Source organism: Miniopterus natalensis, chromosome 1, assembly GCF_054644295.1.
Source record: "Miniopterus natalensis isolate mMinNat1 chromosome 1, mMinNat1.hap1, whole genome shotgun sequence".
NCBI lineage: Eukaryota > Metazoa > Chordata > Mammalia > Chiroptera > Miniopteridae > Miniopterus > Miniopterus natalensis.
This window is the reverse complement of record NC_142081.1, coordinates 198,799,107-198,856,120: the sequence shown is the minus strand read 5'-3', so window position 1 is coordinate 198,856,120 and position 57,014 is coordinate 198,799,107. Positions and strand designations below refer to the sequence as shown.

The window sequence follows — 57,014 nt, the reverse complement described above, 5'->3', positions numbered from 1 at the left end:
CAGCATCAGTGTGGGGTCGGGGTCAAGTTTGTTTGCTTTTTAGAGAGAGGGGAAGAGAAAGAGAGGGAGAGAGAGAGATTTATTGGTTGCCAACACACCCCAACCAGGGATCAAACCGGCAACCTAGGTGTGTGCCCTGACTGGGAATTGAACCTGCGACCTTTACATGTATGGAAAGATGCTCCAACCAACTGAGCCACCTGGCCAGGGCTGGGTCAAGTCTGTACCCCTGCTTCTGGCTGCCTCTCTCTTCTTCCTGATGGGCAGCGAGGTGGAGGTGTTTGTCTCAGGGGAAGGCTGCAGGCCCCCCACTGCCCACCGTGGAGCCTGGGCAGAACTGGGGGGCAGGGCGCTGGGGAGATAAACCAGGCTACAAACATGCGTCTGAGCACCAGCTTGGCACTTAGCAGGGGTCGCTGGGCTAGCAGCAGCAACTCTCCTTCCAGGTGTCCTGCAAAGGAGGCCCGGCGTGGCCCACTGGGGATCATCTGGGCAGAGGGAAGGGCCAGCTCCATTCCTGTGCCTGGCACTTTCCTCTTAGGGTGAGATTCCAGGGCCCAAGTCCCCTGAGCTGGAGCCTCGCAACCAGGAGGGTGGTGTCTCCTAAAGGAATCTGCAGCCCTCTCTTATCAGCACAGCCAAAGAGGAGAGCTGGCCTTAGGGGTTCACTTAAGCCCAACCTTTCAGGCTGCGGCAAGCTGAGGCGTCCGGAGGAGCCACCTGGCCGTCCCGCAGGAGTCTGTCTGGGGTCGGTCAGTCGCCAGCGAGCCCTGGAGGATGGCGCCACCCTCCTCAGGACAGGCCACATTTCCAAGAAGGGGCTGGACTTGGGCCCTGTGTCAGAGGCCCCTCAGGAAAAGTGAATCTGACACTTGCTGAAACCACAGGAAGACTGTCCAAGCCTATTGCAGAGGAGTCGTGACAATAGAAATAGGGGAGACAGACTGGGCTCAACTCCCAACAGGACAGGGACCACTGGCTATTTCCAGCCAAGGGGCAGAGCGAGGGGGTCTGTGGATGGAAAGTGACTAACAGGAGATGTCAAGGGTTGGGGATTCTTGCTAAAGGAAGGCCAAGGACTTACACGTCATGTCTAGGGGTTTGAGATGCTGGGTCTGATACCAAGGGTGGGGGTGACTTAGGTTCCTGCTGCAGCAGGGCTGGGAGGGCTGAAGACCAGATGGGCTGCAAGGATGAGGCTCAGAGGTGCCTGGCTAACGTGTGGTCACAGAGAGAGTCCATCAGACCCACAGGACGGCCCCGAGACCCCGGGGTGAAGAAAGGGCCAGGCTTGGGCTGCCTCCACCGTGGCAGCTGCCTTCCCTGGGCTGGGCTGGCAGGAGGGGCGGGGTGTGCCCAGGCCAGGGGCTGCTGAGAGGGCTCCTCGGAGCCTGGGACAGGTGGGGGGCAGGGCAGTGCCTGCCAGGGTCTGATCCCCGTGATCCACCTGGCAGTCTCCCACTGACCCTCCCACTTCTTTCTAAGAAAGAAGATGCTTTTTTCTGAAAATTAGTTATGAATGTTTCTCCCCAAAGTCTTGTTTTCTAACTTGTTGCAAAAGTGAAAGCAGGCCCACTCAAAGGCCTGTCTCAGTGGAGATCTCTGGAGGGATTAAAAGGAAAACGTGAAAAAAGTGGTTAGAATGTCACCGTAGAAACGAACGCTAGTTAATGTCCCCCGTCAGCAGATGGGCTCCACCGCCAGGGAGCGTCAGCAGATGGGCTCCACCGCCAGGGAGCTCAGGAGGCTCCTGAGGAGGTGCTAAGGGAGGCGACCGGACGGAGGGGCTGGCTCGCTCAGCCCAGGGGTCTTCAGCAGCAGGCTCCGAATTAGAAACCCTGGGGCGGCTGGGAGCTGGAGCTGGACAGCCTGCCCGGTGATGCCAAAGCCTGCTCCGGACAGAGAGCCACTTGTCTAGACAAAGTCAGGCATTCTCAACACAGAGAACTTAAATGTGAAAAAAAGTACAGCGACAATTCCATGACTTTTGTTCTCTCCCGTCTTAACGCTGCAGTATTCAAAAGTAGGACGTGTGTCCCTTTGACTGGAGAACAGGAGCCAAGCCTGTGGCACTTGTGCAGGCCGGATTCCTGACATTTTTCTTGCTGTTTTGAGACCGGGTCAACAGGCTAGAAAACTAACTTATCTGTCCTTGAATTTTTGCATGGAGTGATTTTTTTTTCAACATTTGAATTAAGCTTAATTTGCATTTTAAACAGAAGACATTCTGGAATAACTTAGATAAAAGAATAAAGACAAATTTGGTAAGTCAGGTTTGAAGAATTATCCGGAGCGCCCGGGGCTCAGAATACACTGTGAAAGTTTGTGCGGTGGGACTTGAGCAGGGGGAAAACCCATTCACCTCACTGTCTCATTTCTCCACTAAAAGTTTACAGCCATATATGCTCATCTTAATAATACTATTCAGGTACACATTGTCACTTACTCTAAAATGAATCCATTCATTTAGACTGTAGCTTTAAATAGTTAACTTGTGCATAAAAATGAAAAAAAAAAATCAATCGGTGTATGATTTTATGTGGCTTTAGTAACTGGCTTCAAAATATTCCTTTGATCTCAGTTTCCAGAACGCTTCATTAGCTTCTTTTCAGCTCTTGCTAAACAGAGCTGTAGCCAGTGTAGCCAGTGAAGGGCTCTGATTTACCTTTTTCTAAGTTGAATTTATTGGGGTGACATTGGATAATGAAATTATATAGGTTTCAGGTGCACAACTTTATAATACATCAACGGAATGTTGTATTGTGTGTTTATCACCCCCAGTCAAGTCTTCTACCCTCTACTTCCCCCCACCCCCTTTCCCTCTGGTAATCACCACGCTGCTGTCTGAGTCTAGGAGTTTTCTGTTGCTGCTGTTTAATCCCTTCACCTTTTCCCCCAGCTCCTCAACCCCCCTGCCCTCTGATAGCTGTCAGTCTCTTCTCTGAGTCTGTTTCCTTTTTTTAAAAAATCCTCACTTGAGGACATGTTAATTGATTTGGGGGGGGGGGAGAGAAAGAAAGGGAGGAACATTGAAGTAAGAGATAAACAACAATCGCCCCAACCAGGGATCAATCCCGCAACCTTTTGGTGTATGGGACCATACTCCAACCAACTGACCCTCCTGGCCAGGGCAGTCTGTTTCTATTTTGTTAGTTCATTAGATTCCACATATGAGTCAAATCATATGGTATTTGTCTTTCTCTAACTGGCTTATTTCGCTTAGCATAATGCTCTCCAGGTCCATCCCTGCTGTGGCAAAGGGCACGATCTCCTTTTTCACCGCTGAGTAGTACTCCACAGCGTGAAGTGAAGGTCCCGCAGCTTTTTTTATCCACGCATCTGCTCTGGGCACTTGGGCCGCTTCCAGATCTTAGCTATTGTAAGGTGTGCTGCAGTGAACATAGGGGCGCCTATATTCTTTCTGATTAGTATTTTGGGGCTACTTCGGATATATTCCCAGAAGTGGAATCGCTGGGTCACATGGCAGGCCGGTGTTTAATCGTTTCCGGAGCTTCTATACTGCTTCCCACAGGGGTGCACCCGTCCGCATTCCCACCAGCAGTGCGGGAGGGCCCCCTTGCTCCACACCCTGGCCAGCACTTGCTGTGTATTTATGGATGGAGGTGTGCGGGATTCCTCATTGCGGTTTAACCTGCATCTCTCTGATTCCTGGCGACGTTGGGCATCTTTCCACATGCCAATTGGCCGCCTGCTCCTCCTCTTGGGAGAATGGTGATGCTGAAGCTAATTTATGTAACCTGGGCCAAGCTCTGCTAGGGGCCGAGGGAAGCTGGACAGGACCCGCCCCGCACGCGGGCACCACGCACAGGCGCGCGCATCCCCAGCCCCGCCCGGGGGAAGGGGCTATTAGGGCCAGCCCTGGGACGTCACAGCCTCTGACTACGACATCGCGTAGGTGGGTCGCGTTTACAGCTTAAACATTTGTAAATTCCGCGCTGGAGAAGCTCCGCGGGAGGAGAGGATGCGCTTGATGCGCTCACCCCAAAGCCAGGGCAGCAGGGAGGCGGGGCACCCCGTGAGCTGCGAGAGGAACGCGTGCTCGTGCCCGTGTGCGTGCTCGTGCCCGTGTGCGTGCACGCGTGCGCGCCCCCCTCCGCGGAGCCAGTAGCGTCTTCCTCCGCCCGCCTGCGCGCGCGCGCCCGCGCCCCGTTCCGCCCGCCGGCGCGACCGTAAAGAGGCCCGGCCGTGTCGTGAACGGGGCCGCAACCACACGCAGGGCGCTGGTTGACGGCCGCGACTCCATTTTGTTCGCCGCCTTCTCTGCGCGTAAGTCGCTTCCCTCCGTGGCTTCTCCGAGGCGAAAAGTTTAAAAAAGGGTAAAAGTTTTCAGGAATAATTCTGGAGCTCTGTTGCTAAGCGTCGCGAGTGTCCGTTTTCTCTCTGCAGCCGACGTCGACGCTGCGGCTCCGGAGCGGCGAGGAGGATGCGGCCCTTGGACGTGGTGGAGCTGGCGGAGCCGGAGGAAGTGGAGGTGCTGGAGCCCGAAGAGGATTTCGAGCAGTTCCTGCTGCCCGTCATCAACGAGATGCGGGAGGACATCGCGGCGCTGACGCGGGAGCACGGGCGCGCGTACCTGCGCAACCGCAGCAAGCTGTGGGAGATGGACAATATGCTCATCCAGATCAAGACGCAGGTGGAGGCCTCGGAGGAGAGCGCGCTCAACCACCTGCAGGGCCCGGCCGACGGCGCCGAGCCCCGGGCCGCGCGGCGCTGCGAGAAGGCCGAGGAGAAGGCCAAGGAGATCGCGAAGATGGCAGAGATGCTGGTGGCGCTGGTGCGGCGGATAGAGAAGAGCGAGTCGTCCTGAGCCGGGGGCGGAGGTAAGGTCGCGGCCGCGGAGCCCGCGGGACCGCCCCGCGCTCGGCTGATTTAATAACCGTCCCCGCGGGGTGGGAGTCGGGGGAGGGGAGGGGAGGAGCGTGCTCCGTGGGTGACTGTGGGACGTTTTACGAGTTGCCGTTTCAGTCTCTCTACATTGGTGATGAGGGGGAATCTGCTTGCTTGTGGCTTGGGGGGTGGGGGGGGTGGTGTGTGGTTGAAACCTCAGGCCGCGCGCGGTCGGTGGAGTGATTTAGGACAATCGGCCTAACGGTTGCTAAGGGAACAAAGTCACGACGCGGGCCAGCGAGGAGGGGCGCGTGGCAGCGGGGTTTTCAGAGGCAGGGCCGCCGCCTGGGGACGGAGGGGGGCGCCCCGCGTGCTCGGTGCCTGTGCGAGGGGCCCGGGTTTGCTTCCGCCCCCCCCGCCCCCCCAGGAGTAACTTCTTAATGATGGGATTCTCGCCATTGCACCTCAGGTTTCCAGCCAATGGATTCGGTCAACTGGTGGCGATTGGCTGACACCCCGGAGAAGCTGAAACCAGAGAGCCTTTTGTTTCCCCCCCCTTCCCCCCCCCCCCCCCCGTCTGTTCTCTGTCCTCATTTACACTACGTTTCTGCTGTGGTCTGTGGTTGATGACCTCAATATGAGTTTTGACTGTTCAGTGTTTTGGTTTGGGGAGGTGACTTTTATTTGGGAAATGCTGTGACACAGGAGAAGTAGGGCCTAGATTGTAAGCTCTTGCGGCAGTCGCGTTGTTTCTGGGCTTTGGTTATTTGTGAGTTTTGAGGTGCTTTGCTCTTTCCCGTGTGACCTGCCCGCTCCCTGGAACTCGGGGTCTGTGCGGGACTCGGGGCCGGAGCGCCCAGCCCTGGGGGTGCCGAAGGAGCGGCCCTACTCCGGAGGACGACTCCCTGCGGCGGCGCCGAGGAAGCTGACGACGGGACCAGACTTCACCCGGGACTGCGGAAGGGCTGACCTGGCGGGACTGGTGAACCCGGAGGCGGGAGATGGCGCTGTCTGTGTTTCGGGACTTGACTTCCTTTCTGTGTGAGACCAAAGGAGGAGAGATGTATTTTGTTCAAAGTTTAAATTTTATGTGGCACACTATCTGATGTAACCTGTCTGGTCAGTTTGTTTGGACAACCTAACTCAGCTTTATTTGACGTGGAACCTAGAGTAGGGCGTGAGATCTTGGTATTCTGTACAAGTTGATGTCAGACCCTGATGCATTTCAGGGGACAGAAGGAAAGGCATTTGCAAAGGCCCTTGTGGGGCTAGGGGGGGAGAGCAAGGACTGTCTGCATTGGACCCTAAGACGCACAGGGACTAGGTATCTTTAAGGTTTGTACATTGTCCAGCTATAAGTTCATTTGAGTAGCAGACCTGACAAATATTTGAGGTCAAAACCCTACCATGTGTTTAAAAAAAAGTTACCATGTTAATAAAAGTATTCATTTGCTTGAAAAGAGGGACGACCTAAAAAGTTATTGCCTAGGAAACCTCATTTCTTTTAGAATGAACGTCGTTGCCAAGTGGAGGACAAGTTCTTTGCTTGGTTCACTCTCAGCAGGCCTCCAACCCCGGGGAAGGCTGACTTGCGCACCGCGCTGGGCCCTGAGGGAGGAAGGAACCTCCTGTTCTGTGGGCAGAAGCCACAGTACTTCCAGTCTTTCCACTTAGAAAACGGAGACCGTTCTACTCCAGTCCTGCATAGAGTAAAGTGGTAGGACGTAATTATAGCGAGCTGGTAGACCACCCCTTCAGAAGTGAAGACCTATCCCCCTGCTGCTGCAGGTGTTGCTGACAGGTGGCCCTCAGCTGGTCCGCTCTCTAAGAAGTATCTCTGCCTGAGAGCTGCCTTAGCCAAGGTCAAGCCCCCTTTCCAGGTGGCCCATATCCAGTGGTAAATGGGGTAGGGGTCTAAGGGCTCTGTCCCTCTCACTGCAACTTGGAACCACTTTGAAGGGCATCTCAGCTTCAGAGCTCCCTATGGGGTCTGCTGAGGCTTTGTTAGGACTGCATCACAGCCCCCCTTCTCCCTCTGTCCAGTCTTGGTGTCCTTCCCTTCCACAGGTGTTAATCCCTAGTACACTTTCCCACACTTTTACTTTCATTATAGAGTCTGCTTCCTGGGGAACCCACGTAATAAAACAGTAGAAAACTGTCACAATGTAGATACCATGTCTTTGGGGGGTGGGGGGTCAAGTAGAGCCTTCAGGGCAAGTAAATGGTGTACTTGGCCTTAATGGGTACAACTTCCAAGGACAAGGAGCGAATGTGGGCCATCCAGGCACGGAACAGCGAGGAAATGCCAGAGACTGGGAATTTTCTGAGCACATTCTAATGGGGAGAAGTGGGTAGGACGGAATTATGAAGCAGGAAACAGCCACAACCAAAACTACATTTGGTACGTTTGTTAAAACTAGGGAATTAGCCTTGGTGCAATACTACTAACTATACTGCAGGCTATTCTGATTTCACCAGTTTTCCACTGATAACCTTTTTCTGTTTTAGGATACCACGTTGCATTTGGTAATTGATTTTTAACATAAGTACTACAAATGGCACACAGTTCAAAAGATGCAAAAGTGATCACGTCCCAGCTTCCCAGTTCCCCTCTGGGAAGACAACCACTGACCAGTGTCTTATATATCCTTCTAAATATGGTGTTACAGCATATACATATATAACTCTCCAATTTTTTTTTTACATAAATGGTAACATATATAACCTGTGAATGTCCTTAGCGTGTTGTTTTTTTCCACCTAAAACCATAGTTTGAAAGTCGTACTCCATCTAAACATCTAGGTCTATGTTTTTAAATGACTGCCTGTGTTCACTGTACTATAAATGTTAAGTATCAGGTGATTCTTACACCAGTCGGAGAACTATTATCCTAAATTCTTTTCAGTGACTCCTTAGTTCCTCTTGTGATGTCAGTCACAGTCGCAAAGCAGCACCTATCCCTGATTTCCCCAGCTCCTTCAATCTGCCCTGACTTGCCAACAATTGGAGGAACGATGGAATCTCTTGCATTTTCTAAGCAAAAATCTGATCCATTCTGCGAGGCTAAATTGAGCATGTCTAGGGTTGCCAGAATTTTTTTATGGCAGATTCGTATACCCCTTATGAGCTCTAAGTTCTCTGTCCCTTTCCTGGCAGTCCTTCAGAGTTCAGGTCACGGACAGCTGTGCAGAAAGGGCTCACGGGGGCTCTTGGACAGGTTCCTGAAGCTGGGACCTACCTGCTCAGGTAGCTGAGGTGTGACAAGTGTCCTTTCATATCAGAGTGCTGTTACAGAAAGCTGTGGGCGCACGGAGGGTTATGTAACAGAAGCTCCAATGAGAAGTGGAGGCAAAGATGCACAATGTTGAAACTCCACTGGTCCCACCCGTGGCCACATCAGGCTGGGGAGACAGACCACGAAGTAGTACTACAGAGGCTTCTGCATCTGGGTGTTTCCTCAGCTGAGGAGAACCCTGGGAAGAAAAATTTAATTCTCGTGGACATAATGGGAAGACTGGCAACAGCCAACGACACAGTCAACACTTGGTGGGGAGGGGGACATTAACAAAAGTCTGACTCCAGGACAGTCTGAAGAGTTTTTAACCTTCCCAAAGATAAAACCTCAGAACCCAGGCTGCGTGGAACAGCAGGGGCTGGGAAGTAAGACCTGGCTCCCATCACCTGCCGCCTTGTCTCAGGTTCTCTCCAGCACTGACAATGTATGATTTATAGAACCAAAGCTAATCTGGGGTAAACTACTGCAGGGGCATTTAGTGCTGTTCAGATTCTCCACCTTCCAGGCACATGGGAGGATTGCACTTAACATGCTAGCCCCCTGGCGGTGGTGGTGGTGGTGGTGGTGGTGTGTGGATGACTAATTTTGGTCAATGAATTATGAAAGAGGCACAACCAAGCCAGAACCTCCAACAAGAGACCCTCCAAAGCTCTTTTCCCTCAGGCACCGCAACCAGCAACAGTCAAGATTGGTGACCACCAGCCTGTGTTCCTTTGATGAACACTGCTCCTGCCGACCTCTGGTGAACACGTAGCATAAACGGGGAAAAACCTTAGTTTTATCCAGGCAGTGGGTAAACATGGTGTGTCTTGAGTTTCCACCATTTTCCTAATTTCCTAAGATACGTGGGGATTTGTTACCTGGTTAACACTGTGGGCAGATAAATGGAAACCTATCCAGGGCCTGCTTGGTTCGCTGCCCAAAATAAGACCACCCCCTCATCAATTCTGTTTTCCCCTCTTCTGATCCCATAATCTGTAGTTTCTTTTTCCTAATTCATGTCCCCATTCCTGTTCCCTTCAAACTTTCCATTCCATGATTCACAAAATCTTCCATCTGTTATTCCCAAATTCATTCATAATCTTTTTAAAAATCTTTCTTTTTAAATTGAATTTATTGGGGTGACACTGGTTAACAATTATACCGGTTTCAGGTGCACAGTTCCACAGCACATCACCTGTACACTATTGTTTGTTCACCACTCCAAGTCAAGTCTCCTTCCATGGCCATTTGTCCCCTCTATACCTTCCTCCACCTCTAGCTCCTCCCACCCCCTTCCCCCAGCAATCACCACACTTGTCCATGTCCATGGGTTTTCTCATTTTTTTGCTCAATCCCACCACCCCAGCCCTCCAACCCCCGCCCCTGACAGCTGTCGGCGTGCTCTCTAGGAGTCTGTCTCTACTTTGCTTATTAGTTCAGCATGTTCGTTAGATTCCACGTGAGTGAGATGACGTGGTGCTCGTCTTTCTCTGACTGGCTTATTTCACTAAGCATAATGCTGTCCAGGTCCATCCCTGCTGTTGCAAAGGGTAAGAGATATTCTTTTGTTTTACAGCTTAGTAATCCACGGTGTAAATGTCCCGTAGCTTTTTTACCTGCTCATCTACTGAATCATACTTGGGCTGCTTCCAAACCTTGGCTGTTGTAAACAATGCTGCGATGAACATAAGGGCGGATATATTCTTTTGAAGTAGTGTTTCGCGTTTCAAGTAGTGTTTCACGTTTCTTCAGATATAGAATTCCCAGAAGTGGAATCGCTGGGTCAAAGGCACTTCCACTTTTAATTTTTTAAGGAAACTCCATACTGCTTTCCACAGGGGCTGCATTCCCCCAGCAGTGCAGGAGGGTCCCCCCCCCCCATCCTGGCCAGCACTTGTTGATTTATTGATGGTAGTCATTCTGACCAGCGCAAGGGGGTATCTCATTGTGGTTTTAATTTGCATCTCTGATGATTAGTGACGGTGAGCATCTTTTCATACGTCTATTGGCCATCTGTATGTCCTCTTTGGAGAAGTGTTTGTTCAGGTTCTTTGCCCATTTTTAAAAAATGGATTGTTTGTTCTTTTGGTGGTGAGTTTTTTAAGGTCTTTATAAATTTTGGATATTAACTGTTTATCAGCTGTATCAGCGAATATGTTCTCCCATTCAATGGGTTGTCTTTTTGTTTTGATGATGGTTTCCTTTGCTGTGCAAAACCTTTTTAGTTTGATGTCCCATTTGTTTATTTTTTTCTTTAGTTTCCCTTGCTCAAGAAGGTTTATCAGAAAAATTATCACCAGGAGAATTTACTGCCTGTTTTCCTCTAGAATTTTATGGTTTCAAGTTTAACATTTAAGCCTTTAATCCTTTTTTAAGCCTCACCTGAGGATATTTTTCTGTTGATTTTTAGAGAGTGAAAGAGAGGGAGGAGGAAGGAGAGAGAAACATCGATCTGATAGACACATCAATTGGTTGCCTCCCGAATGTGCCCTGACCGGTACCATGGATCAAACCTGCAACCCAGGTGTGTGCCCTTGACCAGAAATTGAACCCAAGACCCTTTGGTTGACACTCTAACCACTGAGCCACACCAGCCAGCGTGTCTTTAATCCATTTTTAGTTTATTCTCGTGTATGGTGTTAGAAGGTGGTCTAGTTTTCCTTTTTTGCACATCTGTCCAATTTTCCCAACACCATTTACTGAAGAGACTATCTTCACCCCATTGTGTGTTTTTGCCTCCTTTGTCAAATACTGACTCTAAAGGCGTGGGTTTATTTCTGGGTACTCTGTTCTGTTCCATTGACCTACATTACATGTCTGTTTTTATGCCAGCACCAGGCTGTTTTGATTACTGTTCATATTATTCTTTGCCTCTTCAAAGAATGTTTTTTTACCACCTATAACAGCTGAGACTAGACTCCCCCAAGCCCTGGACTTTCCTGCAGCCTCACTGAAGGTCCCTAGCAAGCCCTCAACTGACCAGGGGCTGTGTTTCTGACAGAGCAGAATGAAAGAGGAAACAGGAGTACGAGGCTAGGGTTTTGATTTTGATAATGTGTTACTGCAGCAATGGCCCACATACACTAACTGGATAGCAGGAGAGAAGCAGGGGAGCAACAGGAGAAAGTAGCTGTTAAAGTGAATTGAGGGGTTTAAAAAAATCACTGGTAGCAATAATCAAAGTGTCACCTGGAAGGATGGGCTTTGTCCAGAAAGGAGGAGTGCTGAGCAGGTATTGAGCAAGTTTTTGGTGAAAAGTCCCAAGCCACCCTTGGGAATGAGTGGCCAAGGGGCATGGAGGAGCTCATTGGATATGAGGAAGTTGAGGGCCTCAGAGCCCAGGTGTGGGTCGGTGGCCATGTGAGCTTGGAACACTTCCAGATGGTGGCAGGACATGGGGTGGAAAGAAAGACCGGGAGCCAGGTGCCAAAGTGTAGACTAAATGAGGGGGATCCAAAGAGGGGGTGGTGGAGGATGATTAGGCTTTGGTTCTGAACCTAGAAGTGGTTCACTAGGGCAGGGGTTGGCAAACTTTTTCTATAGAGTCAGAAAAATTTTTTTAGGTTCTGTGGGCGAAATACAGTCTCTGTCACATATTGTCTTTTCGAAAACCATTCTTAGTTCAGGGGCTACAGCTTGCCAAGCCATCCTTGTCCATTGTTCTGCACAATACTCTGGCTCTCCAATATGTTCTTCCTTTGCCATCTCACTCCTTGACCCCTTCTGAAGAAAGCATTGAAAAATACGTGTTTCTGGTGAGAACCTGCTTTCTGCTGGTAGAAAATTGGGAGTCTAGAAGTCTTTTTACATTTTGAACAGTCTTAGTCTCTCTTCACCCAGGCTGGCAGTATTTCTGCTAATATGGCTGCCTCAAAAATTTTGTGCGTTTCCTATGTATTTTATTCCATTCCACTCACCAAAAGCAGGACATGCTTTAGTTAAACATATATGAGGTATGTTTAACTCTCTAGACTTAATACCACTACTGTTGTCATATCTGGCTTCTGTGAGATCATGTCCTTAGCATTCATTCCTGGGAGCCTATGCCAGGCAAAATTTTAAGTCGGCCTCTTGATTTTTGCTCCTTGGTATGAGTCCTATGATTATGTTTCATTATATTGCAAAAGAGGTTATTCAGGTAACCTAGTCCTGGAAGCAGACTTTCTTTGGCTAGGAGCACAAGAGATGTCACAGAGATTCAAAGGATGAGAAAGATTCCACGTTGTTGCTTTAAATATGGAGGGGACCATGTGCAAGGACGAGAGAGTGGCCTACAGAAGCTGACAGCGACCCCTGGCCAACCAAGTGGGTCTCCCAAGTATATTTGCTAGACGTACAAGCAGTGAACTACGTAGAAGCTTACCTTAGCCATCCCACAATGGCAGTATACAGTAGCAGTGGCATACAGAAGTACCTAGTGGGCCCTAGCCTGTCTGGCTCAGGGGTTAGTGTGTCGGTCCTGGGCCTGAAGGGTCCTGCGTTTGACTTCGGCCACGGACAGGCACCTCGGTTGCCGGCTCAATCCCCGCCGGGCAGGGTGCATGCTGGAGGCTTCTCTCTCACACCGATGTCCCTCTCTCTCATATCCTCGGGTGAGCGGTAACAAAAAAATCTATTGGGAAGTAACGTTAAAGCTGCATTTATGAGCTCCTGCTGTCACGCCGAGGGCTGTAGGGAAACACGACTGGTGCGTGCCCCGGCCCGCGCCGTGTGCAGCGCACTGAAGGAGCAGCTCCGTGCTGCGCTCGCCCGCGGGCTGGGCGGGGGCCAGGCCTTCAGCATGGGCACCGGGGCGTCGCTGCGCCCAGCCGGCCTGGGGAAAGGAGCCGCGGGCGCCGCGGCCTCGGCTCACACCCAGGCCCGGGCCAGCCCCTGCGGTATCGCTCAGGCGGCTCCGCTGAGCCGGCTCACTCACGACTGAGGGCGCGGCGCAGGAACTCCCACTAGGCTGCGCTAAGGCGGGGCAGGGACGCCCGCGCCAGGGCGCAGGCAGCGCCGCAGCGGGACCGCGGGCGCCGCACCTCCCGGAGCCGGGCGTGGGGCGGGCGCGTGCCCGGGCGGGTGTCCCGCGTTCCCCCCAGCGGCGCGGCCGGAAAGCATCTCCGGCTGTCGTAAGAGGGCCGCGCGCCCGCCGAGCCCGGCCGACGGCCGGGAAGCCATTTTGGACGCCGTCTCCGCTGCGAAAGTTGGGGGACCTGTTGCTCGGTGCAGGGGCGGTTCGGCCGCGCTCCGTCCCGCGCCGGGCGCCCGCTGTGTGCCGGCCGGCCTCTTGGGCGCGGTGACCGGGCGCGGGGCCGGCGGGGCGGCAGCGGCGCGATGCGGCCGGTGGACGCGGACGAGGCGCGGGAGCCCGGGCAGGACTGGGAGCGGGGACCGAGCCCCGCGCCCGACGCCGCGCGCCCGGACGTCAGCGCCCTCGAGCGCGAGCACGTGCGCGCGCGCCTGCGGGCCCGCCGGCGGCTGCTGGAGATCGAGAGCCTGCTGGACGCCATCAAGAGCGAGGTGGAGGCCTCGGAGCGCGGCGCCCTGGACCCCGCGCGCGGCCCGGGCGCCGAGGCGGAGCGGCGGGTGGTGAAGCTGTGCGAGAAGGTGGAGAAGAAGGCGGCGGAGGCCGCGCTGATGGGCAGGCGCATCGTGGAGCTCCACCGGCAGATCGGCAGCCGCGAGTGCTGCTGAAGGGCGCGGGCGCGTACGTGTCGGGGGCTCGGGGCGGCTGCGGGAGGGGACCCGCGACGCCCGCGCCAAGGAGCGTCGGCCCCGGGGGCGGGAGGCTGAGGCTGCGGAGATCTCCGCTCCGATCCTGTTTTACTTTTCAACGTTGCTAATTAGAAGAAAGTAATTGGTACATGTAGTTGTGAAACACACAGACGCTTAGTAGGAAATATTTGCAGAATGTGGAGCAGCCCAGTCACTAACTAGGGTGAAAACCTAGGTCACAGGCAAAAAAAAAAAAAAATCAGAGGAGCGTGCACCTGAAGCCAGCATGGAAACCTGTAAGTGCTCCGGTGAAGCTGGAGTGTTCAGGTGCCCGTGAGGCAGGCGCCGCGGTCTGCGGGCGGCCGGGTGTCGAGGTTGTGGTGATACACTCCCCCCTGTACCCTAGGTTCCCCGCCGATGGACTCCATTCCGCCGGACCGGCTGCCTGGAGAGGCTGGAGCCAGGAGTCTGTCTTCTCTCGCCTGTTTTTCTGTCTGCGTTTTCATCATGGTAAACACGGCATCTCCAGACCCTTCTGGTAGATGAGTCCAGTATTATGCTGTCATATGTGGGTTATGATTGTCTAGTGCACTCTGTTTGGAAAAGATAGCTTCGGTATCTTTTTTTTTAGTAAACGCCCTTACGTAAAAATACAGGACCTAGATTGTAAGCTGCTGTGTGGTCATGTGAGTGTTGTATTTTTAAAGTTTGCAAGTATACTCTTGTGCTTTGCTATTTTTTATGCATCCTGGACTTTGGGGACCTGTGAGAGAGACTTGAGGTCAGAGCTCTGCAAGAGAGAAGACGCACCTTGGCCGCAGCTGCCGAAGCAAGAACCCAAATCCCGGTGGAGGGTGTGGATGCCTCTTCTTTGGATGAGATTGAGCCAGCCCAGAGGACAGTTGAGTGTGGAGAGTGGTGGTGTGTGAATTTTGGGACTATGCAGTCCATCAGATCAAAGGAGGGCTCTGTTCTGTTTTTTGGTGGTTTTTTTTTCTCTTTTTTTCAGAAATGTAATTTTTTTCTGTGGCACGTTAATTGGTGCACATCATGTAACCTGTCTGGTGAGTAACCTAGGGTAGGGGATGAGTTCTAGCTACTACATGTATTTGCTGAGTTTTTGAAAAAATACAGTCACGCATTTTACAGGCTTCCCAGCGGCAATGCCTATGACCTCTGGGGGTGGGGGTTGGGAGGGAGAGCATGGAGCCTGTGACCGCAGTGGGCCCCAGACTGATAGCAGGAGGCGTCTTCCAGGCTGAGGTGACATCCAGCCTAGATCATCAGAGCAGACTTCACAGGGTTTGAGGTCAGAGCTCAAGCTTGTTATGATGAACTTTATTTGCCTGGAAAAACCAATGCTAAAAGCAAGATTTTACAATACTTGTACAAATGACCAAAGCCATTGACTTGGCCAGGAAAAGGTGAGATAAATAAATTTCTTTCAAAATGAAAATTTCTCATTGATCGTCTGTCATTGTCAAATGGTGATCATTTGCTGCTGATTTAGAAATGTGTTCAAAAGACTGTGTAGCCCAGAGGGAGATTTGAGCCGCAGGGACTGGAGCAGGAGCAGGGAGAAGGCAGAGCAGGAAGGGACCTCATGAAGGAATCTGGTCTGGCCCCCACCTCCAGGAAGTTCATTCAGTCATGTACTCACTGTGAACATGAGCCATTCCACACACTGCTGAGCACTAGGGATTTCCGGGAGGGACAAACTAGTAAGACAATCTGTAAACGCAGTTACAGTATGGGGCTCCCAGGGCAGGTACTTGAGTCAACACACAAACTGAATGCCCACAGGTGTGTGGCTCCATCAGTGAGGGACCCCTTGCTTGTACACTTGGATCTGATATTTGTTAGCTTAGCACAATGCTGGTCATAGTGAGGCAGGAAAAAAAATTACATGTATGTCAGCAGTAAGTCCTGTGGAAAAAACAAGGGAGCATTGGAAGATGGACTATTCAGGGGGAGTGTTGCTGCTTTATGTAGGAATCTACCGTTTCAGCAGAAAGCTGTGTGGACTACATGAGGATGTCCAGGGAAAGTGCTCCAGGCAGATGGGACAAGCAGGGCCCTGGGGTCAGGAGCAGCGTGACACCTGGGTGATAGGGACCAGTGGGGGATGGCGAGTCAGAAGGAACAGTTGTCTAAATGACATGGGAAGCAGTTTGAAGGTTTAAGCAGAAGAAGGATAGGATCTGCACATTTGAAGAGGCTCATGGGCTGCTATGTCAAAACTTGACAGTGGGGATGGAGCAAGGATGACGGCTGGGGCACAGTGGTCACCGAAGGCGCAGGGGAGTGTGGACTGCGCTCTGATGGTGTTGCCCCCGGGATGTGCTGAGGGGCAGGCAGGACGGGACGTGCGGGGATCCAGCCGTGGTTTAGGCTCCTGGCCTGCGCATCTGTTTCGGGGAGCCATGGTGTTTGCTGAACAGACCAGGGCAGTTTAGAAAGTGAAAGGTGGCCTTGGGAACAATGAGTCCGGGTTCACTAGTGTAAACCAGGACTTGTGCAGGCCAGCAGGCTCGGCAGCCAGTGTTTGTGCCGTGGTGGGAGCAGTGACAAAGGTGTCCACTGCGCAAGTGCTTTAGACCAAGTGACTCTTGGTCTGGGCCCGGAAGCATAAGCACCCCATCACCCAGGCACAGGGAACATAGGTCCAGAACTGGCCCTGCAGTCCATGCTAGAGAGGGCTTGTGGGTGTTTGGAGCGAACTGGGAGGCGTTGAAGGTAAGGTAGGCAGTTTTAGCTGGTAAATGAGGCGGGAACTTGTTGGCAACGGGAGCACAGTTTGTCCTGGGTCAAGTGCAGTGAAGCAGGGCCCTGTGGGGCAACAACTGGAACTCCAAGTGCTATGACTTGGGTCTGAGCCCTGTGGAGGAGAGAAAAGGGGTTTTTTGTCTCTCTCAGTGCCCTTGGGAGAGTGGATGATGCTGGGGGCCCATTGGGAGAGGCCTGGAGCACAGCCTCCGGACACCTGTGAGTCTGCTGCAGGCAGGACCCAAGCTCCTGGCACACTTTGTGGTCCTAGGAGAGTCTGTGCCTGCTGCTCGCCGTGACAGCAGGTGCCCGAGGCTGAGCTGCTCCCAGTGGCCAGGGTTGGGAGAAGGCTACTGTCCTCCCCTGAGGGTGTCAGGAGTACACAGGCCTCCTCGCTGCTCCCCGTTTTCACCCTGTTGGCCCAGGGGCTCACACTACTGTGTTCCCTCTGTGTCTCTCTGGCTGGCTTCTCCGAGGTTAGAATGCACCACAAAGCCAAAGCTAGAGGATGTGGGGCGGGGGTGGGTGTGCTGACCTGGTCAGCGGGTTTTATCTTGCTCTGGTGGGAGGAGGAGGAAGGAGGGGGGTGAGGTAGAGTGATTATCTTGATAACCCAATAGAGAAATATAGGCTTATCCATAATCATTAGGGCAAAAAACCCCAGGAAGTAATTAACTACTAACAAAATTGAAAAGACTGGTAGAAATTTCCAAGCAGTAAGGGAAGAAGAGAGACTAAAATAGAAACCTGCCCAGTTGGAAAGGAGAAAGGAAACAACGAAGCAAATACATTTCACAGGAGAGGTGTCATCGATCCGCAAACCTGCCTCCTTGTCCTAAAGACAGCAGCTGGCAGCTGGAGTTAAAAACAACCCAGGTGTGTTATTTACAGGACACACCCATGATGAAGTGACCATGGAAATACAAGAATAGAGGAATAAAGTGGAATTTAAGGTCAAAAGCTTGAAACAGAAAACAGATAGGACTTACCAAGAAGTTCTGTATTTCAGTTATCTGTTTCTGGTTCAAAACACTGCAAAATTTAGTGGATTAGAGCCCCCATAACCCCTGTCATGGTTCTGTGGCTCAGGAATTCGGGTGAGGCTTGCTGGGTACTTCTGTTCCCTGTAGTGTTGCCTGAAGTCACTCTGCTGCCTCCTGCTGGGGCGGAGTCACTTAGTCATCTCCTGCTGGGATGGGCTGGGAGGCCCCCAAAGGTCTCACTCACATGCCTGGGTCTCAGCTGGGTGTTTGCAATGGCCAGGGCTCTCATTAACGCTGGTGAGGAGGCAGGGAGAAACCCCAGACTGAAAATCTACCGACGGGCCCTGGCCAGTGTGGTTCAGTGGTTAGAGCGTTGGCCCAAGCACCGAAGGGTCTGGAGTTCAATTCCCAGGGCATGTACCTGGGTTGCAGGTTCAATCCCTGGCCCTGGTGACAGGGCACATGTGGGAGGCAGTCAATCAATGTGTCTCACATCGACCTTTCTCTTTCCCCCCTCTCCCTCCCTCCCTTCCTCCCTCTCTCTCTAAAAAGCAATGGAAAAAATATCCTCAGGTAGTGAGGATTAACAAAGACACACACACACACACACACAATAAATCTACCTCTGGAAGCAAAGGGCAAAGAAAGGCCAAGGAAAAAGGCTGGCAATTAACTGGATTTGTTGAGGGAAACTTATGTAGAAGGTGGGTCTTGGGCTGTGGCAAGATACCGTGGGTACCCTCCTAGCAGCGGAGACAAGGGCAGGATGGACGGGATGGGGGGCCCATCCAGATAGAGGAGAAGGCCTCGCACGCTTGCCAGGGCAGGACAGTGCCCCTCCCGGAGCCAGCGCTGCGTGGGGCACGGGAGAGGCCTGCCGGGCAGTGTTGGAAACTGTGTTCCGGGCCACCCTGGAGCTGAACCCAGTTGATTTCACGGAGGGCGGGACGGATTTGGGTAGAGCGCTGACACCTCTGCCATTGGAAACACCTGTGTTGTTTACAGGTTAGGTGTGAGTTTGGAATTGTTTTTTCTTTTTCCATTTTCATGTTTATATTTTTCACATCTTTTTCTTTTTAACTTTTTTTACATTTCCTGTTAAGTAACAATGTAAGTATATATGTATTATATATGTAATATATATAGGAAGAATGCAGTCATAAATAACATGGCATAGGCCCCCTTTCCCCCGCCCCCGGTTTGGACTTTCTATAGGTGGAACCATAATTATTGCTGTGCACACACATCTCCCCCAAGTGACGCAGGTCAGTGGTTCACTCGTTCAGCAGGCGTCAGGTCATCTGGAAAGCTTGTTAACGCATTGCTGGCCCCACCCCTCTAGTGGCTGGTTCATTTGGTCTGGGGTAGGGCCTGATCATTGGTATTTCTAACAGCTTCCTAGGTGATGCTTGTACTGCTGGTCTTGGGGCCACACTTTGAGACCCACCTTACTCTATCTTTCCATGCCCCTGTGGGCGGGTCTTTGCGGTCGTGCTGGAGTGGGGTGATTGGCCTTATGAGAGGAGACACAATAAATGTGAGTGAGGCAGCTGTAAGTCAAGGAGCTTTGGGAATTGCTGGGAGCCACCAAAGCTGGAGAGAGTCCTCCCCACAGTGCCTTGGGAGGGAGCATGGCCCTGTGGGTACCTTGACTTTGGACTCTGGCCTCCAGAACTGGAGACAGTAGGTTCCCGCTGTTTCAAGTCCCCAGTTTGGGGACCTTTGCTCTGGCAGCCCTAGAACTAATACAGGGGCCTCCTGAAACTTGCTTTTTCCCTTGAAGACGTGTCAAGTGGATTTTCTAAGCCAAATAGTGGGTCCCTTCCTGCAGGGCCCATCACGGCCTGAGACCCAGAGCACCCTCCCAGCTCTTCCCTGCCTGACTGTCACTGGCCTGATTAATCACAAGGGTCCCTTCGTCCCTCTGGTGTCAGCCCTTCCTCAGTGATCCGTGTAGAGATTTGTTAAAGATTCGTTAGACTCTAAAAAGCGACACAATAGAAGGTGAGTGGTGACCTTGAACCACTGAGCACGTGTTCCGTTGAGCAGTCCCTGTAAGCTAGTTATGGGTCTGTTTACAGAGATAGGTCCCCAGCTGCTGGCTGCGCCTCTGACACCCCAGGCCTCGGACACACTGCTGGCGCACTCCTTTTCTTGTTTTTTTGTTAACCCTCACCCCAGCATATTTTTTCCATTGATTTTTTAGAGAGAGTAGGAGGGAGGGGGAGAGAAAGAGAGAAACATTGATGTGAGCGAGTGCCAGGTGTGCCGGGTAAGGCTGATAGGTCTCGGTGTCCGGTCCATGGCCCGACCGTCCTGGCGCATGGTGGTGACCTTATGTAACGATGCCCCACATGATGCCACTGCGCCTGCGGCCTTGGTGCACTGTTCGCTGCGGTCCATGTAACCAGCGCTGTGCACAGCAGGAGGAGTTGTTCTCTTGATGTCTGCTCCTATGGCCTTCTTTACGCTGGGATCTCACCTCCCAAATACCCCCTGCAGCCTCCCTCCCTCCCTCAACAGTGAGACACATCGATTGGTTGCCTCCTGCATGAGCCTGACCAGGGCCCGAGACCGAACCCACAACCCAGATATGTGCCCTTGACAGGGAATCAAACCCAAGACCCTTCAGTCCACAGGCTGACGCTCTAACCACTGGGCAACACCAGCCAGGGCTGCTTCATTCCTCTGATGGCAAACCCGTCTGGCCTGAGCCATGCACGACAACCGTGCTCACTCACTCCGCTACTGGGAGTGCCACGCTTTCACTGTGTGTCAGTGTGTGAGTTTCCAAGGCCACCCTAAGAAAGCACCACAGACCAGGTGGCTTAAACATCAGAAACTCATTTTCCGGAAGACCCATATTGAGGGCTCAACCCTGAAGACCTGAAGCGCAGGTGGGGACCAGGCTCCTGGAGGCGGGTGCTGAGAGCCACAGCGGTCAGAGGCAGGGGGATGCCAGGTCCATGCTGCTGGGCCTTGAGGGCGCGGGCACTGGTAGAGCCCGTGCAGTTTCCCATCACGGCAGCAGGAGCCCCCAGGCCTGTCCCTCTCGCTCTAGCGAACAGAGGATGCTGCTGTCACAAGAGTTCAGGGAGAAGTGCTGCGGCTGTGCCCATCTTGCAGGCCCCTGCACACAGGCTTCGGGACATCCGGGCTGTTCCTTCCGCGAGATCACCCAGGACATCGCATGCTGCACGCCCTTCCCCTGCAGCCACGGCCTGTTCTGGAGCCGTCACAGGGGAGCAGCCATGCCCGACATGCAGGCGGCTGCCCTGTGGGAGCTGCCAGCACCTCATCTTTTTTTTTTCTTGTTCTCACCTGAGGATGTTATTTCCATTTAATTTTAGAGAGAGTGGGAGGAGGGGGGGGAGAGAGAAAAACATTGATGTGAGAGAGACACACGGATTGGTTGCCTCCTGCACCAGCTACAACCCAGCTACATGCCCTTAAGCAGGAATTGAACCTGAGACCCTTCGGTGTGGGGGCCGATGCTCTTACCACTGAGCCACACTGGCCAGGGCCAGCACTGCGTCATCTTACAGCGCTGGGGAGGGTCTGTGGAGCCTCCCTGGGGTGAGGAGAACACAGTGGCCATTGGCCTTCCTTCTGGACAATTGGCTACTTGGACCTGAGTCATAGAATGCAGAGCCTGTCCCCAGGGAGCAATCTTCCTATGAGCTAGTCTGTCTCCACAGTCAAAGGCCGCTGAGCCTCTGTCATTGTAACAAACTGCCCAAGCCCTTCCGGCCTCCACCCTGTGAGGAAACCGTCTCCTGTTGAAGCCCTAGTCTGTGGCCTCCTGCGGCAGCCACAGTAGACCATGGCCCTGACACGAAGGACTCGACACCAGGGACAGTGTCAACGCACTGGGAGGTGGCCCCTGAAGGCGGGGAGAGTGTTGGCCACACCAGGTGGAGAGATGCCAGAAGGACTGTGGCAGAGGGAGGAAGAGGCATTAAAAGATGCAGAGGAGGGAGGGTGGACGTGCGTTCAAAGAGCCCCCAGGTGACGTGTTCCTCGCGGGGGCCCGGAGGACGCCCCCTTTACCGAGCAGGGCCACTTTGCCACATTCTGTTGGTTACAAATGCATCCCAGCCCACCAGCCTCAACGGGAGGACACAGACCCGTCTTTCAGTGGGAGGGATGTCAGGGTCCTGTCCTGTGACACTCCCGGGATGAGGGACGTTGTGTGGTCATCTTGGGAAATAGAACGGGGACACGCTTGTCAGATAAACTCAGTGGCTTAACACCATGCAAATCACTGGTTTCTCATGTCCCAGTCTGTTGACTTCCTGTGGTCCCACAGGTCCTCAGGAGTCCCCATCAGTGGCCCTGAGTTCCCGGAGGTCCTCAGAGTGCCCTCCGTTGGGGCAGTGGGTGAGGGAGAGGAAGGTTGTTTCCAGCCAGGCTGGAAGGGGGGCACTGCCCGCATCCTGGGGCTGAAATCGGCCACGTGGCCACTGGGAGTGAGGGTGGCCGTGTGTCCGGAAGGCCACGAGGACGCAGGTGGCGGGGAACCCTTCCTTATCCGCCTCAGAAGAGGGTCTGAGCTCAAGGAGGCTGGTGGGGCAGAGAGGACCTGGACTCGCTTGAAGATGGGGTTCTCTGGGTGTTTGCGGTTTGAACAAGACAGCCAGCACGTGGGGAGGGAGCCACGGCCCTGGCCGTGGTACAGTCCCAGCCAGAGGCCCTGCCACTTGAGTCTGAGGCAGTCAGTCCACTCCGAGCACAGAGCCTCTGCTCTCTAGGGGCGCAGAGATGGCCTCAGTCTACACTCTTGCCCCTCCAGGCTGCACTAATGTGACCGTGCCAGTCCTCCCAGGTCAGCCAGGGACACTGAAGTCATCACCTCAGTTCTCGTCTCACTGAATCCACAGCTCCTCTACTGCCACACCATTTCTTGGATGCACCAGCTGGGAGTCAGAGAGGTAAAGTGTCCTGCCAGGGTCACCATCCCAGGACCCAGACCCGGTGCTGAGTGTTTTGGACAGTCTTGCTTTCCTTGGGCAAGTCCTTCTAGAGATCAGCTTTCCCCTTTAAAATGCAGATACTAATCCCTGGGCCTGTTACATGGCCCAGATTGGGGATTCCCTGCGAGGGAGAGGTTATCAGGGCAGGCTTCCTGGTGGTGGCACTTCCCAAGCTGAGTACTGAGTTGAGTTTTGCAGGGCAAACTCCGAGTCCAGAGGCCCAGTCCAGAGGGTGGGGATACCAAGAGAGACCCCTCAGTGAGGCACAAGCGAGGGGTGTGGGCACTGGGGTGAGGAAGGGGTATTCCCTGACTGGAGGGATATCTGGCAGGCTGCTGGGGGAGGTGGCATTTGGGATTCGGCTTGAAGGTGGACAGTAATGGCTCTGGCTGGGTGGGTCAGTTGGTTGGAGCATAGTCCCATACACTGCAAGGTTTGATCCCCGGTTGGGGGGAGTGCAGGAGGCAACTGAACAATGTTTCTCGCTCTCTGTCCCTCTGTCCCTCTGTTCCTCTCCTCCTCTCCCTTCCTCTTTCTCTAAAAAGAGAGAGAGAGAGGGAGAGAGAAAGAGAGGTGCGCAGCAATGGCCTGAAAACTGGAGTGGGGGGAGGCAGGCTCACTGGAGGTGCTGAGCAAGCACCACCCTCTTGCAGGGCTCAGGTGACACCCAGCCTGGGGCACCACACGTCCTGATCCCCTACCTGCTCCCTCCTCCACAGGGCAGTTGCCCAGTCTGCTGCCTAGTGGCTTGCCCGCTGGCCTAGCCACAGAGTAGAAGTCCCCGCAGGAGCCACAGCCCGCCAGGCACTGGGATGGGGCTGCTCCGCTGGCTGCCTCTGTTCACGCAACTGGTGGTGGTGTGGCTGCCGGAGTCCTGGGCCAAGGACAGCATTAGGGTCTTTGTGGTGCCCCACAGCCACATGGACGTGGGCTGGCTCTACACGGTCCAGGTAGGTGCCCCGCGTCGTCCTCCGTGTACCCCTGGGGCTGCCGCCCCCTTCTCCCTGCTGGACCCCAGTTTGGTCTCTGTCCTTGGGTCTGCACCAGCAAGGAAGGACCAGCCTGGGTCCCAGTGTTGCCTCTGGCATGGAAAACTGGGCATCTGACCCTGAGCAGATCACTTCCTGCCCCTGAACCCCAGTTTCCCCACCAGTGATGAGAAGATTGCAGGCAGCCAAGGTCGGATGGAGAGCGCATTGGTCTGAGCCAGGCCATGGTCAGTCCTTGTCTGGGGGATGCTCTCTGGGCCCCAGTTTCCCCTTCCGCAGGGTGGCGCAGGCCTCAGTCTTTGCGCAGGGTTTCCCCTCTGCCTAAAAGGCTTTCCCCACAGATGTTGGCAGGACTCAGTCCCTAACTTCCTTCAGGTGGTTCCTCCAAAGTCACTTTCTTGGTGAGGCCTGGCAGGCAACCCAGCCTAAGGGCTCTCCCCTGCCCCTCCCTTCCTCACCCCACCTACTGCCCGTTACTGAGGCCCCAAGAGAGGAGGCTCCAGAGCCGGGGTGGGACTTCGCCCACTTTATCACTGACACTCTCACTGCGCCTGAGGGACAGCGTGGATACATCCTGGTGTTTGTTGCATCAGTGAATGAATTGGAACAGAAAGAAAAGAGTGAAAGTCTCAGAGTTCCTTAGGTCTCTGGGGCAGGTGGCCGATTGGATATCACCCAGGCAGCCTCACACTCGTCTTGGGAATGAGAGAGGAAATGCCTAAATAAATGAGCAAAGACCCTCTGTGCTTGTAGATCGATGACTTTGCAAAGGACATTACTAAGGGAGTGGCTAGTCTCAGTGGGAGACAGGCAGGAAAAGGACTTGATGCTGGGTCAAGTCTGATCCTGGGCGGAGCCACTTGGGGGTAACTATTCACCTGCAAATGGAGCCTGCTTAAGGGGCGGGGAGCGCACTTGTCAGCCCCCCCTCCCCACCCCCTTGTTTACAGAAGAGGAAACAGAGGGCCAGAGAGAGCCTTGCCCAAGGTCACTCAGGAATAACCCTCGAGCCTGCTGACTCCCTGCCCAGTGCTCTTTGCCTGCCCTTTACGGAGCAGGGGCCCTGGGCACACCGTGTGCACCTGGAGACCCAGGTGGGAAGCAGCCCAGCCCCATCCCTCAGGGACAGTGTGGAGGAGAGCCAGGAGGAGGAAATAAGTTCCAGGGACCCCTCCTGGCTCTCCACCATGCTGTCCCTGATAGATCGATCGTGCCCTCAGGGACAGCTAGTGTGCCCCCGGGGTGTGTGGGGACACTGCCTGTGCAGTGTCAAGGTCGGATCCCTGGTCTCTCCCCAGGACGGTTCGTTCCCAGCGAAGGTGGGGAGCCTCTGGGGCAGGTGGGGCTGGGCCCTGGGACAGAGCGTGGGGAAGGCGGGCAGAGGGGAGAGGCAGGGCGCAGGGACGGCTTGTCACGGGGCTGGTGTGATGGTGCCCTCCCCAGGAGAACATGCATGCCTACGTGGCCAACGTGTACGCCTCGGTGGTGGCGGAGCTGACCCGCCGCAGGCAGCACTGCTTCATCGTTGTAGAGCAGGAGTACTTCCGGCTGTGGTGGGACGGCATCGCCTCGGACACGCAGAAGCTCCAGGTGACACTGCCGGGTATCCCAGGGAGACGGGTGGACTCGGGCATGAACGCCAGGGCCACCCCCTCGGCTGTCACTGCCTGCTCAGATCAGGCTGTGGCCGGCTCTCCTGGGGGACGGGTGGTTTATGGTCCTGGCCTTCCGGCCATCGGGGGAACCCTGCAGCTCCCGCTCCCCTGCCCTGCCCTGAGCTGTGCTGAGCCGGGTCCCTCTACACGGGGCACTGCTGGGGTGGCCCTGAGCCCACGCCTGCTGCCGTCATTTCTGTGTTTGCGTGGTCATGGGCCGGGACCTGGGGACACTGACCAGGTGCCACAGTCCCTGAGGTTTACAGGAGGCAGCAGGTTTGAGTGACACGGAGCAGGGAGTCAGGGAGGCCCTGCTCTGCAGAGGGACAGCCCGGGGCAGGACCTGCCACCGCCACGGCCACCTCCAGGTGTGCTTACAGGCAGGTACTGGTCTGTCACTGTAGGTCCCATATCTGTGGAGGGAGTGCCCTCCCCCCTCAGAGGGCTGTGGGCTCACCTGGGAATGAAACCATGACGCGAGACCTAGGAACACTCTTCTGAGCTGAATCCTCTCCCAGGTACTCACCTTCCTTCAGCACAGTCCCTGCCCTTGCAGTTCAGAGAGGCAGAGCGACTCGCTCAAGGATGCAAAGCCAAGAAGGCCAGTCAGGGAGCCCCCAGGCCCAGGCCCCCCTAGATGGGATGTCTGAACCTGAAGCTGTGATGTCGTGAGAAGGAGCCTCACATTTGATGGGCCGTGCCCAGCGCTGGGTTCCTGCTTTTTACACAGTACTTCATGGAACCCCCCCTGCAGCCTGCATGGGGATAGTCACCCCACTTTACAGAGCTGGCCAGGCTCTCAGGGCAGGGGACTGGCCTGTGGTCGCACGGCTCATAGGTGACAGCTGGGATTCTGAACCATACATGCCTAAGCAAGTACTTCTCTCCAGGTGTCCGGTGGGGTGTCCAGTGGGTGGTCCACATTTCCTTCCATGGACACCCCCACACCCAGTTGTCTGTCTCCTACACCCCGCTGGCCAGGGAGAGGAGGGTTCCCAACAAAGACCTGGGCAGGCAGCTCAATGGGCCAAGCAGGGTTGTTTTTTTTTTAATCTTCACCTGAGGATATTTTTTTCCATTGCTTTTCAGATAGTGGGGAAGGGAGAGGGGGAGAGAGAGAGAAACATCAATGGTGAGAGCCCCGGGTCGGCTGCCTCAGGCATGCCTCCAGCCCACAGCCTGGGCATGTGCCCCGATGGGGAGTTGAACCTTGATCTCCTGGTTCATGGGTCAGTGCTCAGCCACTTAGCAACACCTGCGGGCAAGAAGCAGGGAGTTTTGTCTGCTTTCTTCATGGCTGAATCCCCAAAACCTGGGCGGGGCCTGGCATGTAGTAGGTGGTCTCCCAAAGCAGCACATAGTGGGGGCATGTTCCATATTTGCTGATTGAATGCAGTACGAATACTGCACCTTCATAAAGCAAATAAAAATACAGCCTATAGACGGCGGGGCAGCGAGACGGCCCACGTCCTTTGGTGATTATTTATGTTCTATTCTTCCATTCATTCACTTAATATTATTTAATATTCTTCTACTATTTAAAAAATATTAGAAACATGTTGGAAAACGTGGATCAGATGAATGCCTCCTGAAAAAATATAGACTTTCAGCATGTGATGAGGGAAACCCAAATTGAAGGACAGTCAACAAAATAACTAACCTGTGATCTTGGAAATTATCAATCCCGTGAAAGAAAAGGAGAGGCTGAGGAACTGTCCAAAGTGAAAGTAAAAAAGAGAAATGACAGTTAAAGCAACCTGTGCTCCTAGAGTGAGTCTTGCACCTGAAAAGGACATTCGCAGAGCTTCTAGGAAAACACGATTCACGTCTGTGGGTTAGATGGAAGTGTTGTGTTATGTTAAATTTCTAGATTTTGATAATTATACCGTGATTAAAATCATTCTTTCCTTCCAAGACACTAATTGAAGTACTGAGGGTAGAAGGCACGCACTGGTTAACTTATAATTTCCAGTGGTTTAGGGCATAAGCATACTGTGTAGAGAAAGAGATGGGGAGTGTAAGGAAACCGGTTAAAAATGTTGGCCTTGAAGGCTCCAGGGGGAGCATACATGGAGCTCTTTGTACAATTCTTGCATATTGTTTCTAACTTTGAAATTATTTTAAGAGTAAAAATTAAAAAAAAGGAAAGATGTATCACGTAGCAGCCACAGGCCAGGTGCTGCACCAGGTGGTGGGACACAGTGCTGAGCAGGACAGACAGTGTCCTGCTTTTGCAGAATGAATGCAAGTGGGCATGTTAGGGAAGGCACCAGGAGACGCTGTGGGTGTGTCCCCTGCAGAGCCACCCACACTCTGGGGCTGTGACCTGGCTTTTGTTCTCTGTCTACCCTGGCAAGGTTCACCAGCTTGTGGCCCAAGGACGCCTGGAGTTTGTCATTGGAGGCCAGGTCATGCACGATGAGGCTGTGACCCACTTTGATGACCAGATCCTGCAGCTCACAGGTTCGGTCACCACTCCCCATAGCCTGGGACCTTTCGGGGCCTCCATTCGGGCTGGGACTTCGTCTTCCCCTCTGAGCGGGAGACTGACCAGTGAAAACAGTGATTAGCAGCTGCCCCAGCCATGCCTGTGCTGCTGAGCGCAGGGGCTGTGGCCTGGAGTCTGGACCAGCTGGCCTGGCTGAATCCTGGCTCTGCTAACTCCCGACCCTGTGAACCTGGGCAAGGGATGTGTCTCAGTGTCCTCCTTATTGAGATGAGTTTGATGATAATACCTACCTGAAAGGTTTGTGTGAGAAATAAATTGTAATAATTTAAATAGACCACTTTAGTAAAGTGCAGTGTTCCCTAGTAAGTACTCATTAGAGGTTAGGTGCCCGCACTACCATCATCATCACACCTCCATCACCACCACCTCCACCTACAACTACACCAGCGTAGCTACCAGCACCACTACCACCACCCTCACCACTATCACCGTCATGATCACCCTTACCACCATCCCCAACCCTACCATCACCACCATCCCCCCCCACCACCACCATCACCACCACCACCATCACCACCATCCCGCCCACCACTGCCACCATCACCACCACCACCACCACCACCATCCCCAACCCTACCATCACCACCATCCCCCCCACCACCGCCACCATCACCATCACCACCATCATCACCACCATCACCACCATCCCCCCCACCACCGCCACCATCACCATCACCATCACCATCACCACCACCATCACCACCACCCTCACCACCATCACTACCACCACCATCCCCATCCTCATCCCCACCATCCCTCCCCCACCACCACCACCATCACCATTACAACCACCAGCATCACCACCATCACTTTCACAACCACCCCTTCTACCACCAGCACCACCACCTTCACGGTCACCACGACGACTGCCTTCACCTTCTTCGCCCCATCCGCACCTTACCATCACCACCCACAACTACTTTTCTCACCATTTATCAGATGCTTTAAAAGAAGCATTTAACAGCATCCTAACGGCAGCTGTTGGGAGGAAACTAGGGCAGCTGAAACACTGACCAGAAAAGGGAAACTAGATGGCGGATGAGCCATAATGAACCCAGGCCTGCTACTGAGACTCTCAGCCCTAGGTCACGCCGCAATAGCAAGAGCCCCAGTTGTCCTGTGTGTAAAACACCAAGATAGAATTGAATGTTGTCTAAGGGTCTTCGGAGCACTGTCTCCCTCTTTAACCTGGAGCCCTTCCCTTATCTCAGGGTCTCGCTGTCTTATTTCTAGACTTCACTTAACTCCTTTGCTGCTGACAAAACCCTTTCTTCTCAGACTCTCATGTCCCTCTCTGTTCAAGATGATTCCCACACGCGCTCTGTGTGCCAGGGGCTCGTCCTGTGCCCCTCGCACACACTCACACCCCGGGAGGTGGTCCTCTGGCCCCTGTGGCCGTGAAGGAGGCGAGGCATAGAGAGTGAACCTCCTGCCCATGGCCGCCTGAGGGCAGGGCCTGGAGCCTTGTTCCTCCGTGAAAACTGAGCAAAGTGTGTCAGTTCTGTTGCCATCGCCAGATAAGTGGGAACGTGATGGTAAACGCTTTCAGTTCTCTCTCTCTTTGTTTTTAAAATCCTCACCCAAGGACGTATTTTTCCATTGCTTTTTAGAGAGAGTGGGAGAGAGGGAGAGAAACATCGATGTGAGAGAGACACATCGATTGGTTGCCTCCTGCATGTATCCTGACCAGGGCCAGGGATCGAGCCTGCAACTGAGGCATGTGCCCCTGGCTGGAATCGAACCCGGGACCCTTCAGTCCTCGGGCTGACGCTCTAACCATTGAGCCAAACTGAATAGGCCTCAGTTCTCTTTTTATAACACTCCCCAGTCTCCTCAGTGTGGCACCAGGGCCTCACCAGGCCTCCTCTGCCTTCCGCTGCCCTTTACCTGCTCCATCTAGGACCCCTCCTGTGTTTTTGATCATAATGTTTCCTCTTGTTTCCACCCGAACAGCTCATCTCGGACTCAGCTGAGGAGTCTCCCTCCTTTGGGTCTCCCCAGTTCCTTATTGCCTCCCTCCTTCACCCTGCAACTCCAGGTGGCCTCTGTCAGCAACCTGAATTTGATTCATCCCTGGGGCCCCAGGGCTCAGCTCCAGGCCTGGCTGGTGGGCACGGCAGGGAAGGGGCGGGCACTGACTGGCCTGCCTCAGGGGCGCCCACAGAGGGGTGCTCCGCTTAGGTCTCAGCCCACTGTGCCCTCCACCCTGAGCGCCCTGGTGCTAACCCTGCAGGCTGGACCTAGAGCAAGGCGACCAGAAGCCTCAGTGAACCTGGGGCTGCATCATTGTGGGACAGGAAGGCCCCGGCTCCCTAGTGGATCCCACGAAGCTTCATTTCCCAAACCACCCAGTCTCCTCCCTGCATCGCTCAGCCTGACGTCTGGGTCATGGTGGCGGCTCTTGAGTCATGGATGAATAAGTGAATGATAGGGTGACCTGGGATGGAGCCCTTTGTATATTCACCTGCTGCAGTAAACCCTGCTTGCCCGGGGAACAGGGCATCCAGCGCCCTAGAAGGTAGTGAGGGCGAGGGGTCCACCCCCTAACCGGCCCTCTCTTGCAGAAGGACATGGCTTTCTCTATGAAACATTTGGGATCCGGCCACAGTTCTCCTGGCAGGTCGACCCATTTGGAGCATCTGCCACGACGCCCACCCTGTTTGCCTTGGCGGGGTTCAATGCCCATGTCATCTCCCGGATCGACTACAACCTGAAGAACGACTTGCAGAAGGCTCAGGTGAGTGCCGGGTGCTCCCGCCGCTGCCCCGGTCCTAAGGCAGGCATCCTGTGCAGGGTTAGGGGCTGCGCCCCAAGGAGGGAAGCAGCCTGGGGTTAGGGCTGGGAGAGCAGTGGTGGCCTGCCCAGCAGGAGGCAGGCAAAGTGGGTTGGGCTCCAGGTGGGCAAGAGAAGTAACACCTTGATGAGCCCCCCGAACACCGAGCACTTCCTGGGGCAGCTCAGCTTGGCCCAGGGAACTCTGCGAGCTGGGCGAGGCTCTGCCCGTCTGCCATGGCCGAAATCGAGTCGCAGGGGAGGAGTCAGGGAACAGGGGTACTCCCCAGAGACGATGCTAACAGAATGGGCTTTTATCCCTGCTTGTAACCCTGAACACTTTCCATCCATCTGAACTGTAAAACCTAGGCTGCCCACTTAGTGAGAGGTGATGAGCTCCCCGTGCCTGGGGGGATTCAAGCAGAGCTTGTCTGGCAGGTAGCATTGAGGAGGAGGTGGAGTGAATGAGCAGGAAGGCTCCTCAGGAGGGCAGATCCACAGCCTCCTGTGGCTCTGGGGGGGTGAGATGGGATCTGCAGGAGGACGCAGCAGGGAGGCCTATCCGTGAACCTAGAGAGGACCGAGGGAAGGGTGGCCAGAGAGACCCCAGGGGCTGCGGAGGCGGGACCGGCAGCCATGCCAGCCCTCAGCCCTTACTCTGTTCCCTCCGGGCGCAGGGGCTGCAGTTCGTGTGGCGAGGGTCCCCGTCCCTGAGGAAGAGGCAGCAGGAAATCTTCACGCACGTCCTGGACAGATACAGCTACTGCTCGTGAGCACCCGCCGAGGCCAGGCCCCCTCCAAGCCCTGTCCCTGTACTACCTCCGCTGCGACCCTCGCCGCACCCGAGGGAGACGCGCTGAGTGCCCCATGTCACACAAGGAGAAACTGAGGCATCGCCACTCAGCCGGGGTCCCCGCGGTTAGCAAAGGTGGCCAAACGGCGTTCGGTTTGGGCGGCCAGCTCCCGGCCTCGAGTCATGAGAGCAGCCAGCCCCGTTATACCTGTGACGCCTGGGACACGATGGTGGCCCCTCTTGGAACAGGGGAGAGAAGCAGGCGCGATGGGAGGGCCGCTTGGGAGAAGGCCCCAGGCAGGCTCACTGCCCGGCGTCACCTCCAGTCAGGCCCCCTCTATGCCAGGCACTATTTTTCTCTGTTTTCCATCAATTATTGTCATTTAATCCTCACGACAGCCTTCAGTACATGCAATCAACGAGGAGACCGGTCAGAGAGGCTTGGGTGGCCGTCCTGGGGGCTGGCCCAGGATCCCGTATTTGTCACCCTGTGCTGCCCACTGTGAGGCAGGATGATCCTAACTGGGGGGCTGTCCAGACCCCCGAGCCTCATTCTTGGGGTCAGAGCCGTGCCGAGCCCCAGTGGAGCCCAAGGCCAAAGGGAAAGTCCCAGTGCTGCCTCTGCCTTGGCTAACACCCTGAGGTTCTGTTCATCATGATTTTTTTGGGGCATTGATTTGATTTTCTAAAATATTGCATTACATCTCGTTGGCATTGACACTGAGACTTGAGCCTGAAGTGGGTGCCTCTCTTGCCCCAGCCTAGTCCCAGCCCTGCCCTGTCCTTCAACCCTGTTCTGATGGGAGAGAGGAAGGAAGGAGTAATCTAACAGATCCTGTGTCTCCCCCGCGGTGAAGGGACACGGTGGTGGTGGGCTCCACATGGCAGCTGAAGTGCTGTGGGCCCGGGGAGTGGCGTGCCCAAGGTCCCACAGCTGGTGAACGTGGGGCCTGGCTTGGAGCCCCCTCCACCTGCAAAGTTCCTGTCCGCCCACCACTGATCTGCCCATTGCACTGGTGGGAGACGGGGCCCCTCAGGAGGGTCTGCAGGTCCCGGGCTGCCCGGTGGTCTGGCTGAGTCCTGCCCGGCCCCCGGGACCCCAGGCTGCATCCCTTCTTGACCTGGGGACCCCCAACCCTTCTCTCTCCAGAAATGTAGGGTTTTTCTGGGAAGGTGTGGCCAAGTTCCCAAACCCACCCAGTGACGGGAAGTACCCCAGGATGGCTGAGCCTGTCACTGCCTACAGCATCAACATGTACACGGATATCCTGTTCAACCAGGCAAAGTTGCGGGCCACCTGGCTCCAGACCCCGAACGTCCTCTGGCCCTGGGTAAGCGGTGGCCCAGGCCCCACTGGCCATGTCACAGCCCAGGGATTGGGCCACTCTGGGCTTGTGTCCTGCTCTAACACGGCCGGCCTCTGCCCAGGTGCCGGGTCAGTCCTTCCCTGGGGATCACCCCCCCCACCAGGTCCCTCTACACCCTGGCCTCACCCCCAGCCTCTCCCCAGGGAAATACAGCCCCTCATCCTGCCTCCCACCAGCTCTCTCCAACTTCTTCACTCGTGACTGCCGGCCTTTTTTTCTTTTAATGCCTTTTTTTTTTTTTTTTGGCTCTTTTTATTTGCGATTGCTTTTTTCTATAGGTGCAGATATTAGTAAATATATTTTCTGAAAACTATAAAACTCCATATATTATGTCAGTGGGCCAATTGTATGATACACTTGAGCTAAATATATATGTAATATTATATATATAAAACTTTAGGTGAGGCTGGAGGCATAACTTAAAACATATGTAGGCAAGAAAGCAACAAAGTAATGAAATATTTACTTCCTCAATAGCTGAAAATAGAATGTGATGCCTGCAAAGGGAAAATAAAAACACCTGCCTAAAATAACTTCTGTTGAGGCTACAGAACCGATAAATATCATCCTGTAACCTCCCCCTTTGGGCAGGTGATGAAAACTATCAAGGGGGAGCCCTGTAGCATGGAGGAGCTCAGGCTCCCCTGACGAACATATGAGTCTGCTGCTCCCTTTTAATTACTTACTTAATTAGTTAATCTTCACCCGAGGATATTTTTTCCATTGATTTTTAGAGAGAGTGGAAAGGAGAGAATGGGGGAGAGAGAGAAACATCGATGTGAGAGAGACGCATTGATTGGTTGCCTCCTGCACGCTCCCTGCCCGGGGCCAGAGGTTGAACCTGCGACCGAGGTACGTGCCCTCGACCGGAATGGAACCTGAGGCCCTTCGGTGGGCAGGCCGACGCTCTGACCACTGGGCAACACTGGCCAGGGCTGGCGCTTGCGTTCAGGGGGGCTGACGGCGCACCCGGAGCCCCGTGAGGCCAGCCCGGGACTTGCTCGTGGCGGGCTCTCTGGGGCAGCCGTAGCCTGCGCCCCGCGTCTGCCTGGCTGGCAGTGAGGTGCGGCGGCCGGCGTGCCCTCTGTTCACTCCCTGCTGTGAGTTCATGACAGAGTTGGCCAGGACGCCGTCGATAGTAGATCTGACGAGTTCAGCCCTCCCGCCGGCCCGCGGGCTGGTACGTTCCCACCTTCCCCCGCTGGCACTTGGAGGTTTGCTGGGCTTAGCTGCCAGAACCTAACGAGAACGCCCCCCGTTCTGAATCTTGTTTGGTCCACGAGAGTCGCGAGCCAGGAACTGCTGGGGTGTCGCCTAGACAGTTGGAGACGGGCGTTAGGGTGGGGCCCAGAGGCGAGGTCGCGTGCGGTCCGTTCGAACAGCTCCGTTCAGACTCGTGGTTCCGTCTCAGAACTCTCGGCCGCCCTCTGGCCCTCCTTACGTACACGCTCACGGAAACTTTGTTTTCTGTATTACTCAGCGTAGCACAGTTTCAACAGGGTAACTCGGAATACCTGTCACTGTCTGGGGAGAACCTCTTTATACTGCAGCTCTCTCTCTTTAAAAAAAAAAAAAAGAAGCTATAATTGACATAAAACACTGTATCAGTTTCAGATGTGCAACGTAATGCCTGGATATTTGTGTGTATTGCAAAATGATTGCCACCATTAGTCTAGTTAACATCTGTCACCCACAGAGCTACAAAGTTCTTTCCTTGTAATGAGAACTTATACCACCTACTCCCTTAGCAACTTTCAGATACGCAAGCACAGTATTGCTCATTACAGTCACCATGCTGTACACCGCATCCCAGGACTTATTTATTTTATAACTGGAAGTTTCTACCTCTTGACCCCTTCACCCGTTTTCCCCGCCTTCCACCCCCAGCTCTGTTGACTGCCAATCTATTCCCTGTATCTGAGTTCTTTGATTTAAAAAAAAAAATTTCCGCGTGTAAGTGTGCTCACGCAGTATTTGTCTTTCTCCGTCTTATTTCACCTAGCACAGTGCCCCTGAGGCCCATCCATGCTGTCACAAATGATAAGACTTTCTTGTTTTTTCAAATGGCAGAATATATTCCATTGTGTGTGTGTGTGTGTGTGTGTGTGTATTATATATACACCACATTTGTTTGTCCACTCACCTTATCGATGGACACTTAGGTTGCTTTCATGTTGCTTTCACTTAGGGCTGTTGTAAACAATGCTGCTATGAATATAAGTGTATATAACTTTTAGAATTAGTGTTTTCTTTTCCTTGGCTAAACACCCAGCAGTGGAACTGCTGGATCATATGGTCGTTATAGTTTTAAATTTCTGTGGAACCTCCGTACTGTTTTCCACAGTGGTTGCACCATTTGCAATCCCACCAACGGTGCACAGGGCTCCCTTTCCCCACGCCCTCACCAACGCTTCTCTCTTGTATTTTTATTTTTTTTAAAAATATATCTTTATTGATTTCAGAGAGAGGAAAGGAGAGGGAGAGAGAGAGACAGAAACATCAATGATGAGAGTCATTGATCGGCTGCAGCCCGCAACCCGGGCATGTGCCCCGACCGGGAATCGAACCCCGATCTCCTGGATCCTAGGTCGACGCTCAACCGCTGAGCCACGCCCAGCCGGGCTCTCTTGTATTTTTGATGGTAGCCATTCTGACAGGTGCGAGGTGATACCTTGCTGCGGTTTTGGTTTGCGTTTCCCTGGTGATCAGTGACCCTGAGCCCCTCTTCATGTACCTGTTGTCCATCTGTATGTCCTCTTTGGAAAGACGTCTGCTCACACTCTTTGCCCCTTTTAAAATTGGATTGTTGCCCGGCCGGGTGTGGCTCAGCGGTTGAGCGTCGACCTAGGATCCAGGCGATCGGGGTTCGATTCCCGGTCAGGGCACATGCCCAGTTGCGGGCTTGACCAATGACTCTCTCATCATTGATGTTTCTGTCTCTCTCTCTCCCCCTCCTTTCCTCTCTCTGAAATCCATAAAGATATATTAAAAAAAAAAAAAAATTGGAATGTTTGTTTTTGCTATTGAGTTGTATGAGTTCTTTATATATTTTGGATATTAACCCCTCATCAGATACATGATTTGCAAATAATTTCTCCTGTTTGGTAGGTCGCCGGCTCATCTTGTTGATGGTTTCCTTTGCTTCGCAGAAGCTTTTAGTTTGATGTAGTTCTCACGTGTTTATTTTTGCTTTTGTTGCCTTTGCTTGTGGTGTCAAATCCAAAAAAATCACCGTCAAGACTGATGTCAAAATACTTACCACCCATGTTTTCTGTTAGGAGTTTTATGGTTTCAGGTCTCATGCGTAAGTCTTTATTCCATTTCGAGTCAGTTTCTGCGAGTGGTGTAAAGTAGTGGTCCAGTTTCATTCTTGTGCATGGGTGTCCAGTTTTTCAAACATCATCTATTAAAGAGACTGTCTTGTCCCCATTGTTTATTCTTGGCTAGTTTGTCAGAAGTTAATTGAACACACATGTATGGGATTATTTCTGGGCTCTCTCTTCTGTTCCATTGATCAATACGTCTGTTTTTAATGCTAATACCCTACTGTTTGGATTACTATAGCTTTGTAATGTAATTTGAAATCAGCTCGATGTGTCTAGCTTTGTTCATCTTTCCCAACGTTGCTTTGCTATTCAGGGTCTTTTGTGGTTTCACACAAATTTTAGGATTGTTTTATTTCTGTGAAAATGCCGTCTGAATTTTAATAGGGGTTGCATTGGATCTATAGATTGCTTTGGGCAGTGTGGACATTTTAACAATATTAACTCTTCCAGTCCATGTAACTGCGTCATCTCCAGTTTCTCCCGTCAGTGTTGTGTAGTTTCCACGTCCGGGTCTTTCACTCCCTTGGTTAAGTTCACTCCGAGGCGTTCTATTTTTTCTCATGCAATTGTAAATGCGATTTAAAAATTCTTTTTCTGTCTGATAGTTTGTTAGTGTATAGAGATACAACTGCGTTTCGTATATCGATCTTGTATCCTGCAACTTTACTGAATTTATTTATTAGTTCTAACCATTTGGTGGAGTCTTTTTAAAAATATATATATTTTAGCCCGGCCGGGCGTGGCTCAGCAGTTGAGCGTTGACCTAGGATCCAGGCGATCCGGGTTCGATTCCCCGTCAGGGCACATGCCCCGGTTGCGGGCTCGATCCCCAGTCGGGGACGTGCAGGAGGCAGGCGCTCAATGACTCTTTCATCATTGATGTTTCTCTCTCTCTCTGAAATCAATAAAGATATATTTTAAAAATAAAAAATAAAGATATGTTTTAAAAATAAAAGATATATATTTTATTGATTTCAGAGAGAGGAAGGGAGAGGAGACAGATAGAAACATCACTGATGAGAGAGAGTCATCGATCTGCGGCCTCCTGCACGCCCCCGACTGGGGATCGAGCCTGAAACCCGGGCCTGTGCCCTGACCGGGAATCGAACCGCAGTCTCCTGGATCCTAGGTCGGTGCTTAACTGCGGCACATGCCGGCCAGGCTTAGTGTAGTCTCTAGGGTCCTCGCTGTAAACGTGGCATTTGCAAATAAGGACAGTTTTACGCCTTGCTTTCCAACTCAGGTGCCTTTTATTTATTTTTCTTGCCTAATTGCTGTAGCCGAGCCTTCTGATACCACATTGAATGAAAGTGGGGGGGGGTGCGCAGCCTCGTCTTGCTCACAACCGTAGGAGAAAAACCGTGTAGCTTTTCTCCACTGAACTTGAGGCGAGCTGAGAGCCTGTCACGTGTGGCCTTTATTATGTTGAGGTACATTCCCTCTAAAACCTCTTTGTGTAGAGTTTTTATCATAGATAAATGTTGAATTCTGTTAAATGCCTTTTCTGCACCTATCGAGGTGATCGTACGGCTTTTATCCTGCGTTTCGTTAATGTGATGCATCACACCGACTGGAATAAATCCCTGGAATAAATCCCACCTGATCGTGGAGTATGATCTTTTTAATGTGTTGCTGAATTCAGTTTTCTGGTATTTGTCAAGAATTTTTGCGTCTATGTGTATCACGGTTATCGACCTGCACTTTTCTTTACCTGTGGGGTCCATGTCTGATTTTGGTACCAGGGTAATGCTGGCCTCATAGATGAGTTTGGAAGTGTCCTCTCCTCTTCTAATTTTTGGGAGATTTTGAAGGATTGGTATTAATTCTTCTTTAAGTATATATATTTTTAATCCTTGCCTGAGGATATTTTTTTCCGTTGCTTTTCTGAGACTGGAAGGGAGGGAGAGAGAGAGAGAGAGACATCGATTGGTTGCCTCCCGCATGCACCCCGACCAGGGCTGGGCACCGATTCTGCAACCGAGGCACATGCCCTTGGCCAGAATTGAACCCGGGACCCTTCAGTCCGCGGGCCGATGCTCTAACCACTGAGCCAGACTGGCCAGGGCTGCTTTAAATATTTTATAGCATAAGCCAGTGAAGTCGCCTGGTCCTGTATTTTTGTCTGTTTAGAGTTTCCTGATTACCGATTCCATCTCCTTACTAGTAATATGTCTGTTCAGATTTTCTGTTTTTTCACACTCAGCCTCGGTAGGTAGTGTGTTTCTAGAAATTCTGACTTTGCCTTTTTGAAGGCGCAGTTTAGGCCCCTCAATGCGCGTCACGGCTGTTTTCATTGCTCGCCGCAGTCATCACTGGTGTGATGAGTGGTCCACTGAGTGGCTTTTGGAAATGCCAGGGAGTGAAGTAAGTCAGAGAAAGACAAATACTGCGTGATTTCACTTATATGTAAACTTTAAAAACACGAAACTCCTAGAAAAAGAGATCAGATCTGTGGTTGTCAGAGGTGGGGGTGGGGGACATGGCAATGGGTGAAGGTCGTCAAAGGTACAGACTTCTTATAAAATAAAAGATAAACAAATACAGGGGACGTACAACATGATTTAGAGAAAAGAGAGAGAGAGAGAAAGAGAAGGAAACGCCTGGGCACTGGGCTACAGGCGCTGGTTGGGGGGCTTCGATGGCCCGCGGGCAGGGTGGGAGGGTGTCCATGGGAGGCCGGGACGAGCCCCCTCCCCCCCCCCGGGCTGAGCTCCGGTCCCCGTGTCTCGCCTGCAGGGGTGTGACAGGCAGTTTTTCAACGCTACGATACAGTTTAACAACATGGACATCTTGCTGAACTACATCAACAGGCAGGCGTCCAAGCTGGGCGTCAGGGTGGAGTACGCCACGCTGAGCACCTACTTCCGCGCGGTGCGTGCTACCCAAACCGCCTGGAGCGTCCGCGGCCACCAGGACTTCCTGCCCTACTCCTCAGGTACCGGCTTCTGCGGGGGCGGGGGGGGTTGCCCACCTCAGTGTCGGCTTCGCCCGATTCTTCCAGTCTGGAAGACGGGCCCCGTCCCACCTGGACAGACTGGCTGCCACGCACACAGCCTGGTGCCCAGCACTGCGCCCACACGAGGTCCCTGCCTCAGTGCCTTTGCACGTGCAGTCTTCCCGACCAGAAGTGCCCTCTTCGCACCTTCTCTTCCTGCCTAAGTTCTACTTATCTCGTAATGTCACCTCCTCCGGGGAACCTTTCCTGACGTGAAGGCTCCACAGGCCTCGGCTGTCTTTCTGTTACTACCCTGTCTGCTTCCTGCCTGTGTCCGAGGCCGGGACTGTGCTTGCTACAGCCAGCACCACCTCAGGGTTGAGGGATGGCTTTGACTGAGCCTGCTTCGCGGCTGCGTGCGTGTCACGGGATGGTCACGCTCAGCGAAACGGGGACCTCAGTGGTGCTTAGTCTAGAGTTGTAAAAATGGAGTGAAATGAGGAAAACTCACAGCCTGGTGCCCAGCACAGAGCAAGGGCTCTGCAGATGTGGCCGTGAATCATTATGACGTCACTCCCGGTCCCCTGTGCCAGGTTCTGCCCTGGATATGAGCCTGCAGCCCCTGCCCCGGAGGCTAATTCAGGGCCTGCAGCGCGTACCCCTCCCCGGCCGCCTTGCCCGCCCCCCATGCTGACCCCCCTGCTGCCAAGCCATGCAGACCTCAGCTTCCCCTGCAGCCCCGCAGGAAGTAGACCCGCAGCAGGCGCTGAGAGCTGGGGCAGGCGCAGCCCCCCTGCTCCTGCCCGGCTGTAACGGGAATGGTGTGGGCCAAGCCTTGACCCATCTAATACTTTTTGCATAAAACACCAGAGCCCTGGAAGGGTTCTTGTTGTCCTTGACACAGAAGGAGAAGCCACAGGGATGTGGGGATGGGGGTGAGAAGGGGCCAGGTCACCCTGAGTCATGACAGCTCAGGGACCTGGCTGCAGCTGGCTCTGCCTGGCACTGGCTTCCGTGCACGGGCTCAGTCACTTGGGGAGGCTGCTTTGGAAGGGAGAGAGATACATGGCTACCCCCATGGGACAGGCAGAGGCACTGAGGCTCAGAGGGCACCCACTGGCTGAGCAGTGACCAGGGTGCCTGGGGCTAGGCCTGTCTGGGGCGTGTCCCTGCCCCCTCACCCACCAGCAGCCACAGTGCTGAGCAGGGCTGGCGCCAGCGGGGTTCCAAGGCACCCTGGGTTTGGACCACATCTCCTCCCCTCATGGGCTATCTAGCTTCGGGGCAAGTGATGCCACCTTTTTGAGTCCCAGTGTCCTGAAGTGGGGGGATAGCCACGTGAAGGCTCCACAGTAGCCGCGCCCCCCCCCTCCCCCATTGCCTTCCCCTCCAGGACGGGCTCCAGCTGCAGGGCTGGCTCCGGGCTGGGCGCTCCCTGACTCACCCATGACTTGCTTGCCCTGGGCATCAAGGTCTCTTGTCTGGCTGCAGGATGGAGCTGCATAGCTCTCAGGACATTTCCTTTTGGACCACGTTGGGTTGGATACGGGTCTAGGTGGGAGGAGCGACATCCCAGTGCTGTGCCAGGAGGGTTTATACTGTGTCATCCTGGCTGCCTCCAGGTGGGAGGGGATATAGTGATGCCCTGTGGGTGTGCCAAGGCGAGCTTGGTTCATGCGGAGACTGGACGGGTGAGGCGAGGCGGGTGCTGCTCCGAGCGCACCGGGCACTGGGCACTGGGCACTGGACACTGGGAGGGCTCTAGGCCCTCTGGTGCTGGGCTTGGAGCTTAGGCCCTGGAGGACTGGGTCTGTCTGACCCCCTCAGCCATGGCCTGTCCTCCCGGGGCACGCGGCTACCTGTCCTGACCTGGCCGGAGCCCTGGGGGAAGGACAGGGAATGGAGGCCCAGGCCAGCCCCAGGAGGAGGGAGGAGGTGGGGACAGCAAGGACAGCGGAGGGCCTCCTGAGACAGAGCCAGGCCCTGGAGGCTCTCAGCCCTCCCCCTGCCCCGCCTTGGTCAGGCCTCCTCCTCGGGCCTGGTCAGGACAGCGGCTACTGGGGTCTCTCAGCTCCTCAGCTCCTTTTGCCCTCCCCCCAACCACCCTCCCTGGGCTGCCAGGGACCCGCTGAATACAGGCCTGTCCCCATTGTCCCCAGAGTCACATCCAGAGGCTGGTGCTGTGACCCTCTCAGCTGGGTCCTGCCCACTCCTCTCCCCTCCTTCTCCGCTCCCCGAGGCCTCCCAGGCCCTCGGCTCCAAGGTTGAGCCAGGTTTTCCTGAGCCTCTCTGAGCTTTCTCCCCCCATCAGGACCCTCAGCACCCCCCACCCCAGGCATCATCCTCCCACCCGCCCCAGTCCCTCCAGTGCTCTGGGGCAGTTCCTGGCCTGGCTGGGGCGGGAGCCCAGGTTCTGGCCGCCTGATGCCGTCCTAGGTAATCAGGGCTGACCCACCGGCCCTCTCTGGCCCCAGCTCTCCCCGGGGCCAGGGCCTAGGGGGCTCCGCCAGCAGCGACTCACACCCACGCTGGCCCTTGTCTCCCAGAGGTGCTTCAAGCCTGGACCGGCTTCTACACCTCCCGCCCCAAGCTCAAGGCGCTGGCGAGGCAGGCCAGCTCGCTGCTGCACGCCGCGGAGTCCATGTTCACACGCTACATGTGGCCTGCCCCCCGTGCGCACCTGGACCCTAGCTGGGCCCTGAAGCAGCTCCAGCAGCTCCGCTGGGCAGTCTCTGAGGTAATGTCTCACCTCTCAGTGAAGCCTCCCGTGCAGTGGCCTTCCCCATCTAGCCCCCGGTCATTGGCTGTCCACGTCACAGATGAGAACACTGAGGGCACCTCTGGTGACGAGGCTGGGACCAGCATCTCACAGCATGGGCCGGTGGCTTCAGTGGGCTTTAGAGCCGAATTTACCCAGAGGATAAAGAGCAAAGTGGAGCAGTGTTGTGTCCGGGGGTCCTGTCTGGATTCATTCTCAGCTCTGCTGTGTGGTCTCAGGCAGGGGACATTCCCTCTCTGAGCTCTAACTCCCTCCCTGTAAAATGAGAACCACTTGCCCACCCGGGTGGGGCAATTGAACGGGATAACCTGCCTAACCCGCTTGGCAGGGCTGCGGCCACACAGCAGGTTGTCCGCATGTCACCCCTGCCTCAGGGCAGGGGACTGTGATCATGCCTAGAGCGTCCCGGTGGCAGTGATGGGAACACAATATCACGAACATGAAGCCAGGAGGGGTCCCTTCCCAGAGCCTGCCGTCTGCCCCAGGTGGTGGGTTTCCGCAAGGTCAGAAAAGGCGGGGCAGGCTCCCCAGCCTCCCTGAGCCTCAGTTTCCTCTTCTGAAAAGTGGGAGAGACCCCTGCCCCTCCCACACCTGCTGAGAGGAAGGGTGGCCAGGGCCTCGGTGCCAGGTGCCTAGTAGGTGCTTTGCAGGGGCAGGTCCAGACCATGTTGTTCCCTTATCTGCTGGGACTGCAGGTCCAGCACCATGATGGCATCACTGGGACCCAGGCCACCAAGGTGCAGGACATGTTCGTGGAGCACCTGCGGTCAGGGATGCAGGATGTCCTCCAGCTGATGGTGTCCATCATCTTGAATGGGACCCGTGTCCAAAAGGGTAAGTGAGGCCCCGCAGGCAGGGTGGGGTTGGAGGCTGGCAGGGGCTCTGGGCCTTGCTTTTTTAAAATAAATCTTTACTGATTTCAGAGAGAGGAAGGGAGAGAGAGAGAAACATCAGTGATGAGAGAGTCGTGGATCGGGTGCCTCCTGCACGCCCCCGACTGGGGATGGAGCCCGCAACCTGGGCCTGTGCCCCGACCGGGAATTGAACCGGAACCTCTCAACTGGATCCTAGGTCGGCGCTCAGCCGCTGAGCCGCCCCGGCCAGTCCTTGATTTTTTGTTAATTCTCACCAGAGGCTATTTTTTCCATTGATTTTTAGAGAGAGTGGAAGGGGGGGAGAGAGAAACATCGGTGTGAGAGAGACACACCCACCGGTTGCCTCCCCCATGTGCCCCGACCAGGGTCGGAGAGCAAGCCCCCAACCCAGGCACGTGCCCTTTGACCAGGAATCAAACCCAAGACCCTTTGGTGACAGGCCGACGCTCTCAGCACCGAGCCACGCAGGCCAAGGCAGCTGTGGCCCTTTTGGAGAAGAGAGCCCAGGGGGACCGGGCAGGGGGCCTGGACCCTCTGCATGTCGGACTCAGGGGCCACAGCCCTCGTGTGCCCTGATCTGGGGCAGGCGCCTTTACTTCCCCAAACCTCCGTTTTGTCTCCCTGCACGCGGGAGGGTTGGGCGTCGGCCGGGCCCTCCCTGCGGTAGTTCATGTCCCGCCTCACGCACTCCCTGTGAGCTTGGAGCTGCTGCCGCCCTGTGATCTAGCCGAGGACACAGGCAGACGGAGGCTGTGGGCTTGCCTGGGCCACGCGGGCAGGGGGACCGAACCCTCCGCCCTCTGCTGCCTGCCCTGAGAGGACCCAGGGGTCCTCGGGAGCCTGGCCCCAGAGCCCAGTTCGGGCACAGTCGTCCCAGCGCAGACCTGTGGCTGCATCTTTTTTAAGCTTTTCCCCCTCATCAGAAAAACGTTATCTTCTGTTTATGTTTTTTGTTAACCCTTACTCAAGGATATTTTCCCCCATTGATTGGAGAGAGTGGAAAGGAGGGAGAGAGAGAGAGAGAGAAACACTGATGTGAAAAAGATGGGGTGTAGGGGGAAGCCGGGGATCACACCTGCAACCCAGGTATGTGGCCTTGACCACGAATCTAACTTCAGCTCTTCAGTGAGTGGGCTGATGCTCCAACCGCTGAGCCACGCCGGCCAGGGTGTCCCGTGTCTTTGGCTGTGAGGTTTCACATGTATGCAGTGACGGTCACACCAGCCTGAGAGGTCTGAGGGGGTTTCAAACCCAGAAAGACTCGCTGTGCACGAGGCCTGCTGCCCTGCCCCAGGCCCCTGCACCCCGTCACCGGGCACTGCTCAGCTCCTCCTGCTCGCTGCTCACCTGGCCTGCTCTCCCCTCTCTGTGTGGGAACCCCATCCCTCCTTCAGACTCTGGGTGGCCCATGGGGACGGGGCGGCACACAGGGTGCCTGCGGTCAGTGGGAGAGACAGTTGTGGAAAGAGCTAGAAGCAGGGGAGTGACCGCTCTGCCTGGTGGGACAGCCCCTGCCCATGAGCTTACACGGGCGGTGCCCCAGCCAGGAAGAGGCGGGGAGGACCAGGGAAGGCGGCGCAGCCAGGGAGCAGCCCGAGCGGAGGCAGGCACTGGGGCAGGGATCGCCAGGTGGGTCAGGTCTCACCGCACACGTGGCGCAGGATGGAACAGAAAGGGGGACTCCAGGTCCACACCGCAGGGGTCTCGAATGCTGGGCTGGGCCATTGGGCTTGACTTCCAGGCTCCAGAGAATTCTGGGGTCACTCACAGTGCCAAGCACTCAAAGCTATGGAGCTGCTAGGCCCCAGGAGCTGGGTCGCCTTCGGCCTCAGTTTCCTTATCAGTAGGGTGGGCTGACAGGGCAGGTGAGTGAGGAGCACATGGGATACTAGGGACAGGGACGTGGAACCGAGCAGAGTGGAGCACCCTGCAGGGATCTGCCGCCTGTCCCTGGTCCCTCTGCTCAGATTCCCTGGGAGCTCTGCCGGGCTGGCTTTGGTGCACTGAGGGGCACCCAGGTAAGGACTGTTCTCCGTTGCAGGCCCAAGGCCCAAGGGACACTTCTTTGCCGTGGTCTACAACCCCCTGGCCTGGACGGTCACCACGTTCATCAACCTGACTGTGGGCTCTCCTAAGGTCATGGTCACAGATAAGACAGGCCGCCCCGTTGACATACAGGTATGGGCGTGATTTCTGAGACGCACTTGCCGTTTCTAGCACCTGCTGGGGCCAGGCACTCCCAGGAAGGGATAGCCCACTAATCCATCCTCACTGAGGACATCAACATGGGGGCGTGCCCACTGAGGGTCAGTGGGATCCACCCATGGGACCGGAACTGGGCTCTGGGCGTCTGACATGGCCACGGGTCCCCTGGTGCTGTCCCCTCCCTGGAGGGTCTTGGGCATGGCCTGCACTGTGTGGAAGGCTGCTCTCCCCCTCCCCTGGGGAGTATTTATATTCTAATGTAAATTTCCAGTTCTCAAGGGAAAGGCCCTCAGGTGTCTTGAAGGGGGTGCTTTATGGAGGCGCTGATACTGGGGGCTGAGGCCCATGCGGCCTCTCTCCCCAGCACCCAGACACCAGGGTGAGTGTCCCGTCCATCATTATCTCCTTCACCGCCTGGAGCTGGATCTGGTGACCCAGGGCACCCTACCTGCCATCTGGCAACCCTTCCCTGGGAGGTGCCATCAGTCAGTCATTCAGCAAACACTCCCCTGTGCCTCTTCTGGGCCTGGCTCTGGGCTAAGTTCTGGGTCTCTGTGGAGAGGGGGAGCGGACACAGAGATGGACAGTTAAGGTGTGGAGCGGTGACCCTGAGGCTGAGATAGAGGAGGAGGAGTTCATCGGAGCAGGGGGTGCTGGGGGAGGGTGTCGGTCCGTGGAGACCCAGCATGTAACACCCCCTTCCGGTCAAATGCAACACCACCTAGAGTAAACCCCTTAACAGATATTCTGGAGCACCTGCTACGTGTCAGGGCTTGGTCTGGGCACTGGGATACTATACAAACCAAAGTCCCTGCCCTCCAGGGCCTGTATTCTAGCTGGAGAAACAGGAAGTAAAAAAATGAGAAAATACAGACTGTGACAGTGATGACAGCTATGGTGGAGGAAACTCCCCAGAGCAGGATGCGGGGGGCGAGATGTCTGCGGCATTTCAGATAAAGGCTGGGTGGGAGGGTGTGTGCGGCAATCCTGGGTGTGCTAATGGGTCCCCCAAAGGGCCTCCCACAGGGGCTAGGGGCTGCACATTTGCCCTAGAGAGTGAGGGGGATTGCTGAGTATGCCCCGTGCCTTCTTCAAATCCCCTCTGCAAATCAGAGAAGGGGGAAAGAAAAAGCTGGGAGGGTTACTCTGAAAGTATCCGTCCACATGAAATTGGAGGATTGGGGGATAAGGTTGGCCCCTCCCAAAAGAAGACCCTCCAGGTAGAGGAGGCAGCATGAGCAATGCCTCGGAGGCAGGAAACAGCAAGAGCGTTGGGAAGGAAGGGCAGCTGGTGGGCTGGTGCCAAGAGGGAGGGAGGCGGGGAGGGAGATGAGGCCAGGGCTGGATCTTTTTGAGCAGGGTGGATGCAAGGAGGGGAACTCAGATCAGTTCCATGATGGAAAGACCCTGCTGCCTCATGGGAAGTGAGTGCCCTGCCCAGGAGGAGTGCAAGTTGAGGGTTATTGAGGAGACAGGTGTCTTCCAACCCTGAAATCCCGTTTTATCTCGCACCTTTGGCCCTGCAGATCCAGAAATCGAAGGAGATGCCACCTAAATATGACCTGTATGTACTGACCACAATCCCGGGCCTCAGTTACCAGCACTATAGTATCAGGCCCATCAAGGAGGCCGAGGAAGACAATAAAATAACAGATTCCACTAAGACTTTCACCTCCAAGTTTGACCTCAGTCTAAGGAGACAGACTGGGCCCAGGAGCAAGCGCCTGGTGCTTGTGAAGAATGCGTGCTACACTGTCTTCCTAGACCAGGTCACGAACCTGATGCATAGCATCTGGGAGAGGTGAGGTGCAGCCATTGCTGTCTCTGAGGTGGAGGCATTCCCTGAAGCCTGGGTTGTCATTTGCCCACACGGTTCTTTATTTCCTCACTTGCCTGGGGGAAGGACCTGATGGTGGCAAAGGCCCTTCTGTATTTTACCATTTTTATTTTTTAGGAGTATGAGTTTTGGCCAGTGCAAGAAAGACTGTCTTGAACTTTTTCATTCCAGAGCTGTGGATTCTGAGGAAAAAGGGATGTTGAGGGAACCCCACCCCAAGGAATAAATACAATATTCGTATTACCCACTTTAAAAAATTTAGTGAAACATAAAATTCATTAGTCTACTCACTCACCCACCAAACTACCCATCTCTCTATCCATCCATTCATTCATCCACCCCACTCTCCAACCTGTCATCTACCCACCCACTCACCCATCTACTCACCCATCCATGCCTCCATTCTACCATAAACCCCTACCCATTTACCCACATACCTGTCCCATCCATCCATCCACCCACCCACCCACCCACCCTCCATCCATCCAGTCACTCATTCAGGAGCTACTTTTTCACAGCAGAGAGGGCAGCTGACTCCCAGGAAGGTCTCCCCGGTGGTTTGGGGACAACCCTGTCTATCCTCAGGCCACGCCCTAGGCAGTTTTGTTCTAGTCCAGCTGCCTCTGGTGGGACACCCGCTTCCGTTTCCTGAGGTGCCTCCAGCCAGGAGCGGAAGTGTGGGAGGAGCAGGCCGTTTGGGGGGACTCCCAGAAAAAGTGAAGGGAAGGAAAGAGAGGGCCGGGAAACAGGGAAGAAGAGGGAGGGGGCGTGGCTGTGAGGTGAGTGTCACCCTGAGCGCAGTCCCTGGCAGCTGTCAGCAGCTCTGCAGGCACAGGGCCCTGGGAGTGGAAGTGCGCCTCCTACAGTTGTGACAGTGGGCGTTGCCACGTCTCCTGCCTTGTGTACCTCAGCAGGGAAATGACTTTATTGTCCTTGCCCCTGGCGTCCTGAGTATCTGACCACAGGAACCCAGTGAAGGCTCTGGTGTGGGGCATCTGGACAGCTCGGAGTTAGTGTGACAAAAACCCATCCTTGTTGCATTGAGGGTCTGCGGAAAGGAGCAGGGTCAGCCCTTGCTGGCCACCTGTGTGTGACCCTGCACCGCCTCTGTGGGTGGTTTCCTCTGGCAGCCTTAGCGCCTGTGCTCTTGCCCTCAGGGCCCGTCCCCTCTGCCTCCAGGACCCACTCCGGGGCAGGGAGGAGTCTGATGCCCACTGACTCGGATGAGTCCACAGGGCTGTTATCTGGACCAAGTGCCCGAGCTTCTCAGAATGGCCCTGTGACTGTCACTTCACTCCTGGTTTGCGGCTGGTGACTGCAGAGAAGGATGGTCAGCCTGGCCCTAGCCCACGAGGAAGACGCCCGGGAGACTGTGTCCACGACAATAATCCTGTTTTCTCTTTGCTGCTCTGCAGTCACAGTAACCGGACGGTCAGTGTGACCCAGGACTTCCTGGAGTACCATGTCAATGGCAGAATAGCTTTTGGCCCCGTTTCTGATAACTACGTGTTTATGCCTAAATATCAAGCGAAACCAGCGTGGGAGGCGGTGAGGATGGAGATCGTACGTGGGACTCTCATGACTGAGATCCGGCAGTACTTTTACAGGTGCGCTGGCCTCCGCCTGGGCTGTGCCCGGCACACAGTAGGAGCACGTGGGCAGGTGTTGAGCATCCGTCTTTGCTCAGGCACCCAGCCCTTGGGCCTGTGACTGGCGCAGCTGCTGCCCGATGAGAGTGTGGTGAGGAAATGAATTGCTCCAGTCTGGGCTTTCTGGCTTCGTCTGCGTGCGCTGTGTCACCTCGGTGGCGTCTGAGTTGGCGCTGGGACAGGGCCCCCGGTGCCAGTGACTTACGCGTGAGAGGAGCCCTCAGGCCTGGCCAGAGCCCTGCACCATCAGAGAGCCGGCTCCTCCCGTCCGGCCCCTGAGAAGGCGCCGCTTCTCTGCTGGCTGCAGGAGAGGAACAAGAAGGGGCCGAAGAGGAGGGAAGGGGCATCCAGAGGCTCCCGAGGCTGCTTACCCATCTGCCTTTTTCGTTTCAGGGTAGTCAGTGACAAGGATCCCACATACGCCATTTACACGCGCCTGTTCCACGTGCCGCAAGGCTACGACGGGGACACGCTCTGCCACCGCATAGAGCAGCAGTACCAGGTGGGCCCCTTGGAGCAGAACCGCGAGGCCATCCTGAGGACCAGCACTGATCTGCGGAGCCAGCAGGTCCTCTACTCGGACAGCAATGGCTACCAGATGCAGCGCAGGCCCTGGCAGAACTACACCAACAACCGCATCTCTCGGGTACGCCCCATCCCGGGGCTCCCCGCGGGCACGGTGCCGCAGGAGGCAGCCCTGATGGCTGGAGCGGGCCGTGTCCGTGTCAGCGCCAGCGTGTGGCAGCGGAAGCCTCCGGAGAGAACCTGTCAGAGTCACTGTCCGCGTGCTGTGATTCAGGGATCGCGGCGCAGGCTCGGGTCGGCTTGGTGCCTGAACTCCGGGGCCGCCATGTGCTGAGGAACGTCCCTGAGGGTCTGGCCTGTACCTCAGTTTCCTCTTCTGTAAGATGAGGGGCTCATCGGAGTCGTTTTGAGGATTTGTGGAATGACGTGTGTTGAGGGCTGAGTAGGGCCTGACCCGTGTTCACTGCTCTTAGCCAAGGACCCTGCTGGCTGCTTGGCCAAATGGGGAGCCTGGCCTGATGTCAGGCATCAGGTTCAGCTCCTACGTCCTTGGGCTCCAGGCTGGGTGACCTTGAGGAAGTAACTTAGTTTCCCGACGCCTGTGGCCTCTCCTGGGAAAAGGGGGCAACTCCTCGCCCCAAAGCTGTGAGGGTCAACTGGGAGGATGCAGATGAAGTGGGGTGCTGGACACCTCATATGCTCTCAATACGCCTCTGTTATTTTTCCTTCCATGGGGGCCCATTAGAGGGTCCCCACCCTGCGCTGCCTTCCTTGAGTTTTTGTTCCCCGTCACCTCTGTTTGCTGGTCTTCACCCTCTACGGCTGGCCCCGGATCGTCCAGCCTGTCAGTCCCAGGAAATTCTGCCCCAGGGGAGCCGAGGGCACGGGCTGTGTGGCTACTGCTCCAGCCCACAGGGGCCCTCTTACATCTACGCCCATCGTCCCAGGGCCCCCACGAGGCCCACATTGCATCACTTGTCCAGGGCAGGTCTCTGCCCCATTTACAGAAGAGGAAACTGAGGCTTGAGTGGGCTCAGTCCCCCAGCTCACATGTGCCGTGCTGGGGAGCCAGATGTGAGTCCCAGTCCATATCCAAAGTCAGAGCCCCTCCCGCATGTCACCTCCAGCCGCCACTGCACCTGAACTGGGGGTTGGCTGGGCGGCCAGAGGGTGATCCCTGACCAGTGGTCTACCGGGCCCTCTGCCTGACTGCCCCCCGGCCACGTCTGTGTCCACAGAATTACTACCCCATGGTTCAGTCGGCCTACATCGAGGACGCCACGAGCAGGCTGGTGCTGCTGTCGGAGCAGCCGCACGGCGTGTCCAGCCAGGGGGAAGGACAGGTGGAGGTAAGAGGCAGCCCCTCGCTGCCCACCACGGGCAGCCCAGGTGCGGGGCGGGGCGCCCGTCACTCAGCTCTTTCCTACAGGTCATGCTTCACCGGCGGCTGTGGAACGACCTGGATCTGTCCCTGATCCATGATGTCTCACTGAACGACGACTCGGTTGTCTCCCCGGTGTTCTGGCTCCTGCTGGGGCCCCAGTCGCTGACCACTCGCTTGCGCCAGTGGAGTGGGGTAGCCCTGCAGCACAGGCCGGTGGTGGTGTCCAAAGCCCTGACTGGTAAGGGGTGCCCGGAAGGAGCCAGTTGGGCCAGGGAGGATCTGGGGAGGGTGGGTGCCCTCAGGGACCTGGCCTGGGTGGTACAAGCTGTGACTGTAAGGCCGAGTGCTCTCCTGAGGGATTCCTCATGGGGTGTCCGTTGGAGAGGCGTGGTCAGACAGATCCAGAACTCGGGGGAGAGGGCGCGGGGCTGACGGAGGGCCCAGTGGCCTGCGGGATTAGGGTAGGGTGATGCTACGAGCCCAGATGCAATTGTGGATCAGCTCTGAGGGATGTCACTTGAGTTTTCTTGTTTGGCAGTAAAAGAGACTAACGGAGCAGCTGAGGAGGCAGAGCCTGGGGAAGCTCATGGTTGGAGGGGCTCGGTAGGGGCCTGGGCAGGCAGGAAGCAGGGCAGCTCTGGGCATCTTGGGAGCCATCTCTCTCCCAGGACGGCCCAGAGCCCCTGCCTGTCCTCTCCGAGGCCCACGCTGCAGAGTCCAGGAGCAGGATCTGACTGGCTGGCAGGGGGGCTGCTCCTGGGTCAGTCAGTGGTTTGTCCTGGCAAAGGCAGCTTTTCCCACAGAGGGGATGTGCGGGTCTGAGAAAGCTCATGGCTGCCCTCAGTCCATCCATCTGGTCTCACTCTAGTCTCTGTTGGTTGCAAGTGAGAGACATCCAACGTGAACATCTGAGCCACAGAAGAGTGTACTCTGAGGCTCAGTAATCAAGGGAAGGGCAGGGGTATAACTGGTACCCGAGACTGGAACCTTCATGAGGCTGCCCCTCTCCTTCCTCTGTCACCTGGGCTTCTCTATGCTTGTCGACCTCCTTTCTCCGCCACCTGGGACATGGCTGTGAGCAGCTCTGGGGCCACATGTCTTCTCCCCACAAAGGGACTTTGGGTCTCAAATGCAAAAGTCCCAGGGAAAGGTTCTGATTGGCCCTGATGGGATCACATGACCCGAGCCTGGACCAATCACTGTGACCGCTCAAGCTCCAGCTGCAGCTGTGGGGAGATGGTACTCTAATTGCAGCCCAGAGTTGAAAGGAGCATTCCCTGGAAGGAGGAGGGGGCCGAGGTGTCTTCTGAGCAGAGAGACCCATAGGTGACCAGACAAGGGAGGAGCTGGCATCCTGGACTTGAATAGAAAACAGGGCTCTGTGTGAACTCGTCCGATCTGGAACAAACTGACCCCTCTGGGCCTCAGTCCCCCAATCTGTAGTTTGAAATGGGTTAGACTAGAGATTCAGGGTCTGCCCAGCTCTTAGACTGGTCATCTGAGCAGCTGGACATGTGGGAGGAGGGGGATTTGGGGGAAGGACCTGGGGGAACAAAGGCCAGGCTGGGGAGCCTAGACGGGGCTCGGGACCAGGGGTGCAGGCTGCACGTGGAGGGGCTGGGAGATCGGCTATACTGGGGCCACGGTGCGGAGCTCCGAATGCAGGGGTTGTTTGGCCCCAAGCCCCCTCCTTCACTGCGGCTGCCTGCTTTGCAGACGTAAACCTAAATTGGTCAAGCCTCCATCAGCAAGAGGCGGTGACGCTGCCCTCGAGACTTCACCTGCAGATCCTGAGCATCCCCGGCTGGAACTACAGCTCAAACCATACAGAGCACCTGAAGAACGTCAAGACAGGTGAGGCAGAGGAGCCAGACTCCCTCCTCCCTCCTCATGTCAGCTGGGTTCCCGATCGTACCACCAGGGGGTCCTACTCAGAGTTGTCATGGCTCTGTGAGGTCACCTGTTCCCTTTACCTGCCAAATGGGGAGACTGAGGCCCATAGAGAGGCATTGAGTGACCAGGGACAGGTGGGCCTGGACCCCAGCCCAGGACCTGTCCAAACGATTCTCCCATGAACCCCTTCTAAGCCCACCTCCATCTCCAGACCATTGTCCACATCCTGCCCGACCCTGGGGCTACACTCTGGTCCTGCTTCCTCCAGGGACTCCTCCTGGAGCCCCGAACACCTGACTCCCATTGTCCCCTGAGCTCTGGCAGCCCAACTGCCCCAGACTTCCATTCATTCATTAAACAAATGTCTCCTGTGCCGGGGAGTGGGGGATGCTCAGGAACAGGGCAGCAGGGTCTCTGTTCCCTGAGCTCTCATTCAAGTCACCAGGCAGTAATGACAGGGATCAGACGGAAGCCCCTTGCTGGGCATCAGGGAGGGCTTCATGGTGGAGGTGAGACCTACCAGGAACCAACTGGTCCTGTTGTCAAAGCTCCAGCTGCACCTTATCTGCCCCTTTGCGCTTGAGCAGCTCAAAGGCAGGCTGACCGTGCTTCAACCACCTGCGGGTCCCCAAAGCTCCATCCAGGGCCTGGCACCCCACAAAGTATGAGTCTGTGGAACTAAGAAGAGGAAAAGGACCGGCAACAGGCCAAACAATACCCTTGTTCCCTGAAAAGTGAATACGGGAGACCCTGGCTCATGTCTGCGTCCCAGTGGCTCCCTAACACTGAGCCTCAGCACCTCAGCCCTTACCTGTCACAGAAGACACTGGGCGGGGCCACCTCCCTCTCCGCTGCACACCCTGCCCAGGGGGCACCTGGCCCAGCAGGACTGAGAATTCGACTCCTGTAGGCAGCCAGCTCCCAAACCGGAGAAGGGGGCTGGGCTGAGCAGGCCCCAGATGCACGGTGGGAAAGCATCCTCCCTGGAGACGGTGAGGGGAGCATGGGGAGCGTGTGAGGCCTCTCCGCCCCGACGCCGGAGCCCGCATGAAGCAGCCTCTCCTCCTCACCATCCTCACGGTGCCACCGTCACTGGGCCCGAAGCTGCTCACGCGGGGCCCATCCTGAGCCACCGCACCAGGACCATGTGGAAGAACTTTCACTTTTAAATTTTAAACGGGATCAGGCTAGAAACCTGGGAATTGACCTGTGACCTCCTGGTTCATGGGTCGACGCTCAACCATGGAGCCACTCTGGCCGGGCCGTGTAGAAGAAATTTTACAAACTGCTGCTGCTGCTGTAACAAAGGGCCCCAGACCCTCCCCGTATAGCCAGCAGGCACTGGTCCCTCCCCTCCTGCTGTATGTCCAGTGGGTCAGCTGGAAGGCCCTTCTCACTGTGGTCACGGGAGACCCCCACATAGAGGCTGCAGAGTGCCACCTGATACCTTAGTCGTGGTGACAGGAAAAGCTTCTCTCACAAGTGACAGATCACCTCTGCTCACTTTGCACCGGCCTCAGGGTCACGTGGCCGCAGGTCAGAGAAGGAGAGAATATTCCAGAGGCTGGAAGGTTTGAGGACAGGCCATAACGACCACAACAGTAACCGAGGACTGAGACTCTCCAGAGATCAGAGTCACTGTGTGGCCCTGGGCAAGGGGATGCCCTTCTCTGAGCCGTGGTTTCCTTGCCCATCGCATGGGGGCTGTGCCAGCTGCCCCCAGGGAGCTCAGGATGTAAAAAAGGGTGAGTGTGTAAGGTACCGGGCACAAGTGGGAGTCCTTACTGCCACCATCCTTCTGTCCCTAAGGCCATCGAGGGAAGGCCAAGGCTGACCTCCACCGTGTCCTGCTGCGGCTCCACCACCTGTATGAGGTGGGGGAGCACTCGTTCCTGTCTCAGCCGGTGACAGTGAATCTGAAGGTAAATTGCCCCCTCCCATGTCCCACTGCCAGACCTAGATCCGGCCTCTGTGGGTGATGCTGGGCCAGGGAGGCAGATTCCAAGGGTGATAATCCTGACCCAGAAACGACCTTGGCAAAGAGGTATATCAGGGCACTCTCGCAAAGGACCCAGCGGGGTCCCACCCCCGCACCCACCCGGTGCCCTGCCTGACCACCTTCCTGAGAAGGCGGTCGATGCCTCATTTCCCCCAGTTTGCACTCTGTGGGCTGCGAGCCCCTCACTCATCTCCTGCTCACAGATGTCCTGTGACTCCCTGATCTCGTCTGGGCATCTCTGATGCCTGTGTCCTCAGTGGAATCCTGTAGAGCCCAGGGACCCGGTCCAGAGCCTTTCTCCGGGGTGCCTTCCGGATGCCCCTCTCTCACAGCCCCGGCCACCAGAGGGGTCAGGCGTCAGGGGTCAATCTCCTTCCTCGCCCGGCTTTGTCCCCACGGCCCCCTTGGAGGCTGAGAGCAGGCCTGAGCCATGTGTGCCCAGGTGTGCGTGAGTGTGTGCAGGGGTGCAGGGAAGTTGGTCACCCTGTGCTGGCCCCTGGAACAGGCGGGGCTCAGAGGCCCCTAGCGGAGCAGATGGCGGGCGGACCCCACGAGCGGCTTCGTGTGGATGGTGCTGGTCGGGGTGGCCCGAGCGGATCTCAGTCACCAGTGTGCTTGGCTGCCAGTGCCAGCTGCCAGCCAGGAAGGCTTGGAACGGGGCCAGTGTTTTCTCACCAGCCAGTGTTGGGGGTGGGCTGGGCTGTCCACTTCCAGCTGCCCAGTGCTATCCCCCGGGCTGCAGTCACCTCTGTCCGCCAGGCTGGTCGCCTTTGGTCATAGCTGGGTCAGGCCTCACCGGCAGGTGTAAAGAATGAAGGGGGGATGGTGGCAGCGCCAGGGGCTGGCCCTCCGTGCGCGTGTTCAGTCCATCAGCACAGGGCAGCCCCCAGGACCCTCCTGCCTCCCGGCCCCAGGTCGGCCCTGCCTGCCCTCTGCACAGGTGGCTGGGTTGAACTCCTTGGCAGAGGGGTGGGTAACTGACTGGCTTCCCACGGGGCCGGGCATGGGGCCGCCTGATCCCACTGGGCACGAGGGGGCTCGATGTCGGAGGGGCAGCTCTGAGCACTGCCGCCTCCTGGACACACCCACCCAGCGGGGCACCTGGGAAGCACGGCTATTCCCGGCCTCAGCTTCCTCACCTGTGAAATGGGGCTCCTGTCCCGTGCCAGGAGACTGGCGTGAGAATGAGACGAGGGAGGCGTGTTGGGCCCCGGGTGGTCGCCCTGCTGCTGTGTGTCCTCTGCTCAGCCCTGGGCCCCGGGTGGCTCACCCTCCCTGCCCTCCTTCCTGCAGACCTTGCTCCGGGGGCTGGGCACCGTGGAGGCCGTGGAGGAGCGCTCGCTCACGGGGACCTGGGATGTGAGGAAGCTGCAACGCTGGAAATGGAGGACGGTGGACCAAGGTTTGGGAGCCCCTGGTTCGGGCACTGCCCGTGATTCCTGGCGTTGCCTCTTTTGGGCTGTGTGACCTTGAGCAGGCTGCTGGCCTTCTCTGACTCTGCAGCCCTCCTGACCATCCACAGTAGGTTAGAGAGGCTTCAGGCCAGTTTCTGCCTGTCAGGCTCCCACGCAGGCATGTGCATGTGTGTGTACGTGTGCACGTGTGCATGTGCATGCAGAATACACCCCTGCCCGTGCCACGGCGAGAGCCCCAAACTCGCAGGCATGCCCTGGGGTTCAGAGTCTGCCTTGCTCTGCACACAGACCGATGGCCCCCCCAACCGCAGGCTGCCTCGTGCCTCCCGGGCTTTGCTCGTGCCGTTCCCTCTGCCTGGAACGCCCTCGACCCCTTCATTCCGGCCTGTCCCACGCATGCTTCCACCGCGTCCAGGGCGGGCTCAGTGCCTCCTCGGCCGTCCACACCCCGTGGTTCTCCGTCCTGGGCGGCCCCTCTTTGTCCACTGTGTCAGCAGAGTGGGGGGCACAGGTGGACATTTAGTCAATGGGGGGGTGAATGGACGGGTAATGCATGGATGGAAGGAAGGAAGGAAGGACGGAAGGAAGGACAGCATAAGCCTGAACTCCAGGGCATGGCTTCAGTGGAGCCCCGAGAGATGAAGGGCAGGGCCCCCCAGGGGCCTCGGGGAGAAATCTCTTAGGCGCTCAGTACCACACCCCAAGGGGAAATGAGGCCAAGCAGGACCAGGACCAGCCTACAGGTACCTGCCCCGCAGGCTGAGTGCCCAGGGAAGGGCGGAGATGCAAGAGGCCCGCTGGCAGCGGGGTCCTGGCAGGAGGGAGGCGGCCGAGCTCTGTCACCTCGGTGGGAGCCACAGCAGACTGTAGACAGGTGTGGCGTTGGGGGGAGGAGTGTCCTGGGGAAGCAGGAGCTCCAAGGAGGAGGGCTGCACTGACCACCTCTGCCCCACCCCAGGTGACCGCAGCCCCCTGCCCAGACCCCGTCAAGGCACCGTGGTCACCATCTACCCCAAGGAGATCCGGACGTTCTTCATTCACTTTCAAAGAAGTGAGCTCACAGCAGATCCTGTGGGCCCAGGGCCGCCCGGGGACCACAGAAAAATAAACAGAACCCAGGACTCAGAGAAGCAGTGAAGCCGAGCAAGGGAGGACAGCTGCCGTCCATGGCTGCCGGCAGGAAGTGGTCGGGCTGGGGTTGCTTGTTTTTTGAAATAAAAGCTGCGTTATAATGACCCGTTTCTTCTCCTCGGCCTCTAGCACCAGCCCCCTCCTCTCCTGTCGCCTGCTGACTGCTTCACATCCCTGCCCCCCACAGCTCCTGGTCCATTTACAAAAGTCACAGACAGGAGGTGGTACTGGGCAGAGGCTGTTGCCCACAGTGACCCCGAGTGCACCTGCCAAGCAGGGCCTGTGCGTCTCACCGAGGTCACCAGTGAAAACTGTGGCCCTGCCATGTGACCGGTGACCTGGGTGCAGGGGGCTGGGGCGTGGGGGGCAGGAGGCCTTTAGGGCCTGTACGCACACGGGCTGGCTTCTGGGTCAGGAGGACTGTGGAAGGTG

General features: G+C 55.6%; 3 protein-coding genes across 5 annotated transcripts; all 3 read left to right on the top strand.

Annotated features, from left to right (window-relative positions):
• Nucleotides 1-4,224: 4,224 nt before the first annotated feature.
• Nucleotides 4,225-7,576, top strand: MRFAP1 (Morf4 family associated protein 1). 2 transcript variants are annotated; one of them, XM_087828344.1, is made up of 3 exons: nucleotides 4,225-4,287; nucleotides 4,408-4,841; nucleotides 5,318-7,576. In XM_087828344.1, the coding sequence occupies exon 2, from the start codon at nucleotides 4,445-4,447 to the stop codon at nucleotides 4,826-4,828; it is 384 nt and encodes a 127-aa protein (XP_087684470.1). In that variant the 5' UTR covers nucleotides 4,225-4,287; nucleotides 4,408-4,444; the 3' UTR covers nucleotides 4,829-4,841; nucleotides 5,318-7,576. The 2 variants fall into 2 exon arrangements, with proteins under 2 accessions (XP_087684470.1, XP_087684469.1); XM_087828343.1 differs by lacking the exon at nucleotides 4,225-4,287 and having other exon boundaries at nucleotides 4,295-4,841.
• Nucleotides 7,577-13,441: 5,865 nt separating this feature from the next.
• MRFAP1L2 (Morf4 family associated protein 1 like 2) lies at nucleotides 13,442-15,278 on the top strand. 2 transcript variants are annotated; one of them, XM_087817102.1, is made up of 2 exons: nucleotides 13,442-13,804; nucleotides 14,229-15,278. In XM_087817102.1, the coding sequence occupies exon 1, from the start codon at nucleotides 13,442-13,444 to the stop codon at nucleotides 13,799-13,801; it is 360 nt and encodes a 119-aa protein (XP_087673228.1). In that variant the 3' UTR covers nucleotides 13,802-13,804; nucleotides 14,229-15,278. The 2 variants fall into 2 exon arrangements, with proteins under 2 accessions (XP_087673228.1, XP_087673225.1); XM_087817099.1 differs by having other exon boundaries at nucleotides 13,442-13,814.
• A 7,831-nt stretch (nucleotides 15,279-23,109) lies between these two features.
• Nucleotides 23,110-56,743, top strand: MAN2B2 (mannosidase alpha class 2B member 2). The gene is given in 20 exon segments (XM_087828342.1): nucleotides 23,110-23,494; nucleotides 24,977-25,123; nucleotides 27,546-27,651; nucleotides 30,262-30,434; nucleotides 31,147-31,281; nucleotides 32,084-32,099; nucleotides 32,421-32,593; nucleotides 38,692-38,890; nucleotides 41,437-41,627; nucleotides 42,365-42,503; nucleotides 44,568-44,722; nucleotides 46,276-46,550; nucleotides 48,002-48,193; nucleotides 48,629-48,881; nucleotides 49,999-50,109; nucleotides 50,190-50,382; nucleotides 51,861-51,998; nucleotides 53,847-53,959; nucleotides 55,330-55,428; nucleotides 56,379-56,743. Coding segments are annotated over 20 exon segments (3,156 nt in total). The 5' UTR covers nucleotides 23,110-23,356; the 3' UTR covers nucleotides 56,589-56,743.
• The last annotated feature ends 271 nt before the right edge of the window (nucleotides 56,744-57,014 follow it).

Excerpts from the sequence above, each read along its gene's own strand:
- MRFAP1 (XM_087828344.1), top strand. The coding sequence starts at position 4,445 with ATGCGGCCCTTGGACGTGGTGGAGCTGGCGGAGCCGGAGGAAGTGGAG.
- MRFAP1L2 (XM_087817102.1), top strand. The coding sequence starts at position 13,442 with ATGCGGCCGGTGGACGCGGACGAGGCGCGGGAGCCCGGGCAGGACTGG.